The 54,662-nt window shown below is 36.2% G+C and overlaps 1 protein-coding gene across 2 annotated transcripts; it reads right to left on the reverse strand.

Moving 5' to 3' along the window:
• Window positions 1–579: 579 nt before the first annotated feature.
• Window positions 580–51,761, reverse strand: LOC121868288 (guanine nucleotide exchange factor subunit Rich-like). Of its 2 annotated transcripts, XM_042368720.1 has the most exons (27): window positions 51,476–51,761; window positions 47,645–47,752; window positions 46,559–46,711; window positions 45,481–45,658; window positions 43,580–43,713; window positions 43,377–43,468; window positions 42,846–42,952; window positions 40,812–40,969; window positions 38,210–38,464; window positions 35,723–35,965; window positions 34,188–34,460; window positions 32,561–32,657; window positions 29,132–29,367; window positions 28,579–28,810; window positions 27,734–27,840; window positions 26,865–26,996; window positions 25,884–26,123; window positions 23,450–23,564; window positions 23,013–23,149; window positions 19,707–19,757; window positions 14,900–15,142; window positions 12,989–13,187; window positions 11,504–11,592; window positions 11,074–11,245; window positions 7,549–7,739; window positions 6,530–6,705; window positions 580–2,308 (listed from the first exon to the last, which is right to left on the reverse strand). In XM_042368720.1, the coding sequence occupies exons 1-27, from the start codon at window positions 51,635–51,637 to the stop codon at window positions 1,825–1,827; spliced, it is 4,764 nt and encodes a 1,587-aa protein (XP_042224654.1). In that variant the 5' UTR covers window positions 51,638–51,761; the 3' UTR covers window positions 580–1,824. The 2 variants fall into 2 exon arrangements, with proteins under 2 accessions (XP_042224654.1, XP_042224656.1); XM_042368722.1 differs by lacking the exon at window positions 19,707–19,757.
• Window positions 51,762–54,662: the final 2,901 nt, after the last annotated feature.

The following is a 54,662-nucleotide window of genomic DNA, read 5'->3' on the forward strand; positions in this document are numbered from 1 at the left end:
AACATCTAACCCAGTCTGATATTAAAGATCTTGATAGCTTATCTGATGCCAAGTGACATTATTAGTTGTTGAAGATAGACCACAGTCAGAGATGAAAATTAAACAATAGTCCAACCACAGGAAATATCAGAAGAAAAATAAACCATAAGTCAGAGAAACAGACCTTAAGGAATTCTTGTCCAAATATTGGCATGAGGGAAGCTTTACCAGAACAGGGACCTTATTTGGGGAAACCATGCCAGGATTGAGCCATTTGTTAGGAAAAAAAATGGCCTAACTACTTCAGAGGTGCATCTCTAGATGGTCAACATAAGGAGTGATGTTCCCCCTCAACCCCAAGACTTTCCCCTTCCCTCTGGTCATAGGTTCTGCTATTAGGTACCCGGTACATTCCATCTCTTCAATCTTACAATATGACAGTAATGTATTAAGAGTGGATTTGTTTTACTGGTATGCTATCCCATAACCTGTCACACTGTCCCTTGCTTTATCATTATCTTATTGCCTTATCACTAGCCATATAGCCTTAGTATCATTCCTCTCTTTTACACCTCCAATGCTCTGAAAAACACAAAAATATCTTTTATATTTTTCTCAGTGTTTATATTCATTTTAATGAAAAAATATATATTTTGGATTGCATTACCTGACACAGCTTTCTTTTACTTCTCTGCTCCCTGTTTGTTTCTTTGTTAATATTCTAAACTTCCTATCTAGCTTTTAATGGTTGAGCACACTGTGTAAACACAAGAAAGTTTCTTAATTATGTTAAAAAATTCTACTTCAGGATACTTTATAATATGAATCCCTTAACTAAGGCTCTCCTTAAACACATTGTAGTTACTATAGCAGACAAGGTACAGAATATTTTGTTGAAGACTTTACAAAACAATATTAGTTGACAGGCTTCCCTATATTGCAGCAGAATACAGTATATCAACTTCTATGCAAAGTGAATTTAATTCTAGATATGAAACATCCATGATTTTCACATCACTATAAACAATTATGTAACAGCACCAATATCTCTGCTAGAACTAATCTACATCATCAGGGTTTTCATTATCAACACCATATTCTACAAGCCATTAATTATGAGCAAATGTGTTGAATTAATTCAGTAAATTTTTGGCTTGAAACTGGCAGAATATGGAAAATAAAAGCATCATGTTCTCATTGTACAAAACTTTGAGTTACTTCAAGATTTTGATGTTCTTATGAAAATCAGGGTTAAAAGGTATCACAAAAAGACTATTAAGTCTCCTTCAGACAGCCAACTGGGAACTAACGCACATTTATAAAGGACTGGGAGTTATGGCAGCAAGCACCAATCAATCACTGTGAGGTGTCTTGAAAAAGCTAGCTGGTCCTCACACATCCTCTTTCAGTGATAAAAACACCAAATGGCTGAATGCTAATTCTTCTTGCATTAACAAAACACTGACACTTGAGTGTTATGATTGTTATGTGAGTCTATAACTTAACATCACTGATCTTGTTATTCAAATTGTACCAGCAGGTGTTACCGAACTTCATCTAAATTCAGTAATGTGAATAGCAATAATTAAAAATGTCTTCTTTTAGTCAAATCTGACAAGGTACAAGCACATTCTCTCACAACAACTGAGGCAATAGTGATGGTGAGGATTATGGAACCACATTATCAAATTTTGTATTGGATGTTTGCCTCAACTTCAAGAGGGCAAACAATTTTAATATGTACAAAACACAACAGAACTGCACATTATGTACCTGAAAAAAATCAGATACAGTAAATGTCACTTTTACTTTTAAAGCTTCAGTGAGCTGTAGTCAATTCATACACTATGAAATCACACATGCAGCACTACCCCCTTCCTCAACAGGAGTAACATCACCTTCTGTATCCAAAAGGCCTTCTTCAGAAGCTTGAGATAATGTCTCCTCGGGTAGAGTTTCCCCTGCAACTGATGTTTGGCATGGTAGTAAAGACATTCGTGGTAGGCTGGGATGTGGCAATGGCTGCTGAATCTGTTGCTGTTGAGGCAACTGTTGTGATTGTTGAACAGGCTGTTGACTTTGCAACTGCTGTTGCTGTTTTAATGATTGGTGTTGTTGGTTTTGTTGATGAGAAAGTGGTGGAGATGAAGTTTGCACGGAAGACCTGAGGGAGGCCTCCTGGATGGGTGAAGGCTCGGATTCATGGCTAGTTGAGGGAGGACGAGAAGAAGGGGGACTTGGAGTCCTAGATATCTCTCTTGTACTGGCTAGCCTTTCCAATACTTTAACTTGACTCATTATAGCTCCAAGAAAATTTTGGTACCCCAAGCTGGAGAGAAAAAATAAAATAAATAAATAAATCATAATTCAATATATATATATATATATATATATATATATATATATATATATATATATATATATATATATATATATATATATATATATATATATATATATATATATATATATATAGTGGGGTATGCTATAACGAACGGATCCTACTACGAATATTCCTATAACGAACGGTTTTACCTATAAAATTGAGAATGCTATAACGAACGAAACTCCTACAACGAACATTATTTTATTTTTTTTTTTTTACTAATTTATTGTTTTTTTATTACAAGTATTAATGATATTGGTTATTTCAGGGGTTTAGATGCATATTTATGCACTTTTTTACAATTTTATATTATATTTTTCAGTGTTAAGTGGTTGTATTTGGGGGCCTGGAACAGATTAATCCTATAACGAACGAATGCTATAACGAACAAGGTTCTAGAACCAATTAGATTCGTTATAGCATACCCCACTGTATATATATATATATATATATATATATATATATATATATATATATATATATATATATATATACTTTTCATAATCATTATCATTAATTTAATTTATTTTTCCAATATGGAGTATAAAAGTTTCATCTATTAAAAATTCAACTGACAACAAAGTGGTAAGTAACTATCTAATTAAGCCCTTTCTTACTATGCTGTCGGATGGCCTCAATCATGAACAAAAACAAACTTATTTCACTAATCTTCATCAAGGAATTCTAACTGCTGTCACTTAACCATAAACTTTTCAGTACAATACTCTTCCATCATTCACATGGTCTCTAACTTTCTGGGCATCCATCCTACATTATCCTAGTACAGTACAGTAAAGCTCGAATAACGACGTTAATGTGTCCTCCAATATTGCAATGTAAGGTGAATCGTGTTATCACGAATCAATAAATACCATTAAAATAAAGCAATAATATATGAGATGCATTCCCAAGTGTGACCTTTTCATATATTTTGTGTGGCTTTTTACCCCCTTTTCCCCCCCAAAACAATAAAATTAACGATAATTGCAAACTATATTCTTTAATTCATGTAGATCCACAATGAAAACGTGGATAAGATAAATCTTGATAAAATCACACGGGAAAAGGGAAACAACGGAGCGCCTTAGCTTTCGTCTTTATTCAAGACATCTTCAGAGGCAACTGAAGATGTCTTGAATAAAGACGAAAGCTAAGGTGCTCAGTTGTTTCCCTTTTCCCGTGTGATTTTATCAAGATATATTCTTTAAATAATGTTTTTGAATGCACCTTATACAATATAAATTAATAATAAAATGGTCGCACAAGAGGAGATGGGACGCCATTGTTTTCGTTTGTGTTTACAGCCGGTAGTCCGGGACGATAGTTCTACACGAGAAAATAAGACCCTGGTTGTAGCTGTAATAAAATTAATGTAAAAAAATTAATATATATGTTTTAAGTAACGTTATCTAATGTTAATAAATAGAACAATAGAAGTAGCTAACCTCTAATGGCAAAAAAAAAAAAGAGATGGATTGGGAACGCCAACATATACATACGTGCGCATTTAAGGATACCGCGTCATTTATCTTTTTAAGAATACTGTATGTACAAAAGATTCATTATTGTTTATTACTGAATATGTATTTGATTGAATTAATCTTTATATACCGTATGCGAAATGAACAAAACAATTCATTAATAATACGTAGAATATTAAAACACACAAGAGGATAAGAGACGGCATTGTTGTCAGTGTTTACACCCATAATGCCAGTTATCCACTTGTAACTGAAAAAAATAAGACCCTGGTTGTTGTTGTAGTAAGATTAATGTAAAAAAAAATATGTATGTTTTAATTAATGTTATTTAATGTAAAGTAGAAGTAACCACTGATATTAAAGAAAAAGTGAGACTGATAGTGGAACGCCAATATATACAGAACGTGCGCACTCAAGAAAAGTCATTTATCTTAAGAATATGTACAAAAGATTCATTAGTGTTTATTACTGAATATGTATTTGATTGAATTAATGTTTATATATGTGAAATGAACAATGCAATTCATTAATAATACGTAGAATATTAAAACACACAAGAGGAGACAAGACAGCATTGTTTTCGTGAGTGATGATGGTTCCACATAAGAAACTGAAGAAATAAGACCCTGGTTGTAGCTGTAGTGAACTTAATTTCAAAAAATTGAATGCCTGTATGTATGTTTTAAGTAATGTTATATAATGTTTATAAATGGAACACTAGAAGTAGTTAACCACTAATGGTAAAGAAATAAAGCGAGACGATTGGGAACGCCAACGTATGAACAGTAAGTGCGTACATGTGAAAACATATCGTCATTTCTCTACATATGAATATGAAAGCAACACTTATTTACTGTTCATTTATGTTTTAAATAATACTTACGAATGTAAAACAAAAATACTACTCATCAATGGTGGCTAAGTCTAAAACATAAGGACAGCCTATGAATATTGTGTGAGTTTTTATTCAGATGACGAAGTCATCAGGTTCAACTCTGGCTGAAGCTGTAGGTTCAACTCTGGCTGAAGCTATAGCTTTCCATAAAGCTGTTGTTGAAACTGTTATTGAACCTGAAGTTGAAGCTGCTTATGATGCTGAATTTGGTGGTGTAGCTTAAGTTGATGGTTTAGGCCTTCGAATAATAAAGCTGTCGAAAGAACCTTGCACAGCTGCTTTCTTTTCTCTTTATACATCCTTATGTAGAGGTCATTTGCATTTATTTAAATTTTAATGCTTTGTTCTGTTAATGGATCCACTTCAGAAAATATGTTCATTGCTTGCTCCATAGACCTCTCACCTTTTTCAGATCGTTTTAACACATCTAGTTTCTAGTTTCTCGGCTAAGCTAATACACTTTCTATTAGCTTTTGAACCAACACTACCATCACTTGCTCTCTTGCTCATGTTGAATAGGGATGCAAAAATCATGTAAGAAACTTGAGAAAGTTTTTCTCCGTTCCAGATGCGTGAAAACAAAAGGCCCACCAAGCTCCGACTGTTGTTTACCTCTCATTAGCCAGGCAGCTTCTTTGCGCAAGGCGCTCTTCATTTTTTTTACAATAATTTTTTTTTTTATAATACATGTCGGGATTTAGTTATTATTTATATGAAAATGTAATTTTATTTTATTTTTATTATATTTTGATCGTAAATACGAATGAAATAAGGACGTAAATTGAATTGGGTCCTAAATTAACTTGGGTTTTAAATATGAAAAGTTGTTGGTCGACCCGTTGTTATCGGAGGCTTTACTGTACTGTGATTCATTCATTTTATCCTTCCATCACCTTCTTCAGCTCTTCCTCTCTACTGCCATTTTTAATTTTCCATTCTCTCAGTATGTTCAGACCACCTTAGTAAATCCTGGTCATTTCATTGTTCAACACCACATTCTTTTCCCTATCTCCATCTAAAGTCAACATTTTTTATTCTTTGCTTCGTAGTGATCCCAACATTATGTTCTCCAGTATACTCAATAAATGTCAGCTCAACAGTTCCTGGGGTAAATCTGAATCTGTCTGAACTCCTCAACAGATCCCCATATTTGCTTCTTCAGAAAGTTCTCTCTGTTTCCATTAATTTATAAATGCACATATTACCTTTCTTCCCTCTGCTTTTTAATGTTTAAATTTTTTTACCTAGTTTCCTGATACATCCACTCTGATATCGTAAATACTGTACTGGACCTCAATTCCTCCACCCTATCTCCATTCAAGTTGATATTTATTTATTCAATTCTTTTCTCCAACTGTTTTTCATTACTTTACTCTTTTTCACATTCATAATTACCTTCTCCTAGTACACACTCTTCTAAACTCATTCACTAACAATTGTAAATTTTCTTCTGAACTACTCAGTTGAGCAGTATCCTTGGCAAACAGCAGCTGAACCACCTGTCATCTGCATCTTGTATTCCTATTTATCAAACTTGCTTCCTTCTCTAACAATCATGTTTTTCACCTTTCTTGCTACCCCATCCATGGAAACACTGAACACTCATGGTGACATTATACATCCTTAATGTAAACTTATGTTCTCTGCTAAATAAAAGGTGTGTCTAATATGATGGGAAATATGGTCATTCAATGATAAAAGTGGTACAAAGAATGGGGTTTCAAAGCCCCTTATCTTCAAATTATCAAATCATCAATTAATAAGTAATACTGCAATAGAACTGCACACCATTCAGTGTTTGTAAAATGTAACAAGTCTTGTAGGCCTGATGTAAGTCTAGTTATGACTTGAGCAGGGATGTCGGAGGCCCGAGCCAGTGTCACCACTCTCAACACAGCCAGGGCATCTCGTAGCACCACAGCAACCACCACACTCCACTCCAGGCACCCAGCCTCCAGAAGTACCTGCACCAAATTTCAAAACTTTTTAATAGTTATAAATATCATAAACTTAAACTGCTGCCAATAAGAAGTTTCTAAAACTGAGTAAAATGCATCAACTGGGAAAAGTTTAATAACTAAATAACCTAAAACATAATATACAAGAAATGCAAGTGTAATCTTGAAATTCCATTTTATGGCTGAGTCCAGGACTACGCAAATCATGCAATGGGCTCACTGAACCATTGATCTCAACCCAGGAGACCTAACATTAATGGCTAAGGCTTATGATTAGTCTGTCCTCTCATATGCAACCCGAGAGAGATTGTAGAATCACAAGTTTTCCTTATAATACACTACATGACATCACGAGTGACTTGCTTTATTTTGAGTTCTACCCTCAGATATCAACTTCCAGTCACTCCAACCAGACTTCCACACTAACTCACACAAGGAATGAGGGATCTGAGCCACCTAGTTCTAAGTTTAGTCACAAAATGGGATTTTAGGATCAATCCTTCAATAATGGAGTCATCATTCACAAAGTGACTCACGTAACTGAAGCCAGGGAGAAAAAAAAATGATACTAAATGTTTCGACAGCTAATGCGACCCACACCCTGCAAGGAAAGTTAACCCTCCATTAAAAAATCTTATTATAGAAAACAAAAAACAAATATATATATATATATATATATATATATATATATATATATATATATATATATATATATATATATATATATATATATATATATATATATATATATATATATATATATATATATATATAATTTTTACAAAAAAAAAATTGAATCCATTATAAGAAGTCTTTTTGTCACTTGTAATTGGCTATACATAAATATACCTGCAGTAAGTATCTAAGCTGAACTTCTGCATGGGGGGGTGGTCTGGGTGTTGCTTGGGGTGGAGGATCTGGAGGTCTAGACAGAAGATCCCGTGTTGGATCACCACTTTCAGGACTCCAGTCTCCACATATACTGGATGTGTCATCACCATATGTAGTGCCTTCTTCACTCATGACACTTGCTGTATCACCTGTTAGATTAATTTCAATTAAAACTAAGTAATGTACTTGCTTAGTCTATTAGTTTTCTGTACAAAAGACCAACAATTTTACCACCATGAAAAGTTTTAAATAGTTGTCAATTAAGGGGATACTGTACTGTATCCCGAAACTTTTTTTTTTTGGTGGAAGAAAATGGCTCATGATTTGGATAGCTACCTCTGACACACTTTGGATATTAAAATAGTATGTGTGCAGCTACTTTTTCTACTATACCTGGCCCCACTAACAATATATTTTTTCATAATTGCGTTGATCAACAGGGTCACCGTCAACACGGTGACTTGTTCTGATACTTTCAGTATTTCTGCGACTATTCCGTCACAGCGACAGCCACCACTTACATGAACTTTCCTCTATACTAACCGGAATTTCCTTGTTTTTCCGGGTTGAGGATAAATGTGTTCGGTGCTGGATCCCAGTTCATTTTGCAAAGGGATCCGGATTAAGTGAGTACAGGTTAGAGAGTTTATTGTACAGTAAACGTACAGCAGTGTTTGCACAAATAAATAGAGCAAATCCTCGCTTAATGTCGGGGTTACATTCCTAAAAACATGACGTTATACGAAATAACGTGAAGTGGATCAATTTTCCCCATAAGAATTAGATAAAATATGGGAGTTATGTTCCTGAGCCTCCCTTTGCCCCATGAAATACATTACATATACAGAAAATCATTGCCATTTCTATAGAAAATAGTGCATGCATATACAACTACAGGTTGAACCTCCCTAATCCGGTACTCTATTGTCAAGCACCTCCAGTCGTCCGGCAAAATTTTAGTTTGCCAGATGGCCGCAAGTACCCATCGGCTCTAGTATCCATGGTTCGGCATACCCTGTGTTTACATCTGGTCCTCGTGGAGTTTGGTGCGTTCCTAGGTATTTCAAGTGTTTCTGTAATATTTCACTTGTTATTTACCCTTAATATGCCTCCTAAGCATATTTATTTTATTATTTCATTTACTGTACAGATATTTTTTTCTTCTTTACAGGTGAACATCACCAATTTATGTACAGGTACAGTAACTATTTTGTCATTTTAAATGCAGAATGAGAATTATTTTTTATCTATTTTCATTTATTACAATTACACTGTACAGTAAAACTTCGATATAACACGAGATACAACATGAGATACGTTCCAAGCACTTAAACCGAATTCGCACTAAATCAAAGTGTTGTTTCAATGGAATAATTTAGTTTGGTACTTGAGAGAAACACAAAATACTAAAAAGACTGAGAGTCTACCCAGATGCACCTCAGCCCATCTCCTAGAATAAACAAAACATTGTTTTTTGTAGTATTATGTTTAAACAAACATTCATAAATCAACACAGCTAAAATTATGGGACGTGAAATGGTCTGTTTACTGGCTGGGAAGATGGAGGGTAGGGGGGTGGGAGGGGGGTGGGAGAGGGAGGTGAGGTGATATGTTTGACAGTTGATGCCAAGGTCTAGTGCTTATTTATTTATCTGTCCTTAAGAGTGACTTTAAGTTTTTCTCTTATAAAATGTCACTAAACTGACATGAGAGAATATAATTAACATTGCTGGAATTCTTATAAGATAGTGATTAATTTGAATATAAACATGCTATAGCTCGCATTTGACATACAAAGAGCAAAATTTTTTATCTCTTGTGCAAAATATATGATGTTTATATTCAAATTATTCGCTGTCTTGCAAGGATTCCAGCAATACAAATTATATTATCCTAACTTTAGTCTGTGACATTATATAAGATAAAAACCTTAAGCCTAGAACACCAAAGCCTGGCTGGGAAAATGGGGGGGACATGTTTGACAGTTGGTGCCGAAGGTCTAGTGAAGTATTTATTTGTTTATTTGTGTCCTTTAGATTGAGTTTATGTTTTTTGCTTATAAAATGTCACAGAAGTGACCGGGGAGAATATAATTTACATTGCTGGAATTCTTATAAGATAGTGATTAATTTGACTATAAACATGCTGTAGTTTGCACTAGACAAAAAATTTAGTAATCATTTAGTACATTATTTTGAGTGCCCCCTGTACATGTACAGTACAACTTTGCCCTTAGGACAGTGTAGCGTGCCCAGAGAAACATTAGGTGCAAAACTTTAAATATGATGCGCAGAATGGCGCATCAATAATACTATGTATTTTACAAAGACCACCTGTGGTTCGAAAAATTCTATAGTCCGGCACAGGTCAGGTCCAAAGGGTGCCGGATTAGGGAGGTTCAACCTGTACTAAGTTTGTATTGGTACTAACCGATGGGCGGAGGTGGTAGAGCAAGTGTGTGGTGGTTAGTGGAGCGGAGGAGGCAGATGGCGGGAGGGGAGGAGTATGGCAGGAGCAGAGGAGGAGGGTGGGAGCGGAGGAGGGTGGGAGCGGAGGAGGGCGGGAGCGGAGGAGGGTGGTGAGTCACTGACTCTGCGGCAGGCTCTTCCTCCTCCTGCTCTGACTGGGGTTTCTCCGCTGCCGTTTCCTCCTCCTCCTCTGTTGTTGTTTGCTCCGTAAAAAGTAGTCCGTGATGACACTAAACGATGTTGTACTGAGTCATCGGGACGTTAAATGAATTTTTGGTATCTAAAGATAAGCGACATGGTACTGAAACGACGTTAAGCACGCCGACATTATACGAGGACTTACTGTACCGCTCTGTGGCTGTCCGACTGCAGCTAAACCCCCGTACCAATGGTGCTCTGTGCCAGATGTGTAGCTTAGATGCAAAAACATTCACCAATGCCTGAAAAAATTCTGTAGATGCGCATTTCTTTCCGGAGATGAAAGAAATTCTCTCAATACCCGGAAACACTCTGCACTAATTATTCCAGTTAATGAGGAGATTACTGTATTCTTCTTTATTAGCCCTTAAGTCCCGGGTTAGGGTGCTGCTGGCAGTACCTCCCCGCGCGGGGATAAATCGAGAAAAATCAACTAAAAAAAAAAAAAGCGGGAATAGGCAGACGTTCTGGAACATCACCTGGGGTGCGCTGATGAGACGTTCTGGAACGTCACCTGGGAGCTGAGGGTTAATTGAAACTTCTACAATTTCTTAGTAAGATCTTAATGGTTGTAATAGTTTTATATTTTTCTATTATTTTCCATCGGTGTGCTACCAACAGTTCCCGAGTGATTACAGATTACATATGATAACAGAAGCCTTAGAAATAAGTGAGTTCTTCAACACCTGGTATTTTGGATGATCTACATCATATCCCTTCTCTGTACAGTAGGGTACTAAAAATAATTCATATGACTTTATTGATACAGTAATTAATTTACTCTAATGATAAGTCTTTAGAACTAACATACACTGACCAGCTCTGGGAGACTGTGGCAGCAGAAGAGCTTGTCGAGGAACCACCTCCGATATAGAATATGGGCTAGTAGGAGAGTGGGGGCCATGCTGGGGAGTTACTGTGTGAGTGTCTCCCGTTGCTTGACTCAAGTACCCGCTGTCGCCAATCTCACCCGTACCAAGGGAAGCAACCTGCTAAAGCACAGATGATTAACTCTAACACATATCTGTATCATCTATTTTTTGTACCAATGCCAATGATTTCTAATTTATTATCACTAACTGAAGGCCACAAAAAATGGTGCATGATCCGGAAATCCCATCAACTAGCTGAGCCTTCATTCTGTCAGCTTAGATGTAAAAGGTATGTTGATCTATGTATCACCTCCTGAAAGAGCTAAAAAGACAAACACAGGAATATGGGCATTTTATAATCCTTCCTGGACTTGCCTTTGGCACAGTGATGGAGAGACCGTGCATCCTCTCCTCCACAAGAACTGACCTCTCATTTGGGCTTGCAACAGAACGAAGAGATGATACTGTTGGAAAACAAAATAATTGGGTAATGAAGCTACTGGATATATTATACAACCTCATATTGGATAGCTAATATTTATGGTATATCAAGCAATTTTTTTTTTACTGTAGCAGAGAGGATTTTTAGCCGTAAAGCTGAAAAAAGTGATATACATATTGTTACATTTTCTGTTGAATGTTAATGTTACTAACTTCTCCGTGGACTTTTTCCAAACTGGTGAGACTTAATGCAAATTTAAAAAGCTCAAATTTTATATGAAATGAGTTTTGGTGTTGTAATCTGCAGTGGTGAGAGTATTTTCATTAAGAAAGTATTAGAATACTATAGATGTCCATACCAATTCCCCTTCCAGGACACTAATTTGCTATATTTATAATACCCATAAAAAATCGTCTATAAAAAAGCTCCCCATGTTTCTAACTTTAAAAATTTTTTTTAGATAAAAGTCATCTAAACATGCCAGTAAAATAGAAGCTGTATTGGTTTTCATTTTTGTAAGATATTACATTATGTACAGTCGCTTGCATATGTAATGTTCCTCACCTCACAGGCGACTCAGTACATGGGGCAACACCACAGTCAAGGCAATCCAACTGGGGGTATGTCAATGACTACATTTAATTGTCCTTTAGATTTATGTCTGTTAAAAATATGATTATGTTGTTAGACTGTATCTGTGGCATTGTCATCTGTACACCAAGTCACCTCACAGGTGAGGAACATTATGTAGCTATGTGGGAAAATGAAATAATAACTTGCACATTTTATTTTCAGTAATATTATTCAATATTAACTAACTATATTTTGTCAATATTGAAAGATATACTGCATGATGCCACAAGGCTAGTCATTCCTGCAAACATAGTAACTTGGACTCATATGATCGGCAAACAATGCCAATAAACCTTAGAAACTGAAGAACTACCTCTCAATAATCCCCGATGTGTCAAAAATATTCTGTTCTGTTTTATTTTTGGCTACCAGCCCCATCCTTCTAGACTGGGGAGGAGATGTACATTAATCCTGAGTAGGTGACTTTCTCTCTAGATCAGGCACAGTTACTGTACCCTCTTTTATAATAGGAATGGCTTGATAAAGAAAATATAAAATTATATTTCAAATATGAAGCAATTTATGAGCTCTAAGCAAGCAGGTGAAAGGTGGTGTTGGATTTACTACCAGGGTAGCCTCACCAAAGTACTGGAAGCCTTGCAATTTTCACTCACTGGATTAGATAACTTTACACAATAGCCTTATTCTCTAATGGTTATAGTACTACAGCTACTGATACTTATTTTTACAAACATAACAAGAACTAAAAACTACGGCTGTCCAACAAAAGGACGTTTAACTAGTAAAACTATTTTGGACTGCAGACTAAAAACATGGCCCTTTACCAGAATAACGTCGAATATGAGATGTTGGGACGGATGGGTAGGGCCATGAGAAGTCTCTGTGTATCTGCTTTAACGATGCTACAAAATCATCAACACGGGATGCTCTACTTCGCTCTCTTCTTAGCCATGACACCAACGGGAAGTCTAAATGGGCGGCCATTGTACCTAAATCTCGCAGACGACACCCAAGTAGTAATTTCTGTGGAAAATTAATCAACAAAATGTGCCACAAATGAATAGTACTGCTACATATAGTAATGAATGGCATACATAAAAAAAAAAAGGCTTCTTTCTCCCACTGATAAAAATTAAATTTCTAGATATGTAAAAATATATGCTATATAAAGGAAGTTTCCTTGAAAATGCCTGCTTATAAGTGAAGCTTTATAGTAAATCTTGGCTTGAAAGTATTTTTTAGAAAGAATAAGGAATATAAAAAAGAGAAGACTGAATCACAAATAATATCAAATATTTAGAGAAGTGGGAAAAATATAATAATTTGAATACTGTGTTTGAAGTACAGTACAAGATGTGGAAGACCAGCAGTCTTGATGTGATATAAATAAGGCTAGACAAAACAAATGTGGCAGCAACCATATAGTGACTGCAGCCATTAAGCAGCTATACTGAAATGATGCTATCCATTTCCGTATTAATAACTTGGGAAGTGTTGTTATATCACTTACTAATATAATGTGGCCTTCATACAGTGCAACAGCCCGCCAGGCATAATTTTTTTTATATTTACAAATTAATGATTAACTCTTAGGGCCCCGGGTGACGTTCCAGAACGTCCGACCAGCGCCCCGGGTGACGTTCCAGAACGTACGCCTATTCCCACCTCTTTTTTTTTTAGTTGATTTGTTCTCAATTTATCCCTACGTGGCGGGGTACTGCCAGCAGCACCCTAACCTGGAGTTTAAGGGTTAAGTTCTTTATAGATACTGTATACCTTATTATACAGTAATGTATGCTGTTTTGATGATACTGTACTGTAAGTTATTGGTGGATTATAGGAAAAAATTTAATACAAAAGAGTAGAGGAATACTTTGAGTAGCCTTAGAATAGCGAACATCCACCAAATTCCTCTGCCACGTCCCTTTCCCAGCATCAGTTTACACCTTTAAGCCACATTCACTTGAGTAAAACTTTACCAGAACCCTGTAACACAAGTGGAAAATGCCTGGCAAAATATATTTGCACTTCTGGTAAGAAAACACCAAAGAACAGTATTAATATAGGGGTTAAATTAGATATTTGAAGGTGCTTTGAAGCATTTGAATGATCCGTCGACACTATCAGAATGCTTGGCCTACCTGCTATTTTCAGTGAGTGTGGTCCAAACAGAGAATGCAGATGTACAGTTCAAAAATTAATACAATAATCAATGATCTTAAATGCTGCAAGAAGCTGTAAAAACAGAAGAAGAGAGCTTTTCAGCTGTCATTGGACCAATATTTCCAATGTCCATCTTTAGATGAAGAGGCAAGCAATCCTGCAACTTCGTTTCATTAACTCCACCACTCCCTTCCACAGCTAGCCTCTAATTTTGTTATTTAATATTTTGGTGAGAAAATTTTGACAAGAAATGTCCCCTAAGAATATAACCCCTATTTAGATCATTAGGTCTATGGTAAATTTGTATTTACTATACTGTAATTAGTTTCATTTAATGTCTCACTTTTCAAGAATGCAGGTCTGATGTACAGCAAGGAATACCTGTACTGTACTGTACTTCCTTCAAAGATATCATGTAGAAATTACACAACAGTAATACTTTATGTATATTATGAAATGACTTCCTTATATACAGTATACAGTACTAGCATCTAATTATCTGTCTGTCTTTCAATACAGTAGTATATCATACTTACTACACATGGGACAAAAGTACCAGTACAAGCACACACCTTGGCATGTCTCTGCAGAATGACATCAAGAAAGAATTCTTCTGCAGTGGACACATCTTTGCTTATTGAATTACTCGAACGTTTTCGGGCAGCAGGTACAGCCTGACTTTGTCTATTAATTTCAGGTAAAACTTTGGCTGAATCTGAAGTGGTTCTCAAAACAGACTGATGTGCCACTGAGCCACTGTCTCCCAAAGCAATCTTAGGAGCAGAAGCCGATGAGAACGACCGTCCACGTAGAACCTGAGGAAGCAGTGACGATGTTATCATCATCTTTAAGCAATTTTCATATGAAATTAACATGCACATAAGTATATAAAAAATAATGGAGTGATCTTGAAATCCCATTTTATGATTGAGCCCAGAACTAGGTGGCTCATGTACATAGCTCTCACTAGTGGCTACAACTAACATGATGAACACATTTCCCTAAATGAAACAAGATGTGAGAAAGATCTGGGTGTTTATGTTAATAAGAGAACTGAAGTTTTCTGTTCATTGTAAGGTAAACCTTGCTAGAAAACTAGAAGGTCTAATATGAAGATCCAATGCATATGGACCCAGGGACCACAAACCCAAACTAACACATACACAAACCACTTAGACAACCTAGATACTGTGCCATTGAACCTAAGAGCCCACAGGAAACATGCATTAAAAGCCTACAATATGAGCTAAAATACAACACAATCTGTACTCACCATCCAAAGTGCTAGTGTATATCCATTGGGAATAGTTTTTGACTGGAATTTAGCATATATATTTTTTCTTTCATATACATCAGTACACTTAAATCTTTTAGGAGTAGAAAATCCCAAAATAGTATATTCCAAATGCATATACTGTATCTGTGTGTGTGTGTGTGTGTGTTTTCATGATCCCTGGCGACAGTTTTAGAAATAATAAATAAAAATAAAATAAAAAATATGAAATTTAGCAAGTTGGCCCCACAATTGTCAGGTGGGATTTGGGTGGTCAGTTCTCCTTCTCAAAAATGGAACATCATAAATAAAATACAAATTCAGGGGGGTTGGCCCACATAAGTGATAGTCCGGTTGATGGTGTGTAAATAGTAGTAGTCTATGTAGTAGAGTATATATACAGTACTGTACTGTAATAGCTGTCCATCAAAAGAAAACCCATGCGATGCTGGATTCCCCAGCTAGTTCTATGGGTTTTTAAGCAGGAGGGCACAGCTAGGATTGTGGCACGGCTGCCAAAAGCTTATTGAACACCATCAAATGGACATCTGAATCTCACTTCCTCCATATAACACTAATGATGGAGCCCCTTCTGTTAAATTCCAAGTTTTGTTCATTGAGACAAAAAATATATAATGTTCACTAAATGAAAAAGAAAGACAACATCTATTTGGCTAATGTTAAATACAAGACTTAAAAATTCCCACTCCATTTGTACACGTTCAGATTGAGTTGGCTGAGACAAACTATTTTAAAAACTTTTGCAGAATGACAGAGACCTGGAGGCCAATTACAGAGCTCTCAATAAATTTGAGACAAAGAAAGATTGCTGACGTTATCCCTGGGACCTGATATCAGGAAAACGTCCACCCCATTCTAGTGCATCATCAAGCAATGTGTGGTATCACATAATTGTAATTGAAGAATTACATGGAAGAACAATTATTTTTCCTCTACATTCCAACAGGTGGCCTTTTTTGGACACCAAATGGAGGTGAGGTGTTGACAATATCAAAGCAGCAAGTTAATTGTGATGGGTCAAACCTTGGAACTTGTCTGTAGCTAAGGGATTAAAAATGAAAAGTGATCTCAGAGCCTCATAATTTTTTTAATATTTACTGTATAATGAATTATTCAAGTGGACAACACAAGCCTGCAACTGGAGTATGTCAAGCCCCAAGCTAAGAAAAATACTGGGGAGAAGAGGCTCCTGGGGGTTACTGGTTAGTAACATGTAAGCTACAATATATGTACAGTATAAATGCAGTTTTTAAGACATCTGAAAAATAATGTACAGTCTCCTACAAGATTCTTCGAACACTGCTGGAGACAGCTGGCAACTCAAGGCCGTCTGTTTACTATAGTACGTAGTATAATATAATACGAAACAACAAAGCCCAACCAGTAAATTAAGCAACGGGGAATTAAGTAACCAATCACCAATCACTTTTACATGTATTCATAATTTTTACAATGTACTATTGTAAACAAATGACCTTGAGTTGCCAGCTGTCTCCAGCAGTGTTCGAAGAATCTTGAACGAGACTGTACCTTACTGAAAAACAAATCAAACAAATAGAAAACTAAATGCACTCATATATACAATAAAAATTTTAAGAGACAAAGAGTATTAGCCTATAATAAAATGTACTATGACAGAAGTATCTGTATATGTGCTCCCTTCCAAACATACCAGTGCTAACATTATCCACATAACATTGTGCTGGAACTTGTCCATTTGTGCTCACTATGATGATTGTTGAAATAACTGCCAAAAAATGGGTAAATACCAGTTAAGTGATCTGATTCATGCTTAATGAGGGCTTTAAACTTAAGACAGTGAATCAATAAGAGGTGCTGATTAATAAGAATAAACAGGTGCTTGGAACACAACAATACCAGCGGTATGCTTTTTTAAAGTAGATATCTATGTATTAGCGCAGCATCTTTATCCCGTTGCCCAGCATCCCATTTCCTGCCACTATTCTCCAGGTGAGGAATGGTTGGAAATTTCCCCACTCGACCCAGAAATTAATTTGCTCTCATTTTATATTCTGAAATTCATTTCTAAACAAAGCCAGTTTTTGAAGCGTTTCGGATACTGGGACACCAGATAAATGGTTCCATACATGTATATAAAACATTGTACACAAATTGATTTGAACTTATTAGTTTTTAATCCTCCAAGAATTAAAACATTATCACCTCCCAAGTTCAAGAGTATTTTTATATCACTAAATACAGTACGTACATTAAACCTTTGTTTAACCGACCCACCCCCCGTGTAACGGGTCTGGCCAGCTGTTTACCGTGTAAGCAACTGTTAAACATAACAATCAGATTCTGCTATACAATATTATTATGAACAGTTTAGAACCTCTAGGTCATTGATTATCGGCAGGCAACGGAAGAAGCTTACACAATTAAAAATTCACAGCTTCTTCAAGCAAGGTCGAGTTGGACACCTACACCTACTCCATCAGGTGTAAGCATTCCCAGCACATCAAAGTCGGACATCAGTTCCCCCAAACAACATCAAGCACAAGTTCAAGTGGAGTCTTCTTCAAACTCAGAATAACTACAGTACTGTACTGCAGTAAGTTTATTTGTTTATGACAGACAGGGAAAGTGAGTGAGTGAGAGATTGAGATAAAGATGACTGTACTGTACGTATTATTATTTCTTTATTACAGTATACTGTATATTGTACCTGTATTTACATATATTTGTTCCCTGTACTCTCATGTATGATTATTACCTAACTTAAGTGATTATCTTAAGCACAGTAACGCATTTTTGGTACAGTACCTCGATTAACCGACTTATCGGCTTTTACGACCCACCCCTACACCCATATAGGTCGGTTAAACGAGGGTTTACTGTTTAAGAAAAATTTGGTCCACAACTTAAAAACATAATTCTAATTGGCACTTTAATGGGTTTCACACTAGCTAGTTTCTATTTAAAAATAATATGGCAGCAATATGTGATATGTTCACTGCTTTCTACTATTTTTGGCTATGTTTTCTAAGTTACAGTACAGGTACAGGTAACCCCCAATATACGAAAGGGTTGTTTCTGTTGTCATTCGTTATGAAAATATGTTCAGTATATCAAATGGCAGAACCCACGTGCAGTATTATTGAGGATGATGTTTCAGGGAGAGAAAATGTTGGTCAACTAAGGTGGGTTTCACCAAAAGTTCACCACTACATGTTCTGTAAAAATAACAGTAAAAACAAACACATTGAAGATCATGAACATCTCTACGTATCCTGGGATGCCAATTTGACAGCATGACAGAAAAAAGGGTGTCTAAGTGTGACTGTTATTCATTAAGTGAATGATTAAACTCATATAAAGAAATGTGTAAAAAATGTGAATGTCTTTAAAACCAATTTCCATTTATCTGGCATACATACATACATATACTTGTAATTGTGTAGTTACTGATGATCATGATCTTATTCTTAATTCCTTCTCCAGTCACATTTTCTGTTGTGATCCAGTAGTTCTGTCTTGATTTGTCTTCAATTCTTTACTTATTGTCATCACAGTATTTATCAAAATTGACAGATTTATGATTTCCAATATTCTGGAGTTCTTCTGTACAGAACATGGAAATTCAGTTGCTGGTTTCTTATCTATAAATATTTCACCCAAAATTATACAACCCACAGAGTGATTGAGAGAGCATATATACATTTTATCTATTCTTAACTTATATCAGCAAACCAAATCATATGAACTACTGTATATACAAAAAAAGATGAATTTAGTACTGTATTAAAATGTTCCTAGCAGAGCTGAAGAATAAGCCGAATTTGGAAGCTATAAACTAAAGGATAATTTGCAAAAATTAGAGGAATTAAAGCAAAGAGAATGAAGGTGCTCACCACAGCGAGATCTTTTGAAGTACGTACAGTATTGTATCTACTTTAGTTATCTATGAGAGAAAAACAATTAATTTTATAGGACCACAAACATGGCTGGTATTTTGCGCTCCTTCCACAAGAAAGCTTTCACATTCTGAAAATTGTTCCCAACATACATGCAAAATCATTAAGAGCAACACACAACCCAAACTTTTTCTAAGTTAATAATACCTGAGGACCGGTGATCAGAACAGAAGAATGTCTTCTCAACATCTGTTTGATCTGAACCACAAATGTATGGATCAAATTAGTTACTCAGTAGTAAAAATAATATCTCCTTAAAAATATCATGAGCAATATACAGTACAGTACTACATAAGAAAATTTAGAGCAATATCATCAATTTAGACTTGCAGGCATCTACAATTCTAACTGAACTACACCATAGGAAACAAATTCATTAACTTTTAAAGGAAATCATAGACCAGTTACAGTATATGAGAATTGCTTACATATAAATTGTATTTGACAGAGAATGCTAATACTGTGCTTTACTTTCCCTTAAATATTAAAGGTAGAAAAATCAGTGTATAAGATAACAGCCAAAGATGGCAACCTCACCCCAATGCCTAATAGCCTTCAAGAAAAGTTAGACAAGTAACAATTAATGGACATCCAAACAGGCATCTGAAATACTGTACCAGATTTCTTACTTCATTATTTTATAAAATAAAAAAAGCCAGTGGCTCTAAGTTCTTTTAGACCAATGCCATAACATAAAAAATAATTAAGAGATAAAATTTTATCCAAAATCCATATTCATACCTTCAAGAAAAGTTAACCCAGTGAATTTAATGGAAAAAGGAGCAGGGAGAAGACCCTAAATATATAAAAGAAACAAATTCTTCAGCTCTGAAACTTTTTGAAAAATTCATCAAGCTATAATGCATTCAATATGGCTCTTTGCTCTCACTACTATTATAAGAAAAAGACCCATAAAGAAATTATGAAATCATAAAAAGTGGATCAAATTCAGTTTCATATGTGCAAACTTTCCAACCTAAAACACATACGGTAGTACCTAAAAAAGGGGACTAATTGGGGCAGAACCTAGTCTGGAAAAAGTGAAAGTTAAAAAACAAGTGAATCTAAGGGGAGGAAGGGGTCTGGATGTAACCTTGTTTATCTGGACTGTTTCAAGAAAATCAAAATTAAGTCTGGTTGTCGACAACTGTTTTCACCGATATTGTTTTCAACTGTAAAGTGTTATATGTATGTACTCTAAAGTAGAGTACAGGGGACCCCCAAGTTAGCGGTTCTCGGTTATTCGCGTATGACACCCTGGATGTACCCAAGAATGTCTGTGGGTAGTTTTAAAGTTGCCAGCACTTTCGCAGCTGGGACAGGGAGCCATTCATTCCAGACAGTAATTTCCTTTACCTATACAGTAGTAATGTAAATATGTGTGTGTGTGTGTGTGTGTGTGTGTGTGTGTGTGTGTGTGTGTGTGTGTGTGTGTGTGTGTGTGTGAGTGAGTGTGTGTGTCTACACACACACTCACTCACATACAATACTACAGGTAAAAGAAATAATTGTCCTTAGGGCAAACCCATAAAGGGAATACATGTACAGTAATCCCGTGTTTTTCACGTTTTTTTTTTTAATGCGGTTTTGACCATTCGCGTTTTTTTTTACTCAAAAATTTTATACACTGTACAGGTACATAAAATATTCTTTAAAAACAAAAATTGATTTTCCGCGCCATTTTCGATATTCCCCTGTGCGGTGCGGCAAACAGACGCCACCCTTTCCCGCCTCAGACACCCGCTGCTCAGAGAAGCCTCAGTCCACACGTGCCTACCGTACTGTGAACGCTACTGTGATTACCTCTTCTGTTCGTCCTCCCACGTGCATTCCACATGGCTCTGGGACGTAAGCCAGCTTCATCAAAGGCAAATATTACTAGCAAAGACTCTAAAGTGACCAAGAGATCAAGAATAGTGATGACCTTAACGGAAAAAACAGTTTTATTGGACAAGCTCAGAGGTGGTATGAGCTATGGCTTGAGATGTGGTGAAGACTGACAATTCATTTGTGTCTTTTGTCAGAATACAGGTCTTCAAATGGAGGAATGTGGGTGGAAGAGGACTGGCTGGCTGGCATGACTGCGTGAGGGCGGGCAGACGCCGGGACAGCAGGGAGAGGCTGGCAATGCGGGTGTTGCCGACCTCAGCGAAATATAATTTTTTTTTATTTACTTGTAAATAAATTTTTTTTGTATATAACTGTGTTTACATTTTTCCATTATTATACTACAATATGATTAGTTTCAAATATTGATGCTAGTAAATGCAGGTACAGTGCATCAGTGATCAGTGTGACCACTGGGCCGTGAGTGGAGAGCATGGTGTGGTTAAGTGCATGACCTACCCGAGCTGTTTGGTGGCTTTCAGGAACGTAATTCACACAAAAAACATGGGATTACTGTATACATTTCTTTGTACACGAGTGAAAATGCCTCTGTCCGTCCGTCCCGTCCGCAAAAGTTATTCGCAGATTTGGCGATTCGCGGCCAGTTTGAGAACCTAACCCCCGCGAATTTGGGGGGCCCCCTGTACTGTTAATAAATGTAGGTAGCGAGGTACAGTGCACTGATACGATATGTATAATGAAAGGACTCAGACTGAGACATGTGTGGCATACCGTGGGACACCCATGTAGAGGTTCAACACATAAAGAAATGTTTGTTCCCTTTATGATTTTGATCTTATAATAGTCATTTCTTTTACTTTTTTTTACACGTTATGTATGTAGGATTGTGTGTGCATGTAATTGTGTAAAAAAAAAGTGAAGAAATTTAAGTTTATCTGCAAAATTATGAGTCGAATGATAACCATAACATAATTCCCCCCAGCTTATACTAATGTACACATTTTTTGGCATATTCTGTATGTACAGTCACAATCCAAAGTTTCGTCACGCCCCCCTGGCTGGATGTTCGCCGAGGCCAGGGCTGAGGTAAGGCTGGGCGATCGGACGCAGACATTCCACCACCACAACACTCCGAGACTCACAGCACACGAGCATGGAAGGAAATTTTTACGAATTTTGACATGACATGCACCTACATAACAAAATTTCATTCATAAAATCAAAATCTAAACCAGCCATGGAATCGCATCCCGATTGCGCTCATTAGATGCGGCGTATGCAAAGACCCTTTCTTTAGTAAAGGTCTGTTTGCTCATAATGAATTTCACAGAGATTAGAGCAATATTAAGGAAGATATGGAGACTTTACCCTTCACCAGTCTCTTTGTTGAATGTGAAGAAATCCGTTGTTAGTAATTCTTCTAAATCGATGATTATATTTCTTACACAAATAATTATTCCAAGTTTATTAAATATCAATATTCCTAGAGTCCTTCTATTTTCTGATTTCTCTGTTAATACAATTTTAGTAAATCATAATTTAAAAAGGATAAAGACAGGCATCAATGAATTTGATGAGAAGTCATGAAAAGTAGTGTGTTAGTACCTGAGTGTTGGGAAGGATCATTGAAAGGTCCTCATCGGCACATGCAGGAGACACTGGAGGTGTAGCATGACTGAACCCCACCTTAGTGCTCCCACAAGATGGCAAAGATGGTTTGGGTGAGTCCAGGTCTGTTGGATCTGCAAGACAAAGGGTAGACTGTCAATTAGAAAAAATAAACCTACCTGTATATTAATAATAAGCAGGAAAACATGTCACCTACTTTAGGCATCAAGGAAGTCAGTGCTTAGGTAATAAAAAAAATGTAGTTGAGAGTTAAAAATGGTTTGAGAGGGAGAGATAACACGAAAATTTGGGTAAAATGGGAGGGGGTGAAGAAGTATGGGAACAATTAAAAAGAGTGCAGTTCTAATATATGCAGTCAAAGGCATCATTAAAATATTTAGTCTAATTTTTTTTTTTGTATAAAAGAGCCTTACCAATGGAACGAAGAAAGCGAATAAGATCTTTACTGAGATCCCACTTGCCAGCCTCTAGGGTTGCATCCAAGAGACGAGTAGCATGACTTCGACTAACTGTAGCACTTTCCAAATTCTGTAACATAGTTTTCCAAGGTTAAAAATATTTCACCTTCTCTCATATAATTTTGAAAACCATCACAGCTATTACCTACTTAGATTCATCCTTGACGAACGCTTCTGGTCAGTATTTTCATAACATTGTTCTGTACCACACCAAATCTTGTGGGATTACACATTATATTCAGAGTTCTGTGTTGATACATGATATCTTGGTCTGTCCTGTGCTTGTTCAGTCATGTGCTAAAAACCAACATGTTTGGAACCTGACTAGTTGCTTAACTAAGCAGTTCTATATGTCTGTTATACACATGATGTTCTATTTAAACTTAGTTTGTGATAATATACTGTAAAAACTTAAAACTATGATCTCTGGTATTTTTGCAATACAATATGCCCTCAATGTTGGGCATGGTCTTTCCTGATGTATTCTTTGCATCACCTCACATATTTTGATCATTATCTCTACATACTGTGTGGTATATTACAACATTGAACAAATCTTTAGCTTTCTAACATTTTTATAATTCAAGTTCTTCAGCTTGGACACCAATTTTTGTTGCCTATCTCCAAACACCTTCAATTGTGTGACTCATTCACCTTAAAGTGTTACCATGCTGCATAATGTACATGCATTCCCTGACTTACAAAATGGTTCTGTTCCTGAAAACCTTTTGGATCACAATTTCCCAAAGACTCCCTATATAAAAGAATTCCCCTAAACGACTTAAAATGCTAAAAAAATAAATAAACATGTTTTAATGAGAAATTTGAATGTACACAATAATTATAAGCCAATAATAAACACAATTAGAGAAATGCATGCAAGTCACTGTCACCATCACCTACAACATTTTCACTATCTACAGTTCCAGGTTTAAAGAATTCTGTAATTAAACATTGGTGTTTTCTAAGAAGACTCTGACACTGCTCAATTACATGTTATACAGTAGAACGTGGATATAACATGAGATACGTTCCAAGAGAGGTCGCTTTAAACCGAATTCGCACTAAATCAAAGGGTTGTTTCAATGGAATAATTTAGTTTGATACTTGAGAGAAAAACAAAATACTAAAAAGACTGAGAGTCTACCCAGATGCACCTCAGCCCATCTCCTAGAATAAACAAAACATCATTTTTTGTAGTATTATGTTAAAACAAACACTCATAAATCAACGCAACTAAAATTAAGGGTGAGAGGGTGGTTGCACTGGTGCCACGCACCACCCGCCTCTCATCTGACTCACCAAGCACTTTCACTTTCCTCTCAACTTAGTTTTTAATTACTTTATGCTATCAAAAATAGATTTTCCTCAACTTTACTTTGGCAATTCATCCACTGAAGATGCAGTGCCCAACTCGACCAGCTCATTATCCACATCACTGTCCAATTTGGCGCCCCACAGTTGAAGTACCATTTCCTCGCTGCAGTGCTTCCAGCAACTTAATTTTCTGCTCCAGTGTAATTGCTTGCCTTGATTTCATGGTCTTTGAAGTAGTTAATGATGTAGTGGCTGGCCTCTTGGACATAGTGGCAATGGTTGATGCACTTGGTAGAAGGAGATAGTGTCACAAAATATGTCAGTTAACTAGAGCGTTAGTGCGAGAAATGAGGATGCGTGAGGGTGTGGGAGGGTGGTGGGTAGCCGTGTAGCGTTTCCAGAGACGCGTCTGGCGGTAAACATTAGGCGCAAAATTTAAAATAGTGTGTATTTCCATATGATGCACCAGATTGACTCGCGTAAAATAGGAAAGATTCGCTTTAAATTAATACACTGTCCTTAATTGTGGGTGTCGCTTTAAATCAATAATTTTAAATTGAAGAGCTTTAAATCAACGTTCTACTGTATATGCTAAAATAATCCTAATACTTTAGGACAAAGATGATTTTGGCAGTGGAGGACACACAACTTAATGAGAAACTGCACCACTGGTTGTGATGCAGTGCAAGACTGTGAGGTCAAGCCAAGACATATGCACTGAATGTATACAGTACATTTTGTGATGTTTTGCTTTCACTGGATTTGATTTTTGAAGAGGTTGTATTGAAGAAGATAAATTAAGCTTAAACACTTAATTTTCTTCTTTCCATTGACATTATATCAAGGTCTGGGATACTAAACATATCAGCATTCCCACTGTCATATCTTGAGCCAGCAATGCAATCCTGTGAGCCATGATAACTAAAACACGACACAAATATTATTTTTAGCTTAGTTAACCACTCTCAATTCAGTAAAGTACAAGACTCATAAACAAACCTGAACTTCACAATCATCACTGCTTGTATATTCTGTGATTCTGGTAGGATCTAAGGTTTATTAAACATTTTACCTGCAAAATGATAAGGTAGGATGCTGCAGTATCCAGCTGTGATTCTTCCAGGGCTTTGATAAAAAGATGTTTTGGGCTTCCAGCAGCAGAAAAGAGATATCGCCACAATGCTAGTTCTGTTTTGCGGGCACATTGCACTACTGTCTGCAGATAAACTGGAAATTCTCGAATAAATTCAACAACCCTCGGTAGTAAGCAGTCTGGAAGTGGATCCTTGCTGGATGCTTCCTCCTCAAGAACCTGTAAAAATCATACCACTGATAATTTTAAAAAGGCCTTCATCCAGTACTGTACCTCATATTCTTGTTAGGTAATCGATTCTGAACCACAGTACTGTACTTATTTCATGATCTGTGCACCCAAGAAATCCAGTTCATCATCCCATTCAAAACACATGTCATTATTTATAATGTCAACCCCATTCCATGAAAGTCCCATTTAGTCAAACTTTATCATTCAGATCCTTCATTCAACATACTTATCATAGAATGAATTCCCTTCCCTTGCTTCCCAGTGCACAGTTTAATCATACATCTTAATTCTTATCCATAATGTACTAGTCAAGACGACTTACAACAGGTTACTTACCAATTGTATTACCGGTACCTTTCAGAGGTAATAATACCATGTTTACCTCCCTTAGTCTATCATACAGTTGATAAACTTATCAAAGATGGAATACTGTACTTCTCAATGAGCTCAATGCAACAGTCCAAAATTATTATTTTTTAAAGACAATGACAGAAGATAAGTAAGAAGTGTATTATGCATTTCAAACTGAGCCCATTAATAAATGTATCACCAAGTTAAATCAATCACTCCTTAATGGCATGAAAATATACATTAAGGACAGTAGGCCCTAAAACTGAAGGAATTATTAAGTGAACACAACTTCCTCATTGCTCAGTACTCCTACTCCTACTGCGAGGTTGAAATATATTTGATATAGAATGTTTGTTGCCATTACGTGCTGAGACTGACCTGATGAAGCAAGAGTTCAAGCGCATGAGGAAAGTACGGCAAGTCTCTACAGGTGCTGGCCACCTCCCATGCATGGTAGCCAAGATTTCTTCTTAACAGCTGACGTAACAAATGATGGAGGTACACCTGACTCTGTAATAACAAGAATAAATGATAAATGTGAAGATGTCTTGAATAAAGACGAAAGCTAAGGTACTCCGTTGTTTCCATTTTCCCGTGTGATTTTATCAAGATATATATATATATATATATATATATATATATATATATATATATATATATATATATATATATATATATATATATATATATATATATATATATATATATATATATATATATATATATATATATATATATATATATATATATATATATATATATATATATATATATATATATACCAGCAGAAACGCTGCCCGGAGTTTCGCTAGGCCACGGTAGGAAGCCATTCTCTAGGAAGCTCCACATTGTCTCACTGTAGTGCATTAGGGTAGACCACACTTTTGGTTTTGCCATTAGCAGCAAGTATGTACAGATTTTTGACAGTTCCCACTCTGGAGCATCCAACAGAGAACTGTCCATGAAAGAAGCAAGGTAACACCAGGTTTAGGCCAACCATCTTTAGGGACTGTCCCTGGCTTTTGTATATGGTCATGACAAAGCTCACTTTAACCAGGAATGGAAGTCGCTTGAACTCAAATGGCAGGTCAGTGGTTATGAGAGGTATCCTTGGTATAAACCTAAACAAGAATACAGCAAACTGTTGATTTTGATATAACTAAAGTACTTAAATTAAATTAGCAATTCAGCATACACTGAAACATTCCTTAAAGCAAATTATAAAATATTCAAGGTAATATACTTACAGTTCGTTCCACAACAGTGAGTGGTTGATACAGAGATGTGGCATCACACGCTAATAAAGAGGTGTCTGTCTCTGCACCTAACATGATGCCCTCTTCAAACATTACAGCTGCCAAGGAGTTATGGTAAAATCACTTACTTGAGTGAACAGTATATACTGTACTGATTTATCATACAGTAATTATAAAAAAAAAAATATATATATATATATATATATATATATATATATATATATATATATATATATATATATATATATATATATATATATATATATATATATATATATATATATATATATATATATATATATATATATATATATATATATATATATATATATATATATATATATATATATATATATATATATATATATATATATATATATATATATATATATATATATATATATATATATATACCACCATCATGAATGAATGTGTAACTACAAGAACTTTACTTGATATGGGGCAGGAAAAGGGAATATGTCATGACATGGCACAAGGCAAAAGAATTCAAAATTATTTTTTATGACCCTAGTCTTCAGGGACTTAACTAGCTATACTTGATGTGCACCCACCCCAATGGCTCCTCATGGTTTGAGGCAATAAAAGGCATAATATAAAATTACTATATTTGCACTGAAAGGGGATGATGTGGTGGTGGTAAGACCAGTCATATTTTAATAGGCATATGAATATTGTAACCAAGTAACTAAACTGTTCATATATGATTACAGATAAGTTCCACATTGCTTCATACACAAAATATTGGATAAATATTACTGTGATAACCTACAAAAAAAGAGAAACTTATATTAAAAAAAAAATAGAAAACGACTCACCTAGAGGGTAAATGGACGGAGTGAAGGGCAACATAATCCTTCTGGCCATGAATGTGTGGGACTTGTCAGCAGAGTTTGGAAAAAGTGGAAGCCAAGCACGAGTTCCATGAACACCACAGTGCAACCATAGAGCATGACTAAGATGTGGCTTGTGGCTAACAGCAGAACTACTACACCACAAAGCCTCACAGCTTGATGCCAAAACAATTGGTGTCATCTGGGCACACTGGAACTGAATTAAGATTCTTTTTTTTTTAAATTGGAAGGTTAGTAAATGTCCATATGCATTACAACATTACAAAATATACCAAATTATAAATGTGTAGTCATCACAACCAGACTTCACTCCAAAACTATTAACTTAACTGAGCAACAAGGCAAAACCAGTACCAAACACTCTGTTTCTACAGATAAAACATAACTATCTAACAAAGAATTATCTATAAATGTTTAAAGAAACATCCACAGTGAAGTCATAAAACATAATACTGTATATGAAAAGAGAGAAAACTATATAAATGTATCACTTCAATCATGCAGTAATTTCACCTACCAGTTTTCCATTGGTGTTTCCTCCATCAGAGCGATGATCTCTCTGAATCATGAGAACCTTGCCTGATATATTGATGATGACACTCTGAGCAGGTAAGGGTGTTTGTTGATTGTTATGTACCCGCCATGACTCGGTGCGTAGACTGGTGAGCAGCACAGACACCACACACGCTGGGTGTACCGTTAATCCAGATATATCAACCTCTTGCACACGAGACACTAATACGTTGCCACCACCTGAAACATAAGTTCAAAATTCCCCATCAACAAATGATAACTACCATAAGCATTTTCTCAATTAACAAAATAAAAATATTAAGAAAAAGTGCACACAACACACACCTCTGGCTATCTGTTGGTCTGTTGTTGTTTACATAATTCATGTTTTAACCTTCTCAGTGGATGAACATGCATCACAACAGCCTCCATATTAAGAGCTGGCTTGTGGTTTTCAATTTCCTGAATGCTGGTGTCAAGTCACAACACATACATAATACTGTTACATACAGTACAGTACAGTAATGTGTTATCTCTCTTGGCCTTTTTATATTCAACTTTTATTTTTTCTACATGTACTATTACCATTCTTAAACCTTTTTATCCTGTACCAGGAATACATACATTTACATGCCATTAGGCAATAACAACACCACAAAGGCCTTTATTTGCCTGTTAAAGATATTCAGATGCATAAATAAAATAAATCCTCAAAATTTAATTTGAATAAATTAGGTTTCATTGTAAATACAGCTCCTCCCCAACTTACGACGGGGTTAGGGACCCAAATCCAGGTCGTAAGTCGAAATGGTCGCAAGTCGGAAATGCTTAAATAATACATAGAAAATCTAAAATGGGTGTCTCTTTTTCTTCTCAGCACCACAAAACATTCACTTTTAAGCTTGCCAGCCATTTTAAAGTAAAACACAAACAAAAATTTTGTCTGTGTACTGACTTTGAGACTCGAATATACGTAATTTGACCAAATTTTGGTATGACTGAAATAGGTCGTAAGTGCGGGTGGTCTTATGTCGAGTAGGTCGTAAGTTGGGGAGGAGCTGTGCATACTTAAGCACACACACACAAATACTGTATAAAAATAATTTTAAAAAAATTCTCACAATTTGTGAGGTGACAGCACCCAGACAAGAAAAGTTAACTTCAGTCTTGGGTAAGGATGTGACAGACCCAGCTCAGCTCAGCATACATCACACTAAAATAAAGCCCCCACCAACCTTACCTGAAACAGGATTAATTTCAGGTCTCTTGGGCTAATAGTACAAAACACTGCCAAATTATAATGAACAACTTTCTTTTCCCCTACATTTGATCATCAATCCCCCAGATACACACTTATATATCATAGGCCTTGATACAATGTCATTCACTTTCATGATACCCAAAGGGTTTCACCAATAATCAATTGTTCACACTAAACTATAATCTGCTTGATTTGTTACCACTCACAAGAGCATGCACATCATATTCCTTATTCAGTGTAAAGATCAAAAACTTCATCTACAGTGGTTGGAAAGGATGGAATTTCACATGCAGGTGATGATGCTCTTAACAAAGCAAACTGTAAGTTGAGGTGGTGTTGGCACACAATGCACTTTGAAGTGTGAAAAAGTTGAAGTATTCAAGATGCTTACCCTCTGTCCTGTTCAAGAACCTATGTCTTGGAGACAAGTTGCCAGATAACATCACAGGATGTGAACTGTTCAATCACCGGTGCAAAGTGACAAAAAATATCTGCACTTTGAAATTAATATTTTACACAGTGGAAGTACTGTACCACAAAGATCTAGTCACACAACCCACTAGACAGAATGGAATGTACACACATCCTCTGTTTACTCAATGTTTCTACAAAATTTCATCAATGATGTGTTATGCCCAATAACTGCCAGCTTACTGAAGAGAAAAGGACTGACGTATGAAACGAAGATTTAGTCCTGAAATCCTGTTTATGGCTGAACTTGGAGTAGTGAATAGGCAAGGCAACATATCTAGTTCCTAAAGACCCTAAACTTTGGTGAATGGAATTAATTCATATTTGTTTAAATAATGAAGAAATTCTATTAATGAATTGGCAACTCAACTACAACCACATAAAATTTTCTTCATTATTTAAGCAAATATATGAACATTTGGAAATTTGTCATGATCATAAATAACAATGAATAGTATATTATTATAAAAATGTAACCTTTGGATTGCTTAATAAATTATCCTGACAGTGATACAGCTGAAAATAGATCCACGAATCACAATCCCTATTACAAACAGCCTTACTTCACCAAGCGTTGCCAGGTAAAATTGTGAGAACAAGAGCCAGGGAGTGGTCGGTGCATCTTTGGCTGACTGTACTAGAATGAGTACTTAAGAGTGTTTCTGCCAGACCCACCCTTCTGGTCATGAACAAACAATAGAGTAAATCCTGAAATCAAAATTGCTGTACTGTACAGATACTGTACATATTTCTAACACACAAATGACTGACATGAAATGTCTCATTTAAATTTCTAGTGTCTAACACAATATGAGGGGAAGCTTATCAAAGCATATTTATAATCTAAGATACCATACCAAAAAACTACAGTACTGTACTCAAAACATTTATCATAATTCACAGCAACTTGCTGTGCCATTCTTTTTGAAAATATAACAAACTTACCATTTAAGAATAATTTATCAGAAAATGACAACAAAATTTATTCTCCCAACATACAAATCCACAACATAACATCACAAAATCATAACCACAAAATATACTGCACCATATTCATTGCCTAAGATTACTCGTATAAAGAAGCCCATCACCACCACAAAAATATTCAGTGAAACAAAATTCACTCTTAATGCACCTACACAAAATACATTATCAAATTATTAAAATTTTTGTTTTAGAAGAAAATCAGTGTGCTCTCACCATCACCACCAAATAAATCAATAGCAAACACTAGAGCCACAAACATGACACAAAACACAGGTGCACTACACTGACCCCGGGGAAATAGAAGGTTCTCCTTTGGTTCATTCTGCTTGCCTTTCTTTCTCCTCAACTTGATCCCTCCAGATTTCCTTTTACTTAACCCAGACTTGCCTTACACAATAAAAGACAATTAAGAATTAAAGTGAAACTGATCATTAAAAATAAGCAATTTCCTGATTTAATTTATCATTGACCTATTCTAAGTGAGAGATCAAACTACAAGGGAGGTTGTATATTTTACTCTCAGTTGTTTGTCATGTATGTAGTTATAAATTTTGACATATGATGGATGAGAAACCACAAGTAGTGTATTGCAAAACTGGAAGAAATTTAATGTCTTGGGTCTGCTACAAACACATACGTTTTTGCATCTCTGAAGTGTAAAGCACTCTGCATATCCATTTATAAGTCAATGTTACAGTAGTGATATGAACTTACCAGAGTTTGTTTCTGTTGGTTGAAGATTATACACTGTTATGTGACAATCAGCAGTGAGAACAATCAGCTGATCACCATATATATTTAACAACAGAACCTGTAATGTGATAATAATAATATTATTAATGTATTGGCAATAGAAATGGTAAACTGATACTGAAATCCTGTGTTCTATTAGAGCCCATAGTCAGGTGGCTCTCATAATACAGACTGCTTATTGAGGGATCAGGATCTCCCTCCCATTCCCCAAAAATGCAAGCCAGGGTTGATCTGTAACTTAATTTAGGTATACTGTACCATTCAACCTTCCCTCCCACAAATTAAGGAAATCAGGCTCAACAGTTGCCTTTTTGAGACAGGAGGTCCAATTAACACATTTAGTGGTGTCAGTTTTATATAATTTGATTTACTGAAGTATCTCAGACAACTGAATAGCAATTCACTACCCAGCCCAACATACCCAAGCTAGCCAGACCCCCTTATTGGTTTATAAAAAGATCAAACTATGAAATCAAATGGAAGGTAGCTTAATAATCTAACAAACCCACCATATCAGCTGCCCACTCATGACTATCCAGCTTCCATATGCTACCTCAGATTAGCATCCACCATCAATGAAGCAAAAAACAAGCATAAGGCCTAACATTGACTGTAAGTGAATGTCAACTCTTAGCATAGAGTCAATTCCTACCAACTATCCCTGATGCATCGCATAGGCGACTGTCACTCGGCTTTTACAGTAAATAGATTGCCACTGGTTAGTCAATCTGATGCATCCACTCTTAATGGCTACAAGGTGGAAAGTGAATTCTATAATGGCAGATTGATCTTGAAATCAAAGAAGGCAGAAAGAAGCCTTAGTTCAAAGTGTAATGATTATAAACACATAGCTCTATAAGACCTCCCGTTTCATGAGAGTAACTATTGCACCTGTCTCCCCCCACATGGAGTTGATGGTGTGATGTGAGGGAGGGCCCTAGTATACCCAAAATGGGTTAACAGATTAAAACTGGATAACAGTATGGAGGACAAATGGGGACCTTAATCCTCCCAGTAAGCAACTTGAATTATAAGTGCCACTCAGTTTAAGAGCACATGCTAGAAATATGAAAATTACATAAATAATTACCTATCCTCTCATTATTGAACCTCTTCATAATCTGGTGCATAAGAAGGATAAGGAGTGAGAACCATAATAATACTGAAATCATACCCTTAGCAGATTTGAGTTGATTACGAAATCTTACCTCAAGCAAGCACATGCAACTATGCGACTACCACGAATATGCACCTATCAATAAACCTTAATATGAAGAAAGGTGATTTAACTTATCTTATTCCAGTAACCAGTATCAGGAGGAATGATAATAGTTCAGAAAATTCACAACTTGGCAAGCTTGACTGACCTCTGTGGTAGAGCAGTGAAACTAAGATTGTGGACCTATCTGGGACAATTCTGAAAGTCCTGTTTTCCATGATCGGGAGAAAAAGAAACTGGCTATGATTTTTCTAGGGTAACCAACTTGACCACCTTGGCAGTATGTGTAATATATCACTATGCTATAACATGGGCCATACACATACATACCCATTTCATCATAAAATTTATTACGAATGACATATATACCTGAGCTGGCTGTGGGACAGTAGTAACATAAAGATTATCCAACTTGTGATCACGAGGATAAAGTCTGAGCTCATCAGTATTAGCAGGGATGTTGTAAGCCCCCAGCACTAGCCAATTTGATTGCCACCATAATAAGCCTCCAGTTACTACAAAGTCACGCTCTTGACTCTCATTGCCAAAGAGATGCCATCGTCGGAGTCGAAGTGAGTAATGTGCCACACCATTGCGTCCGGCCACACCCACAAGTACACCACCTTCATCCACACATGTGTACTGAAACAGAAATAGAGTTTATTTTGAACAGTACAAAGACATAATATCAAAACATAATTTAAGACTGTGGTGCATACACTGAGAAGCCTAAAAAGAAGAAAAAAAATCAGAGGGGGGAGACTTCAAATATTCAAGATGCAGAAAAACACAAAACTGCTATTTTTATTTTCCCCATATACAGTACATTGGAAACATGACAAACAGCTATCTTTTTACTTATACATAATTTTTTGGGGATAATATTGAGTACTAAACACAATTGGCAGAAACAAAATGTAGATGATGAAGTCCTGCTTTCTTTACTCACTTGAACCAAGCCAGTTCATCCCAAAAATAGTCATACACATTGTATGTGCATTACGATTGCAGGCCATCACCTAGCTCCCTATACCCTCTACTTAAATGTATTGACAATAGGTCAGTGTAGTCTGAAACAACACTGAAAGCTTATTAGTTGAGACTCTCCTGAATGTACAGTACTAGTTGTATCTTGAAAGTTCAAAATCTCTTGGTCTTTACAATTTTAAGTTATGTATTAATATTTTATTTATCAAAACTCTCAAAAGCCAGAGCAAAATATATCTATTATGGCACTGAGAGTAAATAAGTATACAGTACAGTACAGCAATAGCAAGTGAAGGGAGAGTTTGTACTGTATTTGCTTTTGGTATTGATCCACCATGCAATAGTGTGCTGTATAGTAACCTAATAGGGTTTTAAAAAGAAAATTAAAGTTTGTTGTGGTGATCTTGGACTGACCCAGCTGGTGAGCCTACCTGCTAATTTGAAATGAACCATTGGAAAAGAATAAAGACAAAGAAGCAATATAATATTTCCTTTGGTCTGACTTTATCCCTAATTAGTCTAAAATTTCAAGGGTTTACTATACTAGCCTACACTCTTGTATCTGTCCTAAACTAGAGTAAACCAATAGTATCAAATCTCTAATCTTCTCAGTATTGTTAAACTCTTGGAACCCCCCAAAAAACCTTCTATGTATAAGCTTTTCTCTTTGGATTATTGATTTTACTTCATAAAGGCCATGCACCAATGACACTGCTGCTTACACTGTTTAATTTGCTGAGTTTAAAATTAGTTGATGATACTATCAATACCTTTGATATTTGGGCTGCTTTTTTAAGTCTATCACCATACTACTGTAAATATAAACACTGAGCTTTGACAAAATATCATTCATTCTAAGCTACTACTGTAAGGAGTCAGCCCACTGTTTAAATTTAATATGACAAACTCTTACTTACCCTAATGGGCCAGTTTGAAGAAGTATAATTATATGGTATTGGAATAACGATCCACTGTTTATTAGCTGCTACACTGAATTGTGAATCTCTGTGATGGATAGGATCTTCAAAAGCACCTTCCTCGTCATCATCAAAATATAAAGAAAGGGAATCATGAGGTACATCAGCAACACCTGCAAGACCTTCTGAAGTGTTGAGGTAGAGACGATCACTTCCTTGTAGTAGAACCCGCACTAACCGACTCTGTTGGTAACAAATGTTCATCCAATAACAAGTTGACTTCTAAAGTTAGATAAAATAAATTTGTAAAAATATAATACTAAATATATATCTATAATACAGTATTTATGTAACAATGCAAGTTTTTAAAGGTTTCCACTGAAAGATGGGTAAAGACATGATTAAGCTAATTCTGTAATGCATGGTCTCCACTTCTGAATACTCGGAGCATTGTAATAAAAAAACGATAGTAGTGTAATAAAAAACAAGTGAATGATGTGTGAAATTCCATTTTATGCCTATGGGAAAGAAGCAAGTGACCCATGAGATCTTGGACATGAAATATCTCCCATCAGAGACCACCTACTACTGCCAATGGGTTTCAATTGGTTAACGGCAGCTAGACAAAACCAGACAATGTGCTGGCTGCAAGTACAACTCTCTCTTCTACAAGGGTCAAGGTCAAAGATTTACTTTCAGATAAATTAGCTACTCACTAAGGATCCAGTGAGGCTTTATACGAAGTAAGAGGTTCAAAGCACTCTCAGTAGACAAATGCTTCTAGCCCATCAAGGCCATAATGTACAGTAGTTCATATGTCCTCTCAGTTCTTATCAAATACAAATTCCACAGGAAGGAGAGAGAGAAACTGGTTCTTTTACTTTTTCCCTAAAATCACAAATTGGGAATTCATACTTCAAGGCTTCATTTAATGCCTCAACGAAATATGCAGGTGACTAGCTTTGGTGAAGACAACTGTCAATATTATCTACAGCTCACGTCCCAATAAGAAACCAAAGACTTTGGCTGAAACAATATTTTTTTCCGTATGATGGATGTTTAAAATGGTAATGACTTATGGAGAGGATGATTCAATTAGCAAGACTGAGATAAATATAAGATTTTGAGTAAGTACTAACAAGAGCTAAAAAAAAAAAAATGAAATTAAAGTGTGAGCATGAAAGCCCAATTTATAAGCAAACTAATGTACAGTACCCTATGAAATATGCATGGGCAGAATTTTCAGTGATTGGTGAATCCCTAGGTTATGGTGAGCGGTAGCAATTCAGTTATCATCCACTCTCTAAGACAATCATTGCTAAAAATAAGAAATAAAATGTCACAGTTTGCCCCAAAACATGCAGCTTAATTTTTCTACTGTACAGATTGCGCCTCATATTATGTTATGAACCAATTTCACAGAAACCATCCCCCCACTCATGCAAACCTCAAACAAATCCCAGGGAGGAAGGTGGGTGACATCTGGGTCACCCTTCACAAGTTATTATCAAATGTTTTTTTTTAGGATCAACACTCATCTATAACGAGATTTCAGGTTGAAGCAATCCATGAATCAAAAGCCAGCTATTATAAATGATAGAAGTTGAACTGTCACTTTTTGTGATCTTTTATTTTAGTATACTGTATTTCTTTTTATTCTCACGTCTTTGACTTTGTAGTGTTTCAAACACTAGTGAATTCCTTAGAAGAAATGGCACTTTTGAGAAACAAAAAAACAGCTATTAAAGGACGATAGAAGTTTCAACTAGTGTGTCAGATATCCCTAATGGGAGCTCACTTCCAACATTAAAAGGGAAATAGGCACTCAGCTAATTTTGCAAACTCTGATGTAAAAGCAGAATTCTGGTGTTGTCCCAAGTTAAGGAAATAAATTCCCTGTACTGTACTATACTGTACTGTACTGTGCTGTACTCAGGAAGATTCCTCATGAAGTAGGGACCCAAGAAGATCCCCAGTAAGGTAGACTTGAGGAATGAGTCCCAGAAAAGTCGATAAAACTTCAGTTGATACAAACCATATCAGCCATGGAAACAAGGACACCCCATACTCAGACCTTCCACCAATAACTAACCACTAAACAAAACATAGCCGGAATATCAAGATAATCCTCACTTGTAACTAATAAAACTTATAACAAGGACAAATGACCATGTCTCCATCTTGCTCAATGTCAGACAAGGTGGTAGGGGGAACAAAATCGTGGTTGACCAAACAGGAGCCACTAATGTAGAGATACCTTGGGACTTCTTTAACTTTCAGATTGTTTGAAGCATCTAGGAGAAAAGAGGATACATTCTGTATAATGTGGATTCCTCTTATTCAACCACAGAAAAAGCATCAACTCCTACAGTGTGGTAAACTTCTTCGTAATAACCGTTAATAACCTGAAAACCAAAAATTATAATACAAATAATGAACATAAAATCCACTATTCAAAGTAGATGAAAAACAAACTTCATAACTTACCATACACGGGTTCACTGTAAGAGCACTCTTGATGAAGGAAAACTGCAGGACAGATGTTTGAGTTTTACCTTCACACCGAGATTCTTCCACCCCAGCATCTTCACCTGAAGTTACTGTTTCTGTTGCTTCTCTTCTCATGTGTTCTCCTGGCCTTCTCTGATACTGATAGGATTCTTCTTGAGTTTTTTCCTGTTGTTCTTCCAATTTCTCATGTTGTTGTATACACCATACCTCATAGCCCTCTGCACCCCATTCCTTTAAATGTAAAGCACATTAACTTTCTTTTAATCTCCTTAAAATAAAAGGTTATGTTTTTCCCTCATATCCTCATCTTCATTCTATAAAATCTCATGTAATTTTTTTGCCTCTGCTTGCAGTTTTAAATATGCAAGCTCACTATTTCTAATGTACTTATAGTAATCCCCCCTTTAGCAGGAATCCCTGGACCCCAGAACTCTCCAATAGCTGGAATGGAAATCAGCCCAGAATTTTTCAGGAAAAATGCTTTCAATTCTGGGTCTACAAACAAGTTTCAAGGGACAAATACCAGGTGCATTTTCTGGAAAAATTATGAGAAAATCTTTTCAAACCTCTCTTTTCCGGGAGTTCCGCGAAATAGCATCAAGCTCCACCGCGTCACCACTTGCCACGAGTGTGAGTAGGAAAACCGCTTGAGTAACTTTGACTGTAAGCTCATGCACTGCGATTGGCTTATGCTGTCATGTGACTGCATGGGATGCCTGATAGGCTGATACATCTCTCTCCCAGCTTATCCCCTCTAAGTCTAGCATCATGACGTACTTAGTTCATAATCCTCTGCCAGTTTACAAGGTTGATTCCTCGCTCGCTGCTGTTTTTGAACAAACTTATGTTCTGCAGTACTGTACATTACTGTACCAAGACACAATCAGCCAAGAATACAGTGTAAAAGCAGTGTTAAGAAGTAAAAAGTTACAGTATTACAGTTTTGTATACTGTACTGTACATTCATCACTACAAGGCACCCTGGACAGGCTACAGGCATGGACTATGGAGAACAAGGTCACCATCAACCACACCAAAACTGTAGTCATGCACATCAATACCGCCACCACTCCAGCAGTCACAGTGGGTGCCCATCCTCTCCAGTTAGTGCAGTCTGCCAAACTCCTGGGTGTTACCATAGACCACAAACTGGACTGGAGGGCCCATGTAAACAACACAATCAAGGCAGCCTCGTACCGACTCCACATGCTACGACGGCTTAGGTCACTTGGGACACCCACGCCAGAGCTGAGGACTATCTACAATGCCTTTATTCTCCCCAAACTAACATATGCGTCATCAGCCTGGTCGTCTTCTCTCAACTCCACCCAACGTCAGCTAGAGAAGGTACAGAAAAGGGCCTGCTGAATCATGCTCAGCACAGACTACTCCGGCTACATCAACGCTCTCTCCACCCTGGAAATGCCATCCCTCAGTGACCTCCACCACCAAGCACTAGCAAGGTTTGGCAGTGGACTACTGCACCATCCTAGTCATCGCCACCTCCTGCCACCGGCAGTCCCCCACCCACCTCGTGCAGTCCGCCACTACAACAAAATTCAGCCCATAAGAGCCCGCACCGATAGATATAAGAATAGCACCATCCCATCTATTGTTAAAATAATAAACAACTCCGAATTTATGTACTGTACAGCCCTGTAAATGTATTCAACGCATATCATTATGTCTAATTCAAATGTAAGTTTGTATATTTTCAGCCACCGGCTGCAAATCTATTAATAAACTGTTTATTATTATTATTATTATTTATTACTACAGGTACTCCTTTTTTTTTAAAGGGAAGTAGTGCAGCCAGCACTACACTCAACCACTCTAACTTTCCTCCAATTGTAAAATTAGGTACCCATTCAAAGGAGGGTGAATAGGGGGTGCCCTAAACATAAACCAGTAACCCTAGGATAGGAGGGAACTGAATTCAGATGTCCATGGTACCATAACTCATGGAAACACATTTGTGTATAACTATAATATTTCCATTTTCTTTTTTGAAATTTCACATACAGATACTCAGTATCATCTTGTGTGTTCGGAAAGCTAAAAGAACTATTTTGACAAACATGCTCTTCCCTAAAATCACTTTTGTATACAGTTTCATAATAACACTAGTTTTTATAGGTTCAATGACCCACTTACCTGTATAACAATATACAGGAGGTCCCCGGGTTACGAACGGGTTCCGTTCCTGAGGACGTTCTTAAGTTCGATTTGTACGTTAGTCGGAACACATGCTATTTGCATACCATACTTACAGAACAATTTTTAAAATCCCACTATATCATTGCCTAAATCCTTATATACATCTAAAATCACTTAATTTAAGAAAAAAGAAGAAATAGAATGACAAAATAGTACAGTAAATGAAAGTAAAAAAAAATTACCAGGTAAATAAATTACTGTAAATTTCAAGTTTAAACCCGTTCGTATCGGCGGGAGTCCGTAAGTTATTCTCTATATACTGAGTTGGGCAGTGCTATACAGAGAACATAAAATTGTAAATCCTATACAAGTAAATATAGCATACAGTACTGCTATTATAAATTAATCCAAAGGTACATACCATGTTGGTGATGGTAATGGCTTTTGACAGAGGATCATCAGTGTAGTCCCAACGTAAGGATACAGTGAGCAATGAACCAAATACACTCCACAGGGACAGGCCACCACCTTCCCAACTTAAACTTAACACTGTACCATCTGGAGTCCACTTCATATACCCTTAAATGTGAAAAAAATATTCAAGATTAGATCTTCAAAGATACTGTACTTAAATACATACATACATATAAAGCCATCCATATGTTTACTCATCATAATACAAAAGCAGTTTTCCTTTGTGGTAGTCCAGGAAAATTTTACTTGCAAATTTTCTTCCAACTAAATTAGTATCATTAAGCATCCCACTTTTGACATAGGATGGATAGAGGGAAAAAAACTTCAAGAAAGGAGGTACAACGTGCCCTTCAAATTTGCACATTTTTAATTCCAGGACCTCGATTATTCACGGATGACACCCTGAATGTACCCAAGAATGTCTAAGGGTAGTTTTAAAGTTGCTGGCATTTTCATGGCCAGGACAGGGATCCATTTGTTCTAGAGAAAGTAATTTCCTTTACCTGTATTGTATATGTGTGTGTGTGTGTGTGTGTGTGTGTGTGGACACACACACACACAAACAAAAATGTTGAATCTATTCAAGTCCACTCCGTGCTTATTAATCAAAGCACGGAGTGGACTTGAGGGTAGACTCAACATTTTTAATACATTTGTTTCTGATTATTTGTGAGAGAATTTTCCCATTATTATTTATTTGTATGTGTTTTGTGTGTGTGTGTCTACACACACACACACATGTACAATACAGGTAAAAGAAATAATTGTCCTAAGGGCAAATTATAAATTGTATTTACTTTGAATAATTATTTTTTTTCGCCCCCAGGCCCCAATGTGGCCCTAGGTCGATATGGGTCAGTAACCTGCCAGGTGGGCTAATCCCTGTAAAAAAAAAAAAAAAAAAAAAACCACACACACACACTAAGAGAATATACATTTCTTTGTACACAAGTAAAATATACCCCCAGTCAGCAAATGTTATTTGCGGATTTGGCGGCCATTTTGAAAACCTAACCCCCGCGAATCTGAAGGGCATGCTGTACAGTAATTGTTTAGGGAAAGTGATACCTGTACAGTACATAGAAAATTTAAAAAGTGACAGCAAATGGCTAAAACATTATGTAAGTATATTTTGCACACATTTCCTACACTGAAATAAAAAGTATACCCTGTATAACTGAATCTTTAACTTCCACATTTATTCAAACATTTTCACATAGTTTACTGTGCACACTAAACTGAATCATCATCAGGTTTGTTCAAATGAATAATATCACATACAAAATGACAATACTGTACTGTATTATGCATGAAAAGATTAGGAGTGCAGAATGAACAAGGAAATACATAAAGTTAAGTTTGTTCCAACTGTTAAGTATGAATCTGAAACTCAAGTGTTTCAGAGAAGTTGCAGATAAATACTGAAAGGATCCGAGATGAAAATACCAATCTGCAAGTTTCATAGGGTATGGAATAATTATGCAAGAAGGATGAGCAGGATTAATAACCCCCTGGAGAACCAAATTGATCTTTGTGCATTGAGGTCATAAGAGCATCTTTAGCATATGGAAGGTGAGAGACTGGTAGGGGAGAATTATGAGCACAGCTGTGGTATACAAGAATCAAAGACCAAGTAAGATATGGACAGGCAATACAGATAAATTAGACCAATTAAAAAGTTTTCATGCAAAATATTACAAAAAGAATGCCAATGTATAATATACAGTTGAATTACCTTTTCATAATAGTGTTATGTGAAAAAGCATGATAACAATTTAGAATGCACACTGAACTGCTATGAAATACTGTAATCAATGCTGAAATTAAAGATTCATTTTATACACTCATTTGGTTTCTGTTCTCTATGATCCATCCACACATGTAGTAGTCAAGGAAAAATAACCTAACAATTGATACAGAAATTTCATAAAAGATGTATAAATAATACATATAAAAGATATGATGCACTTTGAAGACTTACCAACTGGGCCAGGGGAACCTCCATAATCTCTGTCAGAGAGGATCATTCTATGGGATACTTCTAAGCCACCTGTAGCTTCATCTACCATGTAAACAACACCCTGAGAGCTGTAGGTACAAAAAAATAAAAAATAAAATATTAACAGCTCATACAGTAGTAATATCACCATTCAGGCTTCAGAAACAAAAATGACAAATCTCTACAAAACTTAAGTGACAAGTCTATGCACTACTCTCTCCCACTCATACATTCTCACCCCTTCTAAATTTCTGAGGATTTCCCACACACGTTAAACAGTAGGAAACTTGAGTAATTTTCCAGATAACTAAACGAGTCAGATTTCTGTGTTCTGCATTCACAAGGTTGTACTGTATCATAAATAGGTTTCAATATTGAAGGTTATCAAGTAACTTGCACCCAGATCATGGCAGCACCTTCCTCGAAGAGACCGTTTTTTCATTGAAAATTTACAGTAAATAATTCCAAAAATATTGCAACAAAGGCAGTAACTTAAAACTATATCCCCCTTACTTAGCTCGACCATAGGCCAGTAATCTATACTTGTGGTTGATGGCAGCACACGTGGCATCATCCAGATCCCGTGCCCAGATTCCTTGCACAGCCTGTAGGCAAATAACATTCTTTGACAAGAGCTATTTCTTTTCAATATCAAATTAACAGATATTAATTTCATGCATCATACTTAAAAATATTAAAAAAGTTACAGTACTTACATTTGGATCAAATTTCAATGTAGAGGCAGTGAGAAATGCTGCTCGGCCATCACTAAGAACTACTGCAAAGCCTCCCACTAAAGGGGAATACTCCAAATCTACCACATGAACTCCTGGGGTGTCTAGTGGAACAGCTGAAATCATACAACAATGTCAAGCCCAATCAACTCACAGCAAATTTTTTATTTCCTTAACAGCAAACTGCCTCTAATCCAGATAAACTCAGGCTAAGGGTATTCCAGTCTGTGAAAAATCTGAATTGGAACTACAGTAATTTGCCAAGAACATATGATAGTTAGACTTCGAATCTGTTAACAATTACTGTAGTCTGAAAACATTATATCATTAGACTAAAAACCTACCTTAATCTCAGATCCTATTATACAGTAGTTATACTATAATGTACTGTATTCTCAGGATGAGCACATAATATAGTTAGATCAAATTGGTAAAAATATTTACTTCATCCTGCCAACAAAAAATATTTTTTGTGAATGGTAAATGTCTTTAAGGTACTGTATAAGAATTACTGCGTGTACTCATAACAGTGCTTGCATGTTTGTATATGTTGGTGTATGCAATTTTACAAATACAGTGACCCCTCGTTTAACGAACACCTCGGTTAACGTAATTTCGATTAACGAACTGCCTTCCATAAGGATCTTCAATTCGGTTAACGAAGTTCTTACGAACCGACCTCAACATGTTTTCGCTTGCACTGACCGGGTAACCAGCTTTAGTATCAGTCCGCCAATACATTAATCGGTTCTAGGGCTTAAATTCCTTACTATTTTAGTAAATATCAAGAAGTTTATACTATTCAATAATTTTAAAAGTTTAATATTCAATTTTTTAGTCATTTTAACAATTATTGAACATAATTGAAGGTAAAGTGACTAGTTTAATGAGCGGCATCCAGCCTCTTAACACAGCAAACAAGAGTTAGTCTCTCTCTGTTTTCACTGGAGGTAACATCTTGCTTGAGACTCTCTTCAACTAAACGCTTTTTTCCGTGTTTCCAAGCAAATTATTGGTCATTTTGAAATATATTTTACATATTGACAATATATAATGCAGTGCAGTGTTGATTTAAAGAAAATAATCTTGAATTACACCAAGAGAGGTAAAATGTTTTGGTTGAAATGCCTTCTCTTCTTCCTTCTCCTCCACCCCCATTCTAAATCCCATCATCATCATTATCATCATCATCATCATCCAGGAGCCTTCTACATACACACCTCAAAGTAAGTGAACTTTTCTACCATTTTTGTTGAATTTAGGAAATTTTCGGTGAGCTGGAACCAATTACCCAAAAACCCATTGAAACAATGGTTTCGGTTAACGAACTTTTCGGTTAACGAACGACCTTCTGGAACGGATTGAGTTCGTTAACGGAGGGGTCACTGTATATATTTGTGCAAGATTATGTGTATATATTTACAGTAGGGTAGAAATGAAGCTATTCATTTTTTTATTATAACAGCATACAAATTATGTTCATAACTCCCAGAGCATGGAGAGTTGTAGGCTAAAGATAAAAGTTAAAAACAAATACAGACTCCCAGGGGATTTAATTGCTGCATAACTGAGGAAATTGCTAGCACCAACTAAAGTGCTCAATTACTGACACTTGTTGAAAAGTTAATATCTGGACAGAAGTTTTGGCATATGTTATAAAGATTCTTTTACCAATAGTATATTACATATTCTATTTCCTAAAAGTCTATATTATCAAATACTGTATTGTTTTAAGTCTTTCCTTCCAAAGTAATAAAAAATCAACCACTGGTGACAATCTCATCTATAAAGGCAGTTAGACTGAATGAGGAATATGTTTTGCAGCCAGCTTGTACTTAAGCAAAAATATGGTTGAGAGAGAGAAATACAAAATTAAAGCTTACCTTTCATAACAAGCTGGTCATCACAGAAAGGAACCCTGCGTAAGTCCACACAGTAGTCATAGTTGAGTGAACCATCCCATCGCAGTCTTTGAATATGACCAGTTCCTGTGGCCACCATTAACTCATCACGCAGACACACCAGGCCAGTTACCCCTCCAGATACTTCAGTTTCAAAAGCCTAGAGCATTGTTAGTCACATTATCATTCATATCAGCACCATACAGATGTCTAAAATGCGAGCTGAAATTCTGTAGTTTCTACTCTTTCAATGTAGCAAATACCAAACTCTTAATTATTGCTAATATGACCATGTACCAGGTAATTACAGTACTGTACCACAATGTAAAATGCTAATACACACTCTAGTTACCTAAAATAAATTCAGTTTATTAGATGCATTTCAGTACACTAAGTGAAAATAATTTAGGTTATACAGTACAGTAATGTATGTCAAGCTTTTCCAGCCTTACTAAGGTCACATGATTACTGCACATTTAGCACACTTAAAAATAACATCATCCTACAGTCTACCATTTACACCACTGTACCTTATGTGTACCAGAGAAATATTCACAACGAATACGCATTTTGTCAATCAATAGTGAAAAAAATCCTGATTTTCATTACAGGGTACCTAATTCATATTTTAGCTAGAATTGGAAAACCATCATAGTGCTATTTGAATAGAATCAACTGGGTTGTGATGGGAAGGCAAACCATTTTTTTATTAATTCCAGACATCAGGGATCCAGAAAACCCAGGGTTATCAACCCGGAGACTTGTCTGTATTTGAGTTACCACATACATATTTGTTACTATCCTCTACTAACTTGCATTTGTATTTCAATTTAGGCAAATCACAAAACTTTATATAAAAAAAAACATGTTTTCTCAACATTTTATTACATTATATCAAGTGCCTTCTTTTAGAGGTATTAAAAATTACAGACACAGAATTTACCCAGTACAGTACCCAGAAAAAGTTTGCACATAATTCCATAGTATACTGTATTACCGGTATATAGCTTACTCTTAAAAAGGCTCAAATTCTAGTCTCCAATAATATATTTCAACTAACCATAGAAAACGTAAGGGGAGGTATTGATTCACATGTGTAGAGCTCTGCTGATTCTCGCTTCAAAGTTGGGTTTGGTGGGTCCCGCTGTTCATACACTTCCCGGCGTGACTCATCCACAATGATTGAGTAAAATATAAGACGATTTTTGTTGGTCTGAAACATCAATAATTTCAAGACAATATTCAGGTAATGGACGTCACAGTTAACAGATGAATGACAAATACTTTCTTTCCATGCATCCCTTTATTATACATAAGTTAATACAAAGTAAAACCATATTTCTATGTTGGGTTATTTCCCTAAATGGATCATGTCAACTCAAATCACACAATAATGAATCCATTACTGTATGTAAGAGGAAAAAAATGGGTTAGATTCCAGGAAAAAGACCCCACACATTAATCCAAATTTTACCCCCTACTATATATTATGGTACAGTATACAGTACTGTACTGTAATACATTATTGCTTTCATAAAGAAGCTGTTTTACAGTAAATTTTCTAACCAAACAAAAATAATATTTACTAGCCAAAAGATTACTAATGATTTACAGTACTGTACTCTACAGTGGCTTGCCAATCAATACAGAGATACTGTACTTCATAAAATACAGATATACTGTATTCACATAAAGTTTCACCAATGATACAATCTGTGTTTGCCATGTCCATCATAAAATGCACTACTGTACTCCAGTTTAAAAAAAACAAAATCAACCGTGAAAAAATAAAATGAACTCCCTAACCATGGGAGAAAGTGAAGAGACAGATTGTCTAACTTGAAATGAAGGACAGGTAGCTAACTGAAGAGGTAAAAGACCATAAACTGTATTTTGTCTAATAATTATAGAAAAGAATTGTGGTTCTACATTCCACAGCACTACAGGTATTCCATATGGAGGCACAATGGGCAAGTGTACAGATTCCAAAGATGTGTGGATGCTAACTGAGTAAGAACTCAGGAGAGGTATACAGTAGTGTGGAGTATTTATTTATAACAATACCAAGGTGCTGACATTAGTGGCTGGAGTTGACCCACCCACCCACACATTGTCAAAATATAAAGAATAATGTACGATTACTTACAGCTACAACAATCATTGATGAGTCAGGCCTCCACTCCAAAAGTTGATTGGTCCCAATGGTGTTGACTGACTCATCTGATCGACGGTGAACAACAATAGGTACACATGGCTGAAACAATACACAAAACACACTTATTTTGTTTTACAGTACAGTACAGAAATTTATATTAACCCCCCTCTTGGGCTTTTGATGCAAAATGTGTCGCTAAGCGCTCCCGTGCTGGCGCAACCCCCTACTCAGCCTTATCTCACACTGAGAGCACCCCTCCCGTAAACAGAAACACGGGAACAGTGAGCTGGCCCTATCAACCACTTAAATTTCACAGACTATCTTTGTGGGCTGACAGTTGCATCTTTAAGGGTGCAATTTCGGCCTGGATCACTCTACCCAAAGTTTACTAAAATGGAAAAACCTTTCTTGTTACTGAGGAGTAGGAGGAAAAGAGTTGGAATTGTCTAAGGTGGAATTACAGGAGAATTAGGTGCCAAGGAGATTGGCTTTATCAGGGGAAGAGTTGGCTATAGAGTTATCAGGTCGGAAGAGAGGAGGAAAAGAGTGAGTGCAGAAGTTATTACAGATGTTTTTGGTTAAGTACCAGAAGGATTTACTAGAAGAAGAGTTAGTCAGGACAGCATTCATTCTTTTTATAAAATTCCATTTGGCCCTACGAAGAATAGCATTACAACGATTCCTAGAAGTAATGAAAGAGGAGTGGGTAATAGGAAAAGGAGATAGTTTCATAACTTGATATGCCCTATCTCTCTCCCTATTGACTTCAGAATATCTCCTAATATCAAGTGCACATGGCTTCAAAATGGCCTCAAATTGCCCATGATATTAATCAAATTCCTCCAGCTGGGACACCTATTCAAGAATATTACCATCTTTAAAGTTTTCTGTAATAGTTAGGTTAGGTTTCGTTGGGTTTTGTTTTGTTAGTTTTTTGCATGTTTTTACCCCACAATTTCTCTCTACTTCAAAGCCTTGCCCACTTTGTGCGACCAATATTATTGATAAATGGGGGGGGGGGATATTTCCATAACTACTGATTTCCAATGAAAATGAAGGTTAAATTCAAAAGAAGCACAATGAAATACACCAGAAAAGAACAATTTTTCATGCAAATTTCCTTGCATGGCAATTACATAACATTTACCAAAGATATTACAGGGATAGTACTGACATACAACATTACTAACTTATCCCTGTAGCCTCCATCACAAACTTATCGGTCCGACTAATTACCCAAATGTACCCAAATGTAGCCAAATATAGCTGGAATGAAGTCAAATAATGGTCCTAGATGAATAAATCGGACTGCTAATCACTTCTCGACTAGTATTTGGTGTCAGAAAGTCACAAAAAATTGGAAAACTTACTTTAATCTGAGTTAATAGATCGCGTGCATGTACCGACGGAGCGAGGAATTACCCAAATGTACCCAAATGTAGCCGCAATGAAGTCAAATGATGGTCGTACAAGCGTAATTCGGGCTGTGAATCACTTCTCGATTATTATTTGGTGTCATAAAGTAAAAAAAAAATTGGTAAACTTAATTTAATACGAGTTGTGTTGGGTTAGGTTAGGTTAGGTTAGGTTACGTTAGGTTAGATTAGATTAGGTTAGGTACATGCACTTGATCTATTAACTCAGATTAAATTAAGTTTACCGACTTTTTGTGACTTCGTGACACCAAATACTAGTCGAGGTTAGGTACATGCACTCGATCTATTAACTCAGATTAAATTAAGTTTACCAATTTTTTGTGACTTTGTGACACCAAATACTAGTCGAGAAGTGATTGGCAGTCCGATTTATTCATCTAGGACTATTATTTGACTTCATTCCGGCTATATTTGGCTACATTTGGGTACATTTGGGTAATTAGTCGGACCCCAAACTTATTGGTGATGACAAGACTCTGAACCTTCCTATGTATTAAAAAAAAAAACCTATACTGTATTGGTTTCATGCCCACAAGGGTTATTTCCATGGACGTCCACAGGAGAGTGCAAGGGGTGCACCTGTATGCCCCTGGAAAATGAGAAATGTTTTTTCCCTCAATCCTTATTCATAATACTGTATATAGTATATGATATGACAAGTTTTTCAGTGAACTGTTTGTTCCTTATCATTCCCACAACAGACACTTGTGGTAAGTCGGTACTTTTGACAATTCTTCTGTATGAAAATTATGTCACTGGCAAGAGCGACAACTGATGCCTGGGCCTGACTGCATGATGTTGACATCACAGAGGAACCATGCACATGGTATACTGTACCTGGTGTTAGGTCATGATGAAGCCCTAAACACTTGTCATCATAAATGATTATGCATTATAATATTTTCAGTGAGTAAATTATTTATTTTCAGAAATACTTTGCATGTTGGAATATAATTTAAATAATTGTGGGTTGTTTTTTCTTTTTTGATAAGTAGAATATTATTTGGGTAACTGCACAAATTGTCAAGTACATTACGACATAATTATAAACACTAAAGCGGTATAATATTCATTAATATTATTATTAATAAATGAAAATAAGAGCAAAATAAATATATATATATATATATATATATATATATATATATATATATATATATATATATATATATATATATATATATATATATATATATATATATATATATATATATATATATATATATATATATATATATATATATATATATATATATAATTTTTTTTTTTTTTTTTTTACTTGCATCAACTGCCATGGAAATTATTGAGTTATAAGCATGCTTCAAAAACCTGCTACAGTGAGTTCATGAATACCAGCATGTCACTTGTAAAACCAAGTTGTGGTGAAAATGAGAGAAACTATCCAGTGGTTACTGAATCTAGGAAAAATGGCACTGTTAAATGATCTACAACATCAATAATTTTGCTGAGGGTCACAGTCCTAGTTTGAAATATGGACACAGGATCAACATTCTCCCCCAAAATACAGCATTTGATTAAGGTGCAACCTTGTCCTTGACAGATCTTCTGAAGCAGTGTGATTTGTTTCCTGCTATTCAAGAAGCCCAACTGTTCTCCTTAACACTTCCAGCCTCCACTTGTGAAGTAGAGAGGTTATTTAACACACTGAGACATGTCAAGACGTGGCTTTGATCAACAACGTTAACTGAAGGTTTATCTGGGTTGTTCATGTTCAGCACACATCGCCAGAAGGTGTTAAATAGAAAGCCTTCACTGAAGACGTAATTGAGGGTTTTGGAGCTGATATGTGTCGCTGCAGCATTTATTTAACCATTTTATGTTCCGAGAGTTCCCATCATGACAGACAGCTCGCATCTACCATCCCTAAATTTTCTGGATTCATAATATCAAATGAATTATTTTTGTTAGTTTTTAATGCTTAAGGTCGACCGTATGATAATTTTAGTAATTAATAGTTTGGTGATAATACTGATATGTGATAATGCTGATCATGCAGTACACAAAAGTAATTTGGATTACACTTAATCATGCTTTTATATGGATGTACAGGTACCTGTTTTGAATAAACTGATATGTCAGGTCTTGTCTTGCATTTTCGTACCCCCTACCCCTGGAAAAAATCCTGCAGATGCCCATGGTCATTTCCATTGTACACAGGTTGCGCATATCTGGCTTTTACAAACATAAATATCAGCTGGGCCCAGGTAAGCATCCTTAACATTATCAAAACTTTAAAATTTCAGTGAGAAAGGAACCTATAATCATCACAGTACAAATTTATAAAACTAAAGTTCAGTAGAAGGCAATGCCAATTTGAGTATTCCTTGCAATACACAAGGTAACTTGTCAACAAAACATTACTTACTCTGCTAAACCAAATCCAAATGGATGTTTCTGTGAGAATTGCGAAGAGGATCCTGTCACGGTTACATACGATGGCCTTCAGCTGGCCATCTCCAGCCTTTAACTGGCCATCACCGGCCTCAGGAATCCTAAGTCGCTTAGGAAGCCCCACCGGATAATACATTTCTAATGAACTTTTTCCCTCACTTCATCATTACAGCTGGATATTTTCACATTATGTGTAGTAATGACATGTAGCAGTCACACATCCAGAGAACTATAAGGTGACGTACACCACTGAGCGACCACAACCTTCACCAACCAACAACATCAACGCTCTTATTCATCCCCAATAAAAATACCAAAGCTCATAATTTATTGTAGCATATTGTTTTCAATTATATTATAAAAAATAAATTTCCTTACAAAATACTCGCAGTAATAATCTAACTGAAGACAAACAAATCCTCTAACAATTAAGGAAATTATCGTTCTGAATAATTGACCTAAACACTGCTGCCCTTTAATGAGATTACAGTACTTTGAGATATTACTTTACAGCACCTAAGATGACAGATAATGTACATAATATTGAGTGACGTAAATACATTTTTTAAACTTTTATAAGAGAAATTATAAAAAAAAGATGGTGTCTAATGAGTGCTTCCTCATAGTACTTCGATAAATGTTCGTCTCTTGAATTAGTGGATGGCCGCCCCACAAGAGGTCACAGCCTCCTGTATAAGTTAGTAACAGTGCGGTTATTTTTGTTACGTAGCAAGTACTGGTTATAGACGTGCTTTACAATGTACACGAACATGTTAAGTTTGATATTAAAGGACCTCCCTTTCGGTGCTGTCACAATATTCTTTGGTAGGTTACATCTGACATTTTCTTTGCTGATAGGTTCTTTACCTTGAAGCTGTGACCACTAGTGAGGAGTCCACCCACTAGCCCCAAATATGCCCTTTATGGCATTGGGATATTCATAACTTCTATTAACCCTATATCATGCTCAGGAGTGGTCGAATGAAAAGTTATTGAGATTAAACGTTACGATATGAAAAGAAGCACCTAGGTCGTATCAATAGTAAAAAGGTTCTACTATAGCGTGCGGGCTACAAAATATTTAGGTTAGGTTAGGTCAGGTCAGATTAGGTAAGGTTAGGTTACGTAAGATTAGGTTAGGTTACATTAGATTAACGATATCTTGGTAGATCGCACGCTATAGTAGCACCAGTAAAAATATATCACATGTTCCAACGAGATTAGGAAGCACCATTAACTAAAACCAAATGTGAAAACGACCTGGGTGTTTAAAGGTGACAACGAACTGAAGCTCTCGGATCATGGTGAGAAGGTGAATCATACTAATACCTAGATCGCAAATTACGCTCTTCAATAATGTTGCGCTCCTACACTTGGGATACTGTCATTCTGCTTGGTTCCCTAGATAATACCAAGGACTTATCCTTGGATAACACTGACAGATTGGAACCTGCAATTGAGGGCCTCTCGTACAGAAAGAGGTTAGAACTCCGTCAACTGTCTAACCTAGCTTATACTATAGACGGACAAGTGGTGATTTGATATTAGTTTAAAAGCATCTCCGACGACACTGTTCAGTAGGGCTAGCGGAAGCATTTCCCACTAAAGATATAGTCTCAAATTCAGTAAATTGTCAGACCAAACTTCTTTTGAGTAAGAATGTTGTCATGGGAGATGGCACCGAGTGTGAGCATATTTAAGGAGAGACTTGACCATCACCGATGTACAGTATATTGTAGTACATTTTAGAACCCTTGCATACCCAGTATTTGCAAACGATGCGTAATAAAGATATGACCGTCCATCCAAGCGGCCATTGGGTAAGAGGCCGATTAGTGGTGAAGACTGAAGAGGATTCCATACGGTTAGATATAGGTAAATCGCCCCTTGTCCGTCTGTATAATTTCAACTAGGCAATTGTAAACATTCTAAACTCTCTTAGTGTTGGAATGTGCACGAGTTTGGTGTATATCACACACTAAGAATAGCAGTACAAGTACTCTAAGCGCTGTAGGATTACACTTGTCAAAATTCTCATTAGAGACAGACAGCCGAGGTATGTATAAGATATTTGTCAGCTTCAGGAGTGATCAAAGGAATCGATGTTAAAAATCAACACCACAAAATGCAAAATGCAAGCGGATGCACCTGGGTGTGTAAGTTGACAACATACTGAAGTTTTCGGACAAGTGTGATGAGAAGGTAAATTAATCGACGAATTAGCTTGAGATGGGTTGCAACGGAAGAGAGGCAGAGACTTTCCTAGTATTGCGGGCGAACAATGTAAACAATAGAACCTGAACAAACAATTTGTAGTAGCTTCTTATATATATATATATATATATATATATATATATATATATATATATATATATATATATATATATATATATATATATCAAAAGAAGTATATTAATAGTAGCTGCCCCTCGCGTAACGAGGATGGCCGGCCCAAGGGCCACCTGGGCGTAAATTTATTTAAGGTGTAGAAGTTGTCGCCAACACAACAACCACACCCTGAGTTCACGAGTTGCATGACCCAGTGTCAAGGAATAGTCTGAGAAGACCGAACAAATCGCCAACTGCACTGGCTAACCCAGGGCCGTCTTAACAGCATTGTAGGCCCTGGGCAAAGCAATATCCTGGGGCCTCTACCCACCCACGCCCTCAAATGAAAACTAAAACTTTCAGTATAATTAAACATAAAATTAATTGGTACGCTGAATAACAAACGTTTAAACATATAATTAATTGGTAGAGCAAGAATTATTCAACACAAACGTTTGCGACATTGTGATTTGTTCTGTAATGGTTTAGTAAATTTCCTATTTTTCTTCCAATGGATACAAGGTTCTTCAATTTTTCTGCGTTTTAAATCTAGATTATCCTCTGAGATTCGGTGGCGAACTTCGACAGGCCCAGCAACCTCATGTACTTCATTAGGTGTATCATCGACTTCGTCATTAATTTAATAGTGTGCTCTATTCACGGGCCCCTAAAATCGTGGGGCACTGGGCAACTGCCCAGCGTGCCCATGCGTTAAGATGGCTCTGGGGTAATCAATACCCCGGAACACGATCCGTTAATCGATTAATATCCAGCATGGGTAGACAGAAGCTAACGGCTTAAAGAAACTTGCCCTAGTTTCACCCTGCCCGGGA

This window comes from Homarus americanus, unplaced genomic scaffold, assembly GCF_018991925.1.
Source record: "Homarus americanus isolate GMGI-L3 unplaced genomic scaffold, GMGI_Hamer_2.0 scaffold19318, whole genome shotgun sequence".
NCBI lineage: Eukaryota > Metazoa > Arthropoda > Malacostraca > Decapoda > Nephropidae > Homarus > Homarus americanus.

What these genes read in the sequence shown, in the direction of transcription:
- LOC121868288 (XM_042368720.1), bottom strand. Translation starts at nt 51,637, where the DNA reads ATGTATTATCCGGTGGGGCTTCCTAAGCGACTTAGGATTCCTGAGGCC. An exon ending in CCATTACCATCACCAACATG is followed by an intron (nt 38,465 to 40,811) that starts GTATGTACCTTT and finishes TTACATTTAAAG; the next exon opens with GAATGGGGTGCAGAGGGCTA. An exon ending in CCTACCTTATCATTTTGCAG is followed by an intron (nt 23,565 to 25,883) that starts GTAAAATGTTTA and finishes ACTATGTTACAG; the next exon opens with AATTTGGAAAGTGCTACAGT.